This window comes from Suncus etruscus, chromosome 13 (assembly GCF_024139225.1).
Source record: "Suncus etruscus isolate mSunEtr1 chromosome 13, mSunEtr1.pri.cur, whole genome shotgun sequence".
NCBI lineage: Eukaryota > Metazoa > Chordata > Mammalia > Eulipotyphla > Soricidae > Suncus > Suncus etruscus.
In genome coordinates, this window is record NC_064860.1 from 97,813,059 (window position 1) to 97,884,869 (window position 71,811).

The window sequence follows — 71,811 nt, forward strand, 5'->3', positions numbered from 1 at the left end:
TTGACTGTTTCTAGAAAAAAATAGAATTCCTTAGATTTGGAGGATAATATTCAAATAGATCTCTAAAATCAGTGTATATGTAGACGTGACTTCCTATACAGTGGTCCTCTCTGACTGCCAAGCCTAATCCATAAATAATTCATCTATACAATGTATATAGCCCCTCTGATATATTTCCCCTCCTCCACACCAGAGCCCCTTCTACTCTCTCATCTCCCAATCTGGATTCGTTATCTTCCCCTTAATTAACCCTCTTTACCCTCAGTTCTTTAATTTGTTAGGCACCAAGACCGACCTCTTGCCCCAACAGATTCTGCCCTTTCGCACACCCCTACAAAGCTCATTATTACTCCTTAACTCTTTCACCCCCAACCATCAGTACCCCACATTTATCCTTTTTAACTTCAGTACTACACAGTTCTAATCACAGACCAAAGTCGTGCATTGGATTTAACAACCCCCAACTGTTTCAAAAGACATAAAATGGACACATATGTCTTTTGAATATTTTATGTGTATCTTCTTTAACAGCTATAACTTTTTCTAAATATTCTTTTACCGTGACTATCCTACCCACTTTTTATCTTGTCTTCTCTTTGTGAGCTGTTCAATAAGGAATTTTGGTGGAAGAGTACCTCAGTTTAATGCTTATGATTGAATCCATGTCATGAGGATTGTTGGACTTGTTTTTATGGCCCCCATATGTGCTGATAACGCCATGTGGCATTGTTCCTTGTTTGCATAGGCACATTAAAATGGGAAAATACTATACATACAAATAAGTTCTTATCTAATAGAGATTCGAACACATAAATCTCCAAATGCAATGGGGCCTTACACCCTGACCATTGACATAATGACCTAGCACAGGCCTCAGATGAATGGGCATCCTCCATTCACCCCAAACCAGGGAAGCTATCTACGAAACATCCAAGGTTTTTTACTACAACACCTGTAAGCAATCCTCTATCAGGTAAGATTCTACCATGGCTCTGACATCGACCTGCTCAAAAGAGACTTCCCTTAACACTAAGAAGACTTGACAGCAACAACGATCTGATTACAGGACAGGGTTCTCTGCATTGCCCTTTAATTGTGAGGTGAAACGAGAAGACAATCTGCACCATCCTGACTGCAATGTAGGATATACAGATTCCAGGATCTTTAATACAGAAACATGATACCAACAATAGAAACTGTGTGAAAAATAAAAGTGTATTGGCACTACAGACAATGACCTGAATTGAACAACTTAGTTTGCCTGGAGCCTAGAGTTGGTCTTATGCCAGGAAACTTCAGGGGTAAGGTCTCCTTGTATTTAGGCTAAGGCTTTTCCTTTCCATATCCCTCATATTTTGGTGGGCCTATGCAAGCAATAAATGCCACTCTAACACTGTGTTTACTGTGCTCCTTTGACTCTAATCCTTAAGAAAAAAAACCCACTTAAACTTTTGAGGTTAACTTAAACTAATATGCATGTGCATGGAAATGTAAAAAAAGTACTTTGCCTTCAATGTTTAAGAAGTTACATAAGTTTTATGTCTTTCGATTGCTTTGTGTGCTGCTAAGAACTATGTACTACAATCTGGGGACTTGAGGGACAAAGTAATTGTACATGGGTTCTGTTTTATTTTTCTTAATGTTCTTTGACTGAAAGTTCAAAGTTAAGATATCAGCAATGGGACTACTGGGAATTCTGTTTATGGGTGATTGTCCTTCCACTGTAACTTTACCTTGTTCTCTTTCTTTGCATCTTTGTTCTCATAATTGAAAATTAAAAAAAAAACATGATAGGAGAAATAAAAACCTTATTAAAAAGCCTCTCCAACAGAGTAACAGCAAATGAAGACCAAATCAGTGAGCTGGAAGATGAGATGCATAACAACTCCATAGGACAAAAGAGAATGGAAAAGACCCTTAAAAGAAATGATCAGCAATGGGAAAAAATTCTCAAGGAATGTGAACAGATGAAAATAAAAGTCTTGGGGCCGGAGAGATAGCACAGTGGTGTTGTTTGCCTTGCAAGCAGCCGAACCAAGACCTAAGGTGGTTGGTTCAAATCCCGGTGTCCCATATGGTCCCCTCTGCCTGCAAGGAGCTATTTCTGAGCAGAAAACCAGGAGTAACCCCTGAGCACCGCCGTGTGTGGCCCAAAAACAAAAAAAAAAAAAAAGAAAATAGAAGTCTTTGATAAACTTAGTAGAAACATCATAAGAATCATTGGAGTCCCAGAGATCCAGGAAGAAAATCCCCAATAAGAATCAACAGTCAATGAAATCATTACAGAGAAACTTCCAGAGCTAAAGAGTGCATGCAATCAAATTCTGCATGCCCAGAGTACCAGTTTAAAGAGAACCAAAGAAAAGCACCCCAAGACACATCTAGTCATAATGATGAATCCCACAGATGGAGATAGAATACTGAAAACAGCAAGATCAAAAAGGAAAATTACATTCAAATGAGCATTCTTGGGGCCTGAGCAATAACACAGTGGTAAGGCATTTGCCTTGCATGTGGCCAACACAGGACAGAACCTGGTTCGAATCCCGGCATCCCATATGGTCCCCCAAGCCTGCCAGGAGCAACTTCTGAGCACAGAGCCAGGAGCAAACCCTGAGCAATACTGCATGTGCCCCCCACCAAAAAGGAGCATTCTTAAGATTTACAGCAGGCCTGTCACACGTAACCCTCAAGGCCAGAAGGCAGTGGTAGGATATAGTGACAAAACTCAATGAAATGAATGCTTCACCTAGAATACTGCACCCAGTCAGACTCACTTTCAGGCTTGAAGGAAGTGTACATAGCTTCATGAATAAACAACAGCTCAGAAACTTTACAGACTCAAAATCAGCCTTAAAAGAAAAACTGAAAGGTCTACTTTAAGACAAGAAGACCAAAAGACACAACAAACTCCTACACAAAGATGACACTAAATTCCATGACGATTATCTCTCAACATCAATGGACTAAATGCAACAGTTAAGAGACATATATTTTGATTCTTTATTGAAGATTAACTATATTTCACCACTGTCAAGTCAACAGGACCTTATTTAATAAATCTACTTGTTTAATAAATCTTAGAAGCTCTTTTGTATGTAATTTTCTAGAGTAGCTTTGCTGATTTAAATATTATCTTTGGCTTTCATCACTCTGTTTAGGATGTGTCTTGGAGAAATTTTGTATGGGTCCCTTTTAGATGAAACCCTTTGAGCTTTTGAATCTGTATGTGTGTGCTCCTCAACTCTGGGAACTGCTCAGCTATAATTTCTTTGACTATTGCTTATCCATCAGAACTGCTTTCCTGGCCCTCGAGGACACAGATGGTTTTTATGTTGATCTTCTTGAGCATGTACAAAATTATTCTTGAATTATTCTTGTTTGCTCTTCATTAATTTTGAAGTTTTTTTTTTTCATTTCTCCTGCCTTTTATCTTAGTACTCACTAATTTTGGCCTCGGATGCTGTTACTCTATTGCTGAGGCCTTCCAGCGAGTTTTCCATTTTGCCTACCAAATCATTTAGATCTGTCATTTCTGTTTGTAGTTTTCTCATTTCTATTTTCAAGTCCTCTTGTGTTTTATTGGCTATCTGTTCCATGGTTCCTTTGAGTTCCTTAAATGTCCTCCACATTTCCTTCATAAAGACTTATGTGAGAAGTTATATAAATGTCTTTATATTTTAGTTCATGTGTCACTCCTGGAGGTGTTCGGGAGATCATATCTGGTTCAAGGACTAGTCCAGTTCAAGGACTAGGTTGGCCACAGGCAAGGCAAACACCATATCCTACTGCACTATTATTCTGTATCCATATACAGCTGATTAGTGCTGGTTGAGTCTTTGGGACTACTATCTTCACTCAGATAGTATGGTGGGGTTCTGTTTTGCTTTCCCATTGTACCTATTGCAGACTGGGGGTGAGACTTTCCAATTCACTGTTTGCACCCTTAACCTCCAGGGAGCTTTCTGTATAGACCAGCTGTTTTTGTTCTCTTTTTTTCCATATCAAAGATATCCAACTCAACTTTTTTGTACTCATTGTTTAGGTACTTTTACACTAGTCTCTGGCGGCAGCAAGTTCTGCATGGCATGTGCTGGAGTGGTACATTGAACAGCTGCAAATATAACTCAACCACAGGGTCAAATTTTTTTCTGATCCTGGAAATGTGGAGTTTTCCTATTGACTTTATTGTGTGGTGTGCTTGGTCATATGGGTCTTGTTTAGTTTTACAAGTGCTTTGTATACCTTAGATATTAACCTATTGTCAGATGGTTTGTGAGCCAGTACCTTCTCTCAGTACTTGGTGTGTCTTTTTTATTCCGTAACTTGTTTCTTTTGCAGCACAAAAACTTTGAATGTTGATGTAGTCTTGTTTACTTATTTTTGCTTCTGTTTCCTTGGCCAATAGCATTGAGCCACTGAAGAGACTTTTAGAACGTGTCCAAAAGTTCTGCCTATCTTTTCCTTAATATAAGTTAAGGACTACAGCCTGACACCAAGGTTTTTAAATTGACTCCCTTGCATGGTGTGAGAAGGTTTAAGTTCTTTTTGGGGTACATGTAACTGATTAGTGTTCCAAACACTGTTGAAGTGGCTTCCTTTGGTACCATTTCATACTTATTTGTTCCTTTGTTGGAGATCAGCTGACCACATGCCTGTGAATCTGTCTCTGGGATCTCAATTCTATTTCACTGGTCTTCAATAGATATTATAGAGGACTGACTTATCATGAATATAAAGATAAAATTTCAGAGATCATGGGAACTGGGCATTAAAACTTTCAGGAAAATAAGATTTTCTTCCTGGGACTGAGTGGATTCAAAGGAATATAATTTTAATTTACAAAAACTTCATTTGTTTTATAGTAAAAATGAAACATTCTCTCTTGACTATTTTGAGTTTTCAAAATTTTGAGTTTTCCGATTCCCCCTCTATGGCCACTGATGTCTTCTGGATGGACCAGTTTGGTATTTTAATTATGTGTCCAGTGATATTTGTATTATATTATATGTCTGGTGATTTGTGGGGTTTGTCTGATTCTTGGATTTTGGGGAGGACTTTTTTCCTTTTTTTAATTAGAAAATTGTTTCTTATAGTTGAGAAAACATGGTCACAATAAACATTGATTATATGGGGCATTGGTGATAGGAAGGTTGTACTGGTGAATGGAAGTAACTAAAACCCAACTACAATCATGTTTGTAAGATATTATTTAAAAAACATGGACTATATCATTGTATAGACTGAATTCCTAGGAGTGAGGACATGTACAGACTCAGTTCCCAGGAGCTCTGGGTCCTGAATAATGGCTCAGACTTCCCAGGGCTCAGTGCAGACTGAAGCTGGTTCCTGGCTACACTGTGGTCCAGGGTGTTCCTCTGTGATATGATGAGATGGAAAGGACTGGGAAGAAACCCCACAGCTCAAAGAACTCCAGGGAGAGCAGCAGTTGTGCATAGAAGAGGCTTTATTCATTTTTGTGCTAGAGCTACACTCAATGGGGTTGATCTCAAAGCAAGTATGCTGCCTCAATGCTCAAGGGAACCACTTTTCATAGGCTAGGAGAGGTCATATGCAAATCCAGGTCATAAGGCTTTAATCCTAGGTCTATACAAGCATGATTCCGTTTTCCTTTTAAACAAAGGATATCAGAAAGGAAATGACCTGTGGCTTGTCTGTCCCATTTTCTATGAGGCTGTGACTCCCCAGCATATGAATATCCTTCCCAGGTGACAGTGCCTATCTCAGCGGAGGCCCCCACAACAGTATAAGCATCTGAGATATAGGACCTTACTGGAAGACACCCACTTGTCCCCCACTGTGATGGCTGAGGAGAGAGCGAGGATTGGATAAATGACAGGACACAGTTCCAGAAATGAAGAGCAGTGCTCCTGCTGAGTGGAGGCCTTTATTGCTTAAGGGGGGAAAGACATCAGCCTTCAAAAAGGAGCAGGGACTTGGCAGGGGCTCTTGAGGGGAGGCAGGGCACCAAGAAGACGCAGGCCACCTTGAGGACGCAGGGCACCTGTAGGAGGCAGGGCACTGTGAGGAAGCAGAGAACCTACAGGATACAGGGCACCTTGAGAAGAGAGGGCATGTATAGGATACAGGGCACCTAGAGGATACATGGCGCCTTTAGAAGATAGGCCACGCATAGAATACAGGGCATCTTGAGAAGACAGACCATTCATAGAGTACAGGCCACCTTTAGGAGGCAGGGCACCTTTAGAAGACAGGGTACTTGGAGAAGACAGACCATCCATAGAATACTGGGCATCTTTAGAAGGGAGGGCACCTTTTGAAGACAGGGCACTTTTAGAAGGCAGAAAGATCACCTTTAGGACTCTGGGAAACCTTAGGCAGCAGAGCGCTTATAGGACTTAGGGCACCTATAGGAACCCTTCGGCAGCAGAGCACCTATAGGATACAGGGAATGTATAGGATTCAGGACACCCATAGAATACAGGGCACCTTGAGAAGACAGACCATCCAGAGAATACAGGGCACTTTTAGAAGTAGGAAATAGGGTACCTTTATAAGACTTGGCACCCATAGGATGTATAGGATGTATAGGAGGTATAGGAGGTATAGGGGGTATAGGAGGTATAGGAATCATGGGATATAGAGGAGGTATAGGAGGAATGGGATATAGAGGAGGTAGAGGAGGAAGGGGGATTACAGGAGGTATAGGAGGTAGGGGAGGAATAGGATAGAGGGGAGGTATAGGAGGTATAGGAGACAGGGGAGGTATAAAATGCAGCTGAAGTAGAGGATGCAGGGAACTTGTAGGAGGCAGATCACCTGTAGGCAGCAGGGCACCTATAGGCTGCAGAGCACCTATAGCTTGCAGGGCACATCTAGGACGCAGAGCACCTGCAGGACCCAGGGCACCTTCAGGAGGAAGGGCAACTTGAGGAGGAATGACACCTTGAACAGCTCCAGCACCAGCGAATCTAGCTCCAGTAAATGAGTTTGTGGCGTATCCTGATGGAAGCAAAGGAGCCAAGTGTTATGGGGCCTCCTCCACCCCTCCGCCTCAGTCACCCGGCTTCTCAAGGTCAAGTCAGACTCCAAGATCAGTTCTAGTACTCCACTCCCCTCTGGAATTGGGGAAGCTTGAGTCCCCACCCCATGGACAATGGAGAACTAGGAATAGGGAAGGTGATATTGGAGTATGCCTCAGGAAGGCAGAATCAACCAGATCATGTATCTTGGAGAACCTCAGAAAGGGACACTGTCCTCTCTCCCTCAACCTCTCCACCACTCCCAGAAGGTATCCTAAGAGGCTGCATTTAGGCTGGGCTAGTGTCTTTAGGATTCTTGACCTTCACTGTCCTCGAACCAGGACAGGAAGTAGCACCTCTGCTGTGATTCCAGACCATTCCTCCATAAAACTATAGATTTATTGGGTTTGTTTTAACTTCTTTCCTCTGCTCAGGGCCTTGATTCCATATATTTTTACCTAATTTCTGGTGTGTTTTGGCACAATCTCAAAACCAGGGGCCAAGCAGGGGCCAATGTCTTCTGATGGCCTCATGCCAACACTTGGCCAACAACTTGGGTGGAACCACTGTGGAAACTAAATATGATATGGATGCCACCAAATCAGACTCTCTTCAAAAACCCTAACACCAGATAGTAGTTCTGAGAGAGGTTGGTGTGCTCATTAAGGGAAAGTGCATTGGGTGCCTGTTGCTTCTGTGGAGGATTGAAGGCATTCCTTCGGATGGTATCTGTTCAGGAATTTCCTCAATGCAACCCCCAAAGAGTCCAGCTCACAGCTGAACCCCAAAGGCTACAGAAGCACTGAGATCTTCAAGTGGTCAGTGTGAACCCCTAGATATGTCAATGTTCATCTCATCTGGTCATTCACTAGACCTACTTTCAGATAAGCCCCTCCAGATGGACCCTCAGGAAACTGGTTGGTAGGATGCTGCAGGGCTCACTCCTCATAGTCCTCATCCTAGATTCTCAGCCCTGGCAGAAACTGAATCAACAGAGGTTCCTCCAGCACCCAGCGAACCAGAAAACCAAATCCCCTGAGCCAGGCATCAAATCCCCTAAAGGCTTTTATAGTAAAGTCCCCATCATATTTTAGAGATTATGAAGTATAGGACCCCGGCTATTGAGTCCCTCGTGCTCCCACTGGTTCTGTGACTTCTTGTGACTCCTGAGTGATTGGGTGTCTCTCATCTTCCCTGTATCCCAGTCCCACATTCATTTTCCAGGGCCCACATGCCCAAATCAAGAAGAACCTGCCTCAGTGCATTCCCCTTTCAGAGGTTTCCTCTCCAGATTTGAACTCCACCCAGCACCTCCTTCACCTCTTCTCTGACTGCCCGTCTCTTTCCTTACCAGGTTGTCCTGCTGCCATAAAGCCTGCACTCTCTTGCTCACTGACAGCACCGCCACTGCTACCTTGCTTGCGTTGCATTGTATCAGCTGTGAATTCAACAGCACCCTGTCCTTGGAGCCCTGTTGAAAAACAACCTGATCAAAAACCATACATCCGAGTTCAAATGGTAGGGGCACCCCCAGCCTCCCTTCTGGAACTGTGAGGAAAGTTGCAACCAGACACATGTCTATTGAAAATATTCTTGAGTGCTGGGAGGCTTGGCAGGCCCCCAACTGTCCTGTCTTTTTCCCCTGACTCCAGGCCTTCCCTGGGTGCCATCTCAGATGGCGAAAAGTGGGTTCAGGTGGACTCTTAGTGGTCCTCAGGCTTCCCCCTCCCTCTGTACTCCAGGGGGGAGGTGCATGGGGAGGAGGGAGGGCAGACATCTGGCTTCCAGTTTCCTCCTTGATTCTGGAGACCAGGTGTGGGGTTTGGGGAGGCCCCATACCGGAACCCTTCTCCCTAGTCTGGGGAGTGCTGTGAGGCTTGACAGGCCCCTAGCCGTCCCCCTTTTTCTCCCTTGGACTTCAGGCCTTCCCTGGGCACAGGTCTAGGTGGACTCTATAGGGGACAATAGGCTTTCGTCCTACCTCTCCCTACACTAATGGGAATGCGCTTTGGGAGAAGGGCGGGCCAGTCTAGCACTGGTTTATGTTGGGACAGTCACTGGAATTTTTTTCTCCTTGTTTTCCTATTGATAGTATTGTATGCATATATTTTATATATCCATACATCCATCTTGTATTGTGACCTTGATACTGCCCTACAAATCTCATTTTTAATATTTTACTGCCTCAGTCCCAACCCTAATTTCCCCCAATCTTTTCATGTAGGTGCAGCTATGACAATGAAGCTCACCACAAAGAGTGATAAGTGCAGTTAGAGAAATACCTACACTAAAAACTATCATAACAATGTGAATGAATGAGAGAAAAAGAAAGCCTGTCTCGAGTACAGGTGTGGGTGGGGTGGAGAGTAGGTAGATCCGGGAAATTGGTGGTGGGAATCCTGCACTGGTGAAGGGGGGTATTCTTTACATGACTGTAATCATACAGCGACAATTATATTTGTAATCATGATGTTTAAATAAAGATAATTTATAAAAAAAAAAGAATGAATAAAAGTTTGCACTGTAAAAAAGAAAGAAAGAAAATATTCTTGGAGCACCACTTCTGCCTGTCAATGCAGAATCCTCAAAGAAAGACACAAGTCACCCTGGACAATTTGGCAGCAATTTGGGGTGGGCTCTGCTGCCAGCCTAAAGATCTGGGTGGGATTTGGGCTACCAAGAGAACAAAAGGGGTCTAAAGTCACCTGTCAGCTCTCAGGGCCTCAGTTTCCTTGCCAGAAAACTCACCCTGTAGCTCATGCTCTGGACACAGACTGAGCCTCTGGGGCAGGGTGGTAGTCCCCAGTGCCTGGTCCCTTTCTCCAGTCCACTGTGAGCCCTGAGCCTAAAGTTCCAAGTGCCCTTGTGCTCAGGATGCACCGGACCACTTATCCTGCACAGAGGGGGCAACAGAGATTTTACTCACCTGTAATTTTTCCTTGAGCTCCATGGACAGAGATCAGCTAGGTCAGGACCATGGCCAGCACCATAGCACCCTAAGCTTCCTGGCCACAGCTCTGGCCCTAGGCCCTGGGGACTCAGTTATACCCTCCCCTAGGGGCTGAGATAGGTTTCATGTCATCAGACTCAATCAAGACAAGGAACCTGGGCTTATTATGGAGGACAAACAGCCAACGTATTTTCCCAGATGTTCTGGGGCCCTGACCACCTTTCTCCTGCTCGCAGCTCTACTCCTAGACCCACAATAGCCCAGGTGTCAGGCAAGAAAGAGGGAAGGTGCAGGATGGGCAACAACAGGCATGGGACTACGCAGTGCCTTCAGTTGGCATCTGAGCCAAGGCCAGGCCAAGGTCCCTGTCAACTCCTTAAATTTCTTGGGATTGCTTTGGCATCTTGACGTCTGCCTCAAGCCTTAGTTTCATGTCATGTTCAAAGCTGTATGATGTGAGAAAACCCTAAACAGGTAGTGATAGCTGTTACTTTCTGGCTCACAGTTGCTCCAGACATGGAAAAACTCTGGGTGATGCTTTTTGGACCCATACCTGATGAGGTGTAGCCAGATCCCCTAAATTCAGACACCAATGTAATTTATGAAAAGCTTTCTCCCAATTTCTTTTTGGTTTGGGGCCCACACCCAGCAATTTTCATAGGTTTTTCAATGGCTATGCATTCAGGGGTCACTCTGGGTGGTGCCAGAGATCTGAGTCTGTTGAATGCAAGGCAAATGCCCCCCTCCCACTGTACTATTTCTCTGGCCCTTCTTCCACCATATTTTAGACAAAATTAAGTTACATGAAAAAGAGATCTAAAATGTCTGGTCCCTTATGGTGATAGTTTCTGACTCCCCACCCCTTGAGTCCTGGAGCATTTCATTGTTATGGCCCATCAGTTTCTGTTGAAATGGGTGTGTAACCCTGAAAATGAATGTGAGGAATTGGATGCATGGAAGATGGAAAAAAGTTCACTGCCAAGAGTGAACCCTGAGTGTAGAGTTAGGCATAAGCCTTGAATATTTCAGATTATGACCCAAATTTTAAAAAAGAGTTGTATGCGAAAGCTTCTACCTTATTTTAGACAAAATGAAGTTAAAGGTGAAAGATATTCCTCATGTGCCTTCTGGTTTTGTGTCTCCACAACCCTACATGACGGAGCTTCTCCCATCCTCCCGGCAAAACCCAATACCCATCATCACTCTCAGGAGCCCACATGTCTATCATAAGACTAATCCATGGGGCAGAACAACAAAAGAGCAGGTTGGGTGCTTGGCTTGCACACAGCTGACCTGGATTCACTATAAGCTCTCCTGAACAAACCAGATGACTTCTGAGCATGGGACTAAGAGTAAGTCATGAGTCTCACTGGATTTTGAAGAAAAGAAATAAGAAAATGTATATATATGGCTAATCTGGTCCACTCCAAAATCCTCCCTGTGTTCAATCCCCACACTCCCTGGGCCTTCAGCATTCACTCCCCATTTCTTACCAGAGTTGGCATAATATCCAGCACCCCCTGAAGATCTGGAGGCAGCAAACCCTGCTGAATAGAAAAAAAACATGGTAAAAAAAAAGGCATGCTCTAGGGTTCTAAATGTAGAGATACCCCAATCTCCCCCTAGAGAGCCAAGATCATGATAATCAAATATGTATCTGATGAAACTTTCTGAAATTAATGTCTCTCTGCTGTCTATTTTGAAACCCAAAGAGAGATCCAAGTCACCCTCAAACAACTTGGCAGCAAATGGCTCCCCATGAGGTGGTGGGCTCGGCTGCCAGCCTGAGATCTGAGTGGGAACTGGGCTACCAAAAAAATAGGAGCCTATGGTCACCTGTCAGCTCTTGAAACCTCAGTTTCCTTGCCTGGAAAATGGTAGTGGGTGGCCCAGTTGCCTGATCTCTGGATAAAGACTGAACCTCTGGAGCAGGGTGTACAGCAGAGAGTCAGTCTCTTTCTCCAGCCTGCAGTGATCCCCGAGCCAACTGGCATCAAAGAGACAGTCAGAAAGACTAGGGGATTTTCCACAGTTCAAGTAAATAGAGATCACAAAAGTTGGGGCTATGACCAACACTCATGACCACATCTCTGGGCTCTTGGCCCTGGGAACTCATTATACCCTTGCACAGAGACTGGGACAGGCTGCCAACAGGATTCAACACTTTGGACAGTACACCTTGGGATATGAGGGAAGATAAATAGCCCAGAAATAGATGTTATGGGGGCTCTTCCCACCTTCCCCTGCTGGCAGTTCCACTCCTGAACCAAGAACAGCCCAGGTGTCAGGCAGAAGAATGAGAGGGAGGGTATGGGGTAGGCAGCACCAGACATGGGACCAGTCAGTGCCTTCAGTTGATGCCTGATCCCTGCCAGCCCAAGCTCCTCATCTAATCTGAGCAGTAGAGACAGGTAGACAGCAGGAAGCACCCCCAGAACTAAAAGTGTGACCCTCAGCTTCAAAAGCCACTATGAGTGGTCATGCCAAGGGTCAGTATCCAACTAAGTGTACATATCTTAGAATTCTCCCTCATGCCTGTGGGGCAGAGAGAAAGGGGATACAGGATAAGGGGGTCTTCTGGTACCCAAGTGAAAACAGGGCCAAGTGTGCAGAAAGGATGGGGCAGGACCATGGGGGACACAAGAGTCATCGGAAATTCTGGGGGCTCCAGGGAGAAGCACTGTCCTCCCTTCTACCACTTCTCTACCCCTCCCAGCACTTTTCCTATGGCCACATTGAAGCTGAGCCATCCTTAAGGTTCCCCCAATTCCTCATTGCCCTGGGGCCAAGTCAGGAGAAGCCCCTCTACTGTGAACTCTAGAATGTGCCTCCAAACGCTTGCATGTCTTGGTAGCAGTGCCCATTGGGAGCATGGTAGAAACCTCCACAGTTCAGAAAGCATTACTGAGAGCTTCGTGTTCTGTTCCAGTCTCTCAGCAGACACTTCATTGCTGTCCCAAAGAACCTGGTCAGAGATGGTCTAAAGAGGAGTTGACACCTTTATTTTGTCTTTCTGAGCCTCAGCTCTATGAACACCTCTGCAAACTGTCCAGGGGCCCTCTGGTGGACACTCAGGAAGTTTCTCATCAGGGTGCTGCAGACCCCACTGTCCATGATTTGCATCCTGGGTGCTCAGCTCCAGGCAGAAACTGAACCAGCAGGAGCTCCTCCAGCACCCAGAGAACCAGAGAACCCAGTCTCCTGAACCCAGACACCAGATTCCCATAAAGGGTAATTTGGAATGGAAAAGATCCCACCATATTTTAGACAAAATGAACTTGAAAGAGGGGCCGGAACAATAGCACAGGGATAGGGTGTTTGCCTTGCACGCGGCTGACCCAGGATGGGCCTGAGTTCAATCCCCTGCATCCCACATGGACCTCCAAATCAGGAGCGATTTCTAAGTGCATAGCCAAGAGTAACCCCTGAGTGTCACTAGTTGTGGTTCAAAAACAATCTATATATAATATATATAATGAACTTTTTTTGGGGGGGGGGCTACACCCGGCTGTGCTCAGGGGTTACTCCTGGCTGTCTGCTCAGAAATAGCTCCTGGCAGGCATGGGAACCATATAGACACCAGGATTCGAACCAACCACCTTAGGTCCTGGATCTGCTGCTTGCAAGGCAAACACCGCTGTGCTATCTCTCTGGGCCAGAACTTAAAGAAGTAAATCATCCAGGATGTTAAGGCCTTCATAGTCTCATTGGTTCTATGACTCCCCATCAGTCAGTGCTGGGCTGTTTCCTATCTTCCCTGCACCCCATTCTCCTCAGTCATTTTGGGGAACACACATGCCCATTTCAAGAGAAACCCACTCCATGCCATATATCATCTGGGGTTTCCTCCCCAAATTTGAAACACCACCCCCACAGAACCTCCTTAGCCTCTTCTTGCTCTTACCGGAACCAGCACCACCAGAGTTGGCCTTCAGCATTGCTTCGGCATAGCCAGGGATGAGTTCCCTCAAAGGTCTGCTACTCTTTTTCGCATCCATCTTCAATTCTGGAGAGGAGGAAGCATGGTAGAGGCACATGCCAGCCTTCTATATGTGGGTGTGGAACCCTGGGCTCCCCCTGGAGATGAGCAGCAAATGGTAGCCTGAAACGAGTCTGATGAGAAGGATCTTGAAGAATCACTGTGTAAGTTGAATCCCAAATACGAACAAAGTGCTCATGGGTCACTTTGTAGTAATGGCTAAGACCACAGTGAGAACTGAGCCTGAATCTCCAAGTCCCCTCCCATCATTATCATCCCCAGGTTGTGCTGACTCCCTCACCCTGAGCCAAACGCAGTCAGGCCACTCATGTTCGGTTTTCCTTGGTGTACTAGGAAAAAGACTACAACAGTCGGGACAAACACCCACAGCTGTGGGCTCTTTACCACGGGGGCCCATTTATACCCTCCCACAGAGGCTAAGACAGGCTATATGCCAATAAGACTCCAACAGGACAGTGAACTCCAGAACATCTAGGAGGACCAACAGGAGCAGATGTTATGGGACTCTGCCCACCTCCCCCTGTTGGCAGCTCTGCTCCTGGACCCAGAACAGCCCAGACAGGAGGACGAGAGGGAGGGAGAGAGCAGCACCAGGCATGAGACCAGGCAGTGTCTTCAGCTGACGCCTAAGCCCTGCCAGCCCAAACTTCTGCCCTGAGACTAAGCAGAAGGGACAGGCAGGAAGACAGGAGGTGTGGCTGGAGGCTGGAAGGGGAGTGGGATAAAACCCACGGTGCTTGAGAGGCCGGACCAGGAATTTTCTACAGCTCAAGAGGCTGTTGCAAGTGGAGCGAGACCAGCACATGGAGCAGATCAAGGCCCAGGACAAATTTTGGCAACAGAGTCCAGCGGGCCCTAGAGCAGGTACCAGGAGATGGGCCCCTCTGGGGACAGGGCAGGATTAATTTCTGAGCCCTGAGTACTTGGAATGTCTCCTATTTCCCCTGCACTCCAGTACCCATGTTCATTTTCAGTGCCACACATGCCCATTGCAAGAATCGCCCACTCCACCCCTATCCCACTTATCCTTCCAAGATATGAAAGTGCCCAGAACCTACTTCGCATCCTTTGGTTTCCAATCTCATTGCTTACTTGTTTTAGGCCTCTCTCCACCGGACGTTCCATTCCCCTGTTTGTTCTTCACTTTCAGATCCAGACCTGTTGAACAGATAACCTGATGAAATTCACCTGCCAATGTTTGAAAATTGGGGAACACCCAGCCTCCCCCTGGAGCTGTATGGAAAAAAATTGTAACAAGAAACATGTGTGATGAAAACATCCTTAGATTGCTCCTTGATGATCAATGTTGAACCCCAAATAAAGACCCAAGATATTGCAAATAACTTGAGAGAAAGTGACTAAGTACTGGGTGAAAGCATTGCTCCCAGCCTAGAAGATCTAGTGGAATTCAGGCTAGCACATAGGCAGAAGGGGCCTTGGGTTACCTGTCAGTTTCCAGTTTCCTGGGAAAGGGGAGCAGCTAAGCTAGTTGCTCTTGCTGTGCCCACAAACTGAGCCTCTGGGGACACAGTGGTAGTTCAATGGTAGTCCAATGGTCGTCCAATCCCATTTTCAAGCCCACAAATGGCCCGGGATCCTGCATTTTCATGTTTCCTCTCCTCATTCTCATTCTCATTGTCATTCTCATCCCCAAGAGTCACCAGCAACCTTGTCCCACACACAGGACAGGGGGCAGAGTACTCACGAGCAGATTGTATGGAGACCACTGAGATCAGCACCAAGGCCAGCACCAACAGCACACGGTGCTCCATGGTCAAGCTCTGGGCTCTGAGCTCTGAGTTCTGGGCCCGGGTTGGCCATTTATACAGTCCCACAGAGGCTGTCAGACAGGTTCTGTGCCATCACAGCCAGGTCAGGGCACCTCTCTGTATCATGCAGGACAAACAGCCTAAAGCAAATGTTCTGGAGTACCACCTACCACTCCCCTTGGCATTTTGACTCTAATCCAGAACAGCCCAGGTATTGGCAGGAGGAAGAGAAGGAGGGTGTGGGATGGGCAGCACTGGGCATAGGACCTGGAATTACCTTCAGTTGGCATCCGTGCCCTGCCAGCCACAGGTCCTGCCCTGAACCTGAGAAGACACACTGGGGGAAGGAGGTACTCTTGGTAGAAATGGGGTAGCCACTGGACCAAAGCAATTTAGCTGAGGGTCATGTCATGCTTCAGTGTCTACCAGCTTTCACCCACCATGCGTTGCCCTCCTGCCTGTGTGCAAGTTAGAGAAGAATACCAAGAAAAGGCTCTGGGAACAAAGACAAGTGTGCAGAGATGATGGGTCAGGAGCATGTGAGGTGCAAAGAGACCCTATGCTCAGCAGAGCTTCGGCCCACCCCAGATTCTCTCTCTTTCAGAATGAAAGATAGTGTTTTGTAGCTTTTGAGTGTCCCTGGGTCCTATCCACTCAATGTCACCATGTCCCCAAGGTCCCCCAACTCTGAAAGCTATTTCCACTTTTACTATTCGAAGTGAGGACAGGGTCCCTCTTGGATAATTTTCCTAAGAATGTGAGAGCCCTGCTGGGATCCTCTTCAGCTTGTCTCTAGTGTGAGCCCCCTACTCACTACTGGGGTGATTCCTGCAGTTGCCTGGATTTAGAGGATAGAGTCAGCTCCAACATTGATGGGATTCCCTCCCCCCAGGCACAATCATCAGATAACTAGGGGACATTCAAGAACCCAGACTCAGAGATATGCTAGTAGGTTCTTCTGCTTACCAGACTGAGCTTGGGGCCAAGAGCATGTTATATGCAATATGGGGACCAGGGACTTCACTGGTGAGTGCTCCACAGAAGATAGGATGACTAAAAAGTCCTGAACATACACAGTGTTGCAGGACTCAAACAAGGTAAGTGGTTTTGAGATCACTCCCAGGAGTGCCTCTATCCATACTCACCGTGGGGTCCACAGTCCCCTATGCTGGGTGAGTGAGCCCAGAGTTTCTCCAGAATCAAACTCAGATACAGACACACTCAGACTCAGGCTAAGCCACGGGGGACCCAGTTGTCCTGCTCTAACTAAGCGAGATCCAAAAGCACAGGTGTCACACTCAGCTGAGTAGTGGTAGAGTCATGCAATATTTGGGCCTCCATATGGGATCTGGATCAGGGAAGGACTTGGAGTTTCAAACACATCATTCAGCCAATATGCACTAAGGAGGAGCATAGGGTCCTGTTACAGGAAGGGACACCCTTGGAATAGCCTAGATATCCGCACTTCTGAGACTTTTAGCCTGGATATCCTCAATTTGGCTTTTAGGTCACACCCAGCAGCGCTCAGGATTTACTTCTAGCTCTAAGCTCAGAAATCGATCCTGGCAGGTTCGGGGGACCATATGTGATGCCAGGATTCGAACCACAAACCTTCTGCATGCAAGGCTAATGTCTTACCTCCATGCTCTCTCTCTGGCCCCATCACTTCCAAGTCTTTTGTGACCCATGTCACCTATCTGCAACTGCCTTGGGGTGACCCCTCTGAACTTCTTTCCTGATCCTGGAAAGGCACTTCCAGACAATTTCTGAGCAGCAATGACATGAAGGCAGAGTTTGTGAGGAAATGCAGTGAGCAACTTATGGGATCACCCTGACGATTAATCTGGCATATATTGGACTGTGTGCAAGTGAGACAATCAGCCTTTGCATAGTGGTCAATGCTTTGGATGCTGGTGATCAGAAGGCGTTCACAATCAAGAGAACGTTCTTTGTATATTTCATCTTGGGGACCATTGTCTTCTCTTCACACACAGGGCCGGGACATGTAACCCACATCTGCACCAGGATCTCTAGAATCCCTGTGTACTGCCCCTCAGTCCATCCCTCATGGGGTGCGGACTGCTGGCTCTCAACCAGGGGTTGTCTTTTGGGGCATATTGCCACCAGGACATGGCTAGGACTGGACACCCTGTGACATTGCCCAGGACAAACATCCCAGTAGCAATTGTTCTGGTTTCTGGTCTCTATCTACTTTTAGCTCCATCTCTTGGACCCAGAACATCCAAGGTGTCCAGCAGAAATTGGAAAATGAGTGTGTGGCCAGACAGCGATGGGACTGTGGTTTGTTCAAGCTTCTACTGCTTCCACCTTCTTTCTGGGGTCCACTACTTGTCACCTGTGATGTTTCCAGAGTCCATTCATCATCCCACCCATTCTTGGCTTGAAAATGTTTTTGTACTAGAGTAAAGCAGTACATGCTTCCCCATATTTTGTGACCCAAGATTGTTATCCTAAAGACTCTCCTGGCATTCACCAGCTAAATAATTTCTCAGGTAAGGACTTCAGGGAGGAAATAATGGGAATGTTGAAGGAGCTCATGGAGAAAGTAGTGTGGACAGCCAATTAAAGGAAAGAGAATTGGAGAGCAGAAATGAGAAAACTACAAGCAGAAATAGCATAACTAAAGAATATAGTAGGTGACATGGAAAAACTCACTGGAAAATATCATCAGTAGAGTAACAGTAGCTGAGGAAAAAATCCGTGAGATCCAGAATGTTATGCATAAAATATTCAAACAACAAACAGGAATATTTTAAAAGGCCTCAAAATTGATTAATTGTAGACAAGAAAAATTGGGGTTGAATTCAAGAGCAGAAACATAAGAAACATCTGCATCCTGGAGGGCCAGATAGCCTACTTTTACGAAGATTAATGGTCAAATAAATCATAACTGAGGGCCAAAGTGGTGGCGCAGTAAGAAGGCATTTGCCTTGCACGCTGCTGGCCTAGAATTGACTGTAGTTCGATCCCCCGGCATCCCATATGGTCCCCAAGCCAGGAGCGATTTCTGAGCACATACCAGGAGTAAACCCTGAGCATCAGAATGTGTGACCAAGAACAAAAATATCATAACTGGGAAGTTATGAGTGGAAGAGTATATGCACTCAGATTCAAGAGGCCCAACAGCTATCATCTAAAAGAGGCCCAAATAAAAATATTCCCAAACACGGGCTAATCAGACTGAAGAAAACTGTAGAGACAGAATCCTAAATGCAGCAAGACCAACAACTGAAATTATATAAAAAGGAACATCATTAAAATTGGCAATAAATTTATCAAATGAGACCCTACAGGTCCAAAGACAATGGTTGGGATATAGAAAAATTTTATGAAATCAGTCTCAGGAAGAATACACATCAAGTCAGACTTTGATTTCAATGTGAAAGAACAATTTATACAGAGCTTCAGGAACTAAATATACTCAAAACCAACTTTGTTAGACAAAAAGAGCTTTTCAAGTATAATAGAGATCTCACCAACAATCCTATCTTCTACTGAAATATAGTCCAAAATTCCATAACAATCTCGTTCAATGGAAGCTGCCTAAATGCAAAAATTAAGAACCGTAGAGTGTGAAGGTAGATTAGAACATTGAATCCAGCATTATGCTGCCTACAAGAAACACATTTGAACAGTCAGGGCAAACACAGACACAAAGTTAATGGTTAGAAGACAAGATTTTGGGGCTGTAGAGATAGCATGGAGGTAAGGTGTTTGCCTTTCATGCAGAAGGTTGGTGGTTCGAATCCTGGCATCCCATATGGTCCCCTGAGCCTGCCAGGAGCGATTTCTGAGCTCAGAGCCAGGAATAACCCCTGAGCGCTGCTGGGTGTGACCCAAAAATCAAAAAAACAAAACAAAAATAAAAACAATATTTCAAGAAAACAATTCTTGCCAAAAAATAAATAAAAATCCTGAGTGGTCACACTTGTAACCAGGAAACAGATGTCAGGGTCTGGAACATATTGCAACAGAGAGGGCATTTGTCTTGCAAGCAATCGACATAGGTTTGGTCTCTACCATCTGAATATGGTTCCTGAGCCCAGCAAGAGTGAGCTCTGAGTGAAGGATCAGGAGTAATCCCTGAGTAGTGCCAGGTATGGCCCCAAAACAAAACCATACAAAACATAGACTTCAATATTTTTTTAAAGTTCTGAGATAAAGATGGTGATTTCTTAATAATCAAGGATATGTATATCAAGAGGCATTCACACTCATAAATATTTGTTCACCTAACAAAGGACCATCAAAATGCTTTAAATGTCTGCTAGTAGAATTGAAGCAACATTGATGACAACGCAGTCCTAGATAGAGATGTCAGCACCACTTTATTCGCTCTCAATAGATCGAGAAGAAATGGAAGAGAGGGACTTATCAGATATACATAAGGCTTTGCATCCCCCATAACACCAAACACACATTCATCTCCAATGCACATAGGACATTCTTCAAGATAGACCACATGTTATACCACAAAAATTCTGCCATAAAGTAGAGAGTAGAAATTCTATTAACTATTTTCTCGGGCCAGAAAGCACTGAAAATAAAAGTTCATCTCAGAAAACACAAACTAAGAAAAACCTGTGCAAAGAAAACTACAGAACACTACTATAAAGATTTAAAAGGGAACATGAGGAAATGAAAATACATGCCCTGCTCATAAATTGGGTAGATTAGCATTGTCCAAATGGCAATACTCCTCAAGGCATGATACAAATTTTATGCAGTACCTATAAGAATTCCTATAACATTTTTCAAAGCTATTGAGCAAACACTTCTGAAATTAATATGTAGCAATTAATATTCCCCCAAAAACTAATGCAATTCTTGATTTAAAAAAAAAGAATATGAGGGTCTGGAGCAGTGGTGCAAGAGGTAAGATATCTGCTTATGTGCGCTAGCCTAGGACGGACCATGGTTTGATCCCCTGGCCTCCCTTATGGTCCCCAAAGCCAGAAATGATTTCTGACTGCATAGCCAGGAGTAACCCCTGAGTATCACCGAATGTGGCCTGAAAACCAAAAAGAAAAAAAAAAAGAATATGACACGTATAACTCCCCTTTCATAATTAATTGTGCTCTAATTCAATAGTAATTAAAGAGTGTGGTTTTGCAGAAAGGACAACCTCTCAGATAAACGGAATAGAACTGAAAAACCAGAGACATATTCTCAGTTATATGGCCCAAATCTTTGATGATCAAACATATGAAGTGGAGCAAGAATAGTCTCTGCAATAAGGGATGTTGGGAAAGCTGGTTAGTCACATCTCCACAAAAAAGAAAGAAAGAAAGAAAGAAAGAAAGAAAGAAAGAAAGAAAGAAAGAAAGAAAGAAAGAAAAAGAAAAAGAAAAAAATGAAAGAAAGAAAGGATGGAAGGAAGGAAGGAAGAAGAAAGAAAAAAGAAAGAAAGAAAGAAAGGAAGGAAGGAAGGAAGGAAGGAGAAGGAAGGAAGGAAGGAAGGAAGGAAGGAAGGAAGGAAGGAAGGAAGGAAGGAAGGAAGGAAGGAAGGAAGGAAGGAAGGAAGGAAGGAAGGAAGAGGAAGGAAGGAAGGAAGGAAGGAAGGAAGGAAGGAAAGGAAGGAAGGAAGGAAGAAGAAGAAAGAAAGAAAAGAAAGAAAGAAAGAAAGAAAGAAAGAAAGAAAAGAAAGAAAGAAAGAAAGAAAGAAAGAAAGAAAGAAAGAAAGGAAGAAAGGAAGGAAGGAAGGAAGGAAGGAAGGAAGGAAGGAAGGAAGGAAGGAAGGAAGGAAGGAAGGAAGAAAGAAAGAAAGAAATAAAGAAAGAAAGAGAGAGAGAGAAAGAAAGAAAGAAAGTCAGAAAGAAAGAAAGAAAGAAAGAAAGAAAGAAAGAAAGAAAGAAAGAAAGAAAGAAAGAAAGAAAGAAAGAAAGAAAGAAAGAAAGAAAGAAAGAGAAAGAATGAAAAGAAAGAGAGAGAAAGAGAGAAAGAAAGAAAGAAAGAAAGAAAGAAAGAAAGAAAGAAAGAAAGAAAGAAAGAAAGAAAGAAAGAAAGAGAGAGAGAAAGAGAGAAAGAAGAAAAAGAAAGAGAAAGAAAGAAAGAAAGAAAGAAAGAGAAAGAAAGAAAGAAAGAAAGAAGAAAGAAAGAAAGAAAGAAGAAAGAAAGAAAGAAAGAAAGAAAGAAAGAAAGAAAGAAAGAAAGAAAGAAAGAAAGAAAGAAAGAAAGAAAGAAGAAAGAAAGAAAGAAAGAAAGAAAGAAAGAAAGAAAAAGAAAGAAAGAAAAGAAAGAAAGAAAGAAAGAAAGAAAAGAAAGAAAGAAAGAAAGAAAGAAAGAAAGAAAGAAAGAAAGAAAGAAAGAAAGAAAGAAAGAAAGAAAGAAAGAAAAAGAACCCGGTACCCTTTCTAATGCCATGCACAAAAGTCAAATCAAAATGGATTAAAGGCCTGATACAAACCCAACTCCATAAATTACATTCAGGAAGACATACGCAATATTCTATTTGACACTGGGACTAGAGGCATCTTTTTTTCTTTTTTCTTTCTTTATTAATGTCTTTAGATATATAATTTGATTACAAACGGGGCCAGAGAGATAGTGTGGAGGTAGTGGTTTGCCTTGGATGCAGAAGGACAGTGGTTCGAATCCCGGCATACCATATGGTCCCCTGAGACTGCCAGGAGAGATTTCTGAGCGTAGTGCCTGAAGTAACCCCTGGGCGCTGTCGGGTGTGACCCAAAAACCAAAAAAGAAAAAAATCAATTTGATTACAAATATGATTTTAGTTGGGTTTCAATCATATAAAGAACACCCCATGCACCAATGTGACATTCCCATCACCAATGCCCCAAATCTCCCACCTCCCTACCCCCCCACACACATGTATTTGAGACAGGCTTTCTACTTCCCTCATTCATTCACATTGGATGCAACCTCATTGACCAAGCAAGTAGAAACAAAGATTAAAAAATGGGTAGTGAGGGTCAAAGTGGTAGCATAGCAGTAGGGCATTTGCCTTGCACGTGGCTGACCCAGGGCAGATGCAGGCTCAATCCCCAGCATCCCATATGGACCCCTGAGCCAGGAGCGATTTCTGAGCACAGAGACAGGAGTATTCCCTGAGCACCGCCACGTGTAGATACTCAAAGAAAACAAAATTGGATAGTGGGGGTTAAACTGGAGCTATAGCATCGTGGGGAGGGTGTTTACTTTGCACGCAGTCAACTTGAGTTCTATCCCGTCTTCCCATGGGATCCCCCAAGCCAGTCAAGGGTAATTCCTGAGCAGAGCCAGAAGTAAACCCTGACTATCGCCACTTGTGGCCTAAAAATGAAACAAAAAATGGGCAACGACAATGAGCCATGATTGGTGGGGACACCTTGAGGTTGGGATGTGGGAGAGTCTAGAATGTCCCCACCTGCCTGGAGAGGAGGAGAAGCTGGCGATGGGAAAGGAGGCTGGGAACAGAAAAGTCCCACAACATGGGGTCTCTATCTCCAGCCAGTCACCTCCCCATCCCGATGCACAGGACAGATCAGGGATGGGACAGCATGCCCAGGTCTGCCCCAGCTCGCCAACCTGGCCAGAGCTCATGGCATGGAGACAATGGCTCTGTCCCATGGGCCATCCAAATGGGACATCTGTCAGGACAAACAGTCCACAGATGTTCCGGGGTGTCACCCCCACTGCTGGCAGCTCTGCTGTTGGGCCCAGAACAGCCCACGTGTCTCGCACAAATATGGGACTGGCAGCACCAGGAGATGTACTGGCTGTGCTCTCAGAGTCCAATCCCTGATTGCCTTAGACGCTAGGACACCAGAGTGTGGGACATTGGATCAGCCCCCAAGTCACTTCTGCCTACCCTTATGGTTGGGTAATGGGCACAGAACCCAGAGCTGCTCCAGGCTTGGATGCTCAGTGATGGGGACCAGCATGCCTGCCCTAATGGAGAATTTGGGGGATACGAACCCAGATAAGAAACACCCCTTGGGGCCGGGCGGTGGCGCTAAAGGTAAGGTGCCTGCCTTGCCTGCGCTAGCCTTGGACGGACCGCAGTTCGATCCCCCGGTGTCCCATATGGTCCCCCGAGCCAGGAGCAACTTCTGAGCGCATAGCCAGGAGTAACCCCTGAGCGTTACCGGGTGTGGCCCAAAAAAACAAACAAACAAAAAAAAAAACAGCCCTTGTGGGGCAGAGTAATAGCACAGTGGGGAGAGCATTTAACTGACCCATGGTTGACTCGGTTCAATCCCCAGTAGCCTATAGGAAACTTATAGGATAGCCAAAGCACTGCCAGGAGTGATTCGAGTGTAGAGCAGGAGTAACCCCTGAGCACCACTGGATGTAGACAAAAACAATTCCTGGGAGAAATGGCTGCAGGCAGGAGGGCTGGCGCAGAAGGGCATCTGTCCTTTCTCTTCCCCAGCAGGGTCTCCTGAACTCAGGTCCCTCAGAAAGGTTTGACACATGCCAAGGGGAACACAGATGGCAGAGATCGTGTGATATTATGACTTGGCACAAAGGCGATTGATTAAAGTCCAGACAGGTTGGAGAGTGACTCACACCAGGAGCCATGTTCACTCCCTGCAACATTTAGGGCTGGTCCATTATTGACCCCACACACTGATCTCTCTCTCTCCCTCTCTCTTTCCTCGCTATCTCCCTGCCTCTTTCTCTCTCATTCTCTGATATGTGCTACCTCAGAGCCACTGGTGGGTTCTGGGTCATGGCTTGGAAGCACCTGGGTGACCCACAGCCAAGTGGAGCAGAGGCTCATGCGGCCCCAGGTCACAGATGGAGCAGTGTAGAATTAAATAATTAATAATGGAGCTGGATGGTGAAGGATGGAGGCCTTTGTTCTTAGGCCCCGGCCACGTGGCTTTATCCCCCATCAACCGGCGAATTTGGGGTTCAGGAAAGCGACGGGTATTGATTTCACTCACAGGCAGGCATTAGGAAGCATCAGCTTTATTCATCCCTATCCACCACATGTGTGGCCTATATCATAACCTTTCAAGCATTCAGCCATTCTTAGCTAGCCCTGCCTCTTAACTCCTTTCAGCCATCTTCCTTTGACCTCCATGCTGGTCAAAGACCAAAAGCGTGAGAGCCAGCCAAAAGCCAAAAGGGCAAAGACCCTAATCCCCTGGGTCAAAGGCTTTATATAACCTTCCAAGACCACTCCCCGGAATTGTAGGGGTTTTGCAGGTAAGGTTACACCTAATATTCAGTTTCCAAGACCCCTCCCAGAAAAGGGCGGGTCTCAGGTAGGTACACCTAAATCCAGGGTGTGATCAGCGTGGAACAAACCAGCATCTGAACTTATGGTTTTAGGTATAGGGACTAAGCGGGTAGTCATATATTTTACTCATAGTTGGTAATGAAATAAGTTTTAGTTAGTTAGTGATTAAAAAAAATTTTTAAAAAGGGAGTAATAACAGTTTAGCCCATTTAAAAATCTGATTTCTAACTGCCTGCATCTTTGTCTTGATTGTCATTTTCTTTATAATTTAAATGTGGTTTCCATAGTTAATATTTTCAATTGCAAAATGTTTTACTGTGTGTATTTTAATGTACTTAGCCTGTTTTTAAAATGTATGTTATGCATTTATGCTGTAGTACTTGTGTGTAGGGAAGGTTAATAGGAACAAAAAGTTCCCCCAATATAGTTTAAAAGTATAGGAACATGAAAGTTCCAAAATAGTGCTTGGTAAAAAAAAAGCATTAAGAGAATTTTAAGTTACATTTTGCAAAAATGTTATGTTTTTGAAAATGGCTGGTATGTTAATTTTCACTCTATTACATTGTTGTATGAAAATATTAACCCACCTTTGGCTAAAGGTGGAGTCAGAATTGCAAAAGGGTCTTTTATATTTCAGAGATATAACTCCACCCTGAATTTAGGTGTACCTACCTGAGACCTGCCCTTTTCTGGGAGGGGTCTTGGAAACTGAATATTAGGTGTAACCTTACCTGCAAAACCCCTACAATTCCGGGGAGTGGTCTTGGAAGGTTATATAAAGCCTTTGACCCAGGGGATTAGGGTCTTTGCCCTTTTGGCTTTTAGCTGGCTCTCATGCTTTTGGTCTTTGACCAGCATGGAGGTCAAAGGAAGATGGCTGAAAGATATTAAGATGCAGGGTAGCTAAGAATGGCTGAATGCTTGAAAGGTTATAAGATTGGCCACACACATGTGGTGGATAGGGCATGAATAAAGTTGATGCTTCCTGATGCCTGCCTGTGAGTGAGTTCAATACCCATCGCTTTCCTGAACCCCAGACCCGCCGGTTGATGGGGGATGAAGCCACATGGCCGGGGCCTAAGGACAAAGGCCTCCATCCATCGCCATCCACCACCATCATTAATTATTTAATACAACAGAGCATGGGGGGCTGGGAAGGGCTCAGCTTTTCAAGGCTGCGGCTGGGACAGGGAGAGGAGGAATGGGGGCACAGGACACAGTCATGAGTGGCACCAGGAGAGACTGACAGGGGATCCCTGCAGCCTCCTGTTGAGTTCTGTCACCTCCAGGGGTCCCCTAGGCCTCCTACTCATAGATGGGGCTTCCAGCCATCCTGAGCAACTAGGACCTAAATACAGCAACAGTGGGGGAGACTCATGGACATAAAATCTTTGGGAGAACCTCCCTTTGAACAAGGCTTCTCTGTTGGGACTTCCTGTAAGGGCGGGGCAGGGCTTCCTTACTGGGTAGGGGCCTTTCTTTTATGGGCAGGGTTTCCTTTTGGGGGCGGAGATCTCTGGGCAGGGTTTAGCTTTATGGGTGGGGCTTCCCTATCATGGGTGAGGTCTAGCTTTTGTGGGTGAGGCTTGTTGTTGTTGCTTTCATGAGCGTGGCTTCCTTGGTTTGATTGGGGTCTTTGTGGGTGTGGTTTGGCTTCCTTCTTTGGGTGGAGCTTCCGTGGGAGGGGCTTATCATTTGTGCGCTTGGCTTAGCTTTTGTGGGCATGACTTCCATCAACTTCTGGGCAGGAGAGACTTCCCTGTACGGGAAGGGATTACCCTGTGGGGGTGTGGCTTCTCTGAGGGCTTGCTTCTATGGGCGGGGCTTCCTGTGTCCTTGGCCACATCTGGGCTCTCAGTTCCCAAGAACCCTGGACCAAATGCCTGGTGGATCACACACATTTTCTTGCATCCAGAGAACAAAAGCATGTGCCACCTCCTCCCAGGCCCTTAATGATCCCTTTGGTCTCCTAGGGTGTGGGGAGGACAGGAATTTTTAGTGGGCCTTGAATCCCAGGGCTTTCCATGAGTTTCTGCAGGGAGCATCCAGCAAGGTGAGGCAGAGGCTCACACACATGTGACACATGTGGATACACGGGAAAAACCAAGGGTGTCACAGACACAATCTAGGACTCCACAGAGAGGCAGTGAGGGGCACAGAATATGCGAAGTACGGGCACAGGAGATGTCTAGGGCTGTAGACATGGAGGAGTCAGGCATTAGGGAATCTTTCTCCCTTCCCTCCACACCAGTCAGATGTGGTCTTCCAAGGACCCCGACCAGCGGGTAAAGCTGGGGACCACGTCAGTAATTCGCAATTCTCGAAGAAGAATCTGGCCTGAAATAGAAGAGGGACTGGGAAATAATGAGACTCGAGAAGAGGGTTTCCGATCAAGAGTCCGTTTAATAAAGGAAAAAATAGACCTTTTATAGACAATGCAAAACAGAGAGAGTAGGGGCGAGGCACAGTAAGAATTGCTGTAACTTTCCACGGAACATCTTGATTTTCCAAGGTTAATAAGATTATCATCAGTCAAGAGATTTACATTATCTTTGAGCAACAAAATACAAAATCTAATCTCAGCTTGGGCCTTTTGACACTTGTCTTTACAAGGACATCTTGGAGCCTAGTGACTCTCTAGCTCTAGGCTGTTTCTATTTCTTTGGGTCCAAGGGCAAAGAAGGCCACATGCAGCTTATAAGCACTTTGGCTAAGACTTTCAGAAACTCCATTTTGATTAGTGAGAGGGCTTTTTAATTATTTCAAACAGTCTCCAACAAATTCCCCCTTTTTTATTAATTCAAAGATGGGTGGAAACCCTGTCTTAGGCTGTCTGGTGGGCCCCCAGTGTCAGAACCCCAAAGGTAGCAGCTCGGGGAGCACGCAAGAAGGTTCTTGCATCAGTTCATGTAGGCTGGAGTGCCCTACCCCTAAGAGCCTGCACAAAGTTAAAGAATGAGGTGTGCTCCTGACTACTGGCACCAGGCTAATCCCGTCAAAGGCATTTCCACAGCCGTGTGAGGAAAGATTTCTTACGCTTAGCAAGCCATTCCAGTTCCTCAAAATCCAGTTCTTCAGGGGTGCTCTCTTCGCCCTCAGCAGTATCAGCAATGGGGGGCTCATGAGGCTGGAGCTGCTGGTAGTAAATGCCCACAGATTTTTTTGTAGCCTCATTAATCAGGATTTTTATAAAGCTGGTTAGGCGGCAAAATGCCCATGGACCAAAAGAAATGAGCAGCATGAACCCAATGAATGGGCCAAGCAGCGTGGATAGAAGGGTGGATAACCAGGGAGATGTGGAGAACCAATTTTTATACCAGCTTTCCTCCCTGTCCAAGGTTTTCTTGGTTTCAGCTAGACTTTCTTCAACCTTTTTTATGCTATCCTTAACAAGGCCTAACTTATCTTTAAAAAAGCAACATTCTTCTTTTAAGGCAACACACATTCCCCCCTCCTTTAAAAAGGCAAGATCAAGGCCTCTGCGATTTTGCAATACCATTTCAGCCAAGGAGCCAACAGTTTGTTGTAGATAATCGAGACCCTTTTTAAGCTCCTTTATATCCTTAACAACAGTGTTTGTTAGAAAGCCTATAGACCCCTCAGTGTAGATGAGGGAATAAATACCTGTACCTGCACCAGCGGCGCCAAGGCCAACAAGGACGGCCAGGGTGATGGCTGTTACAGGTTCGCGTTTAGCACGAGAGAGACCAGGGGAGGTACCAGAGTGAGGCAATAAGTCCGATTCGGGTCGAACAGTGAGTTTGGGCATAAGAATTGCCAAAACACAATAATCACGGTGAGCAAGAAAAACATCAACAATAATATGAGGAGTCAATCTGGTGGAGCAAACAAAAAAGGTGAAATTTGGGGCAATAAGAAAAAGAGCTTGTTCATGAACATGAAATGTTTGATTGCAGGTTTCTAGCAAGGGAATGGGAGGAATCATGTGGGGGCCAAGAAGACAGAGTTCATACCCCACGACTTGTCCTATTGTGAGCCCGTGTTTTTGAGGCTGTGCACCCCAGCGAAGGAGACCAGAGTTATTGGTGTAGAGGGGAGTTCCGAAGGCTGCAATGCCTTCATAGAATGGTGGGACCGGCGAGTAGCAAATCCAGCAGCGTTCATAGGGGGTTATGGAGAGAGCTTGGGCAGATGCATTAACCATTTGCAGGATGAGGTCGACCGTGGAGACAGGTCCGGCAGGGATAGTAGGCTGGAACTCAGTAACAGCAGCAGCGGCAGCATCTGGCTTGGCTGTGAAGGAGCAGGGCAGAGGAGGGGGCAACACCTTGGGCGGTGCCTGGGGTAAGAAGGGGCCACCACCGGAGGGGTGCAAAAGAGGATTGGGGCCAACAGCTATGGGGCGAGAAAAGGGGATTTCTTTAAGAAGTTTTATGGAAAAGGTAAAGCCCTTGTTATAGCCAGTACAGTAAAGGCGTAGGCCCCAAGTGAGAGTTTTGTTCCAAGAGTATTTTTTTTTTTTTTTTTTGGTTTTTGGGCCACACCCTGTGACGCTCAGGGGTTACTCCTGGCTATGCGCTCAGAAGTTGCTCCTGGCTTCTTGGGGGACCATATGGGACGCCGGGGGATCGAACCGCGGTCCATCCTAGGCTAGCGCAGGCAAGGCAGGCACATTACCTCCAGCGCCACCGCCCGGCCCCCCAAGAGTATTTTTTGCCAGCTGTGGTAAATTGGATATGCAACGGGTGTGCTACAAAAATTGGGTGGGATTTCATAAGTATAAGTCTTTGAATTTTTGCAAAGGCAGGCTGGGCATTAGAAGTGGGTTTAATAAAAGGCACAGTTTCAAGTAGTGGAATAGAGGTTGCAATGTAGAAACTATTAGTATAGAGATTGAAGGGTTCAAAAACTGTTTCAAATACCCTTTGCACTGCAGCCAGTTCTACAAGCTGAGCAGATTTGTGCTCTGTAGTGAATTTCATGACCTTGCCCTGAACGCTCAAGGCCGCTGTGCCATTAGAGCTACCATCAGTAAACACAAAAGTAGCCCCAGGGATGGGCTGTAGTTTTGTAAGCTTGGGAAAGACAACAGGGTGGATTTGCAAAAATTGAAGCAGGTTGTTAGGGGGAAAATGATTACTTGGGGGCCCTTTTTTACAATAAAATATTCCATAAATTCATTTCTTTATATAAAAAATAGGAATTTACTTAGTCTTCTGGCCTGGGTTTACAGGCAGAAGACACTAGCAATTTACATTACACAAATTATTTTCGAATACCACAGGAATGTTATCTGACCTCTGTCAGACTTCAGCATAAAAATTTTATGATTAACAATTGCCAATTTTCTTTAAAAACTTTTAAAGTGAACCTAAATGATTTTTTTAAACTTCTTAATTATTATTTAAAAGCTAGATGCTATTTTCTAGCCACAAATCCATATTCTTTAGGCCTTAACTTACACATAGCAGGAAAGCTGGGTGATTGCAAAGTCCAGAAATTCTCCAGGGAAAAGTTATCCCCGATGGCCATTGAGAAATTTGGGATTTACCATCCCCTACACTTTCTGCCATGCTGTGAGGACAAAGCTAGCTTAACACATGATTTTTAGCAGGATGTTACAGTCTGTTAGATGACCAGACTGAACCAAGTTGAAAAAAAAATTAATTGAAATTTTAAAAATGGATAAGGCTTTAAAATTGTATTTGTCATGAAATGTAGAAATAACAAATAAACAGGCAAAACAAAACAACGCTAAACACAACATTGTGGCCACTTTCACTCATCACAACACACACATGAACAGACAAAAGGATTGAATCAAAACTCGCATTAGAAAAATTGACAAGCGCTTTTAAATATTTAGCCGGCATGTTTGTAAGAAAAAAAAATTTTTGTAGAAAAACTTTTAGTTTTTTGAAGTACTTAATGTAGCTGGAGTGGAACTTTGCTGAAAATAAATTTTAAGGTTTAGATTTAACACAAAACATTTTTAAAACAATTTTAATTTGAAGTTTAAAACATGAAGTAAAATGTAAGCAGTTAAAAAAATTTTGTTAAGTAAAAATGGTTAATGAGCACTGTAGAAGGAGTCTCCACTTTGAAGTATGATATCATTTGCTGTAAATGAACAGGTTTTCTTTAAATTAGTTTAACAGGAAAACAGTAAGGCAGCTGCAATAAAGTATTAAAATTTTTAACAAACAACTGTTTTTACTTTGAATACTTTAAGTGAATAATTTGTAAAAATTATATACCAAATTAACAACATGTTTAGACATTATAAAATATAGTTAAAGACATTTGATACATTTTTACACCTAGAACTTAAGACCAAAATGATATTTGATACTAGTTAATTTGCTTTTAAAATTTAGTTATTATTATAATATTATTCATAAAATTAAATATATATTTTTTTCATCAATACTAGATTTCTTTACTATGACACAAATGTACAGATTTGTATAATGTGCTGACCTTTTGAATACACTTAAAAGGATAGTTGTTGTAATGCAAAAGTAAAGAACAATTTCTTTAGCACAAAATTAAAACTAAGGGTATTATGAAGCACACCTGGGTGTTAACTGTAATAAAATTAACTATATTATTTTAAAAGGTTAACCACATTATTTTTTACATTTTTTAAATACCTTAAGAATCAAAATAAATATTCTAATAGAAATATAAAAGACTCAGATTTTAATACCTGTGTGTACGTTTAAATTTGTAAAACACCAAAAGGTTTTTTTTTTACCAATAATCTGTTATTACAAGTGACAAAATTATGACCTTGCTCTAAAATTTCTGAGAGGCATGAAAAAAGGGAGTTTATTGCTGTTATCTTCCTGTTGCTTTTTCTCCCTATAGAATTTTTTAACCCTTACAGACCTGAATTTAGAAGGTTTTCTAATTTCTAATGTTTTAATAATTACTTTAGAACACCCAATGCACAAAACTTAATTACACAAATGCTTTTAGAAAAGGCACACTTATGCCACATAATTTAATTCACAAACTTTAAAATAATTTGAAGCATCTTATGAGACGCAACAAAATTTTGACAATAATTCTTACTATATATTTCACATGAACAGTTCCTGAATCTTTTTAATTCTACCCCCGCCACTCTCTGCCACAAACACTACCTCTGCATAGATTAAAGTGTTTATTATAACATTTTTGAACACTTTTAAAACCTTATAATTTTACCAACTGTGGTTTTTATCTTAGAAAAACATTTTAGGGCTGCATTCCTACCCTAAGGAATGGGGGGGGGGGTGTTGGCTAGCTTATTAGGATTTTAAAGATAAATAGACCTTGAGCGAGTTGGGGGTATATGGCCTTTTCCTAGAGTGGGGCCAGGACTTTATCTTTCTGTTTGTGCTGATCTGAGGTTTTTATATTCAAAACGAGAACTTCTAAGACCTGGAGGTAAGGGGTACCTTGTTGTCACTGGCTTGCGACTTTTTTTTTCTTTCACATGCATCTTTTGAAAAACTGCATAAACTTATTTGCTGGATAATGAATATTAATTTTTTCCTTAAAGGAGGCAAATGCCAAAGGCCAATTATTTGTATTTTGCATCAGCCAATTAATATGCTGTTTTATTTTAAGGTTGAATAGAATAATTAGGTTTATTTTCAAAATATTTTTAACAAAATTTATTACCTGTGCTACACATATTTGACAAAGTGTAGGGCTGACAAGGTGAAGCAGAAACTTCCACTGATAATGCGGGGAGGGGCCAGCACAGTTAATAGCAGGGAGGCTAGGGGTAAATTTTTTTTACGGTCAGCAGGGTGTAATGGTATAGAGAAAAAAAGCAATCTTTTAAGATCAATTATTAATTTATTGGAATTAGTGGGAATGTTAACCGAGGAGGGGAGTCTGGGTTGCAAAAGCACCCATGGGAATCATGGTTTATTTAATTGCTTTGAGAATATGCAAGAGATGCCACTTTCCAGATTTTTTTTTTTTTGAATAACAAAGATTGGGGTATTTCAAGGTGAATTGGAAGACTTAAGTGGGAGTGGCAGGGCCTGAGCTGGCTGTTCCCTGAGGCCCGCGGGAAGGAGACTGAAAGTTGGGCTCAGGGCTGGCCCAAGCAAAATGTACTGAGTAAAGGGCGCATTAGACCCAGAAGTTTTAACAGCAAAGTGCAGATATTACAAGGTTTTATGGCTTAGCAGCTGAACTGGCTCAGTCTGGTCAGAAATAGCTTTTGGCAGGCACGGGGGACCATATGGGACACTGGGATTCTAACCAACCACCTTTGGTCCTGGATTGGCTGCTTGCAAGGCAAACACCGCTGTCCTATCTCTCCAGGCCCCAAAGGTTTTTCTTTGGAGGTTGCCTCTTAAAATATTTTTGCAGGTTTCATTAGCATTTTCGTAATCAAGCTGCTTGAAAGGGGATTATTATAATCTGCAGAGCCCATACTCCTTTGTACTGTTTCTAGGAGTTTGCTAATGAATTTATTGTAGGGCTCCTGGGGGCCTTGCACTGTTTGAGCCAGCGGAATGGTGGCCTGTGCACTTTTAGGCATGGCTCTCCAAGCCCGGAGGGCAGCAGCATTGGTCTGAGCCAAACGAGCAGGGGAAAGCCTCTGTTGCCGTTCTCTAAAGGAGGCAAAGGTTCCCATGCCGGTAAGCTGTTCATAGATCTGATTTGGGAGGGTAAAACCTCCATCGCCCAGGTTGGCCTGTTGCCTGCATTGGGCCAGGATTTCTGGGTCTTTGCCTGGTATGTTGGGGGCTCTGGGCAGGACAGCTAGCCACAGGCTATATAGCTCAAGGCCACCCATAATGCTCAGGTGTAGGGAGCCTATCCCTGCCTTCAGCAAACACCCTGAGTGCAGGGTCCGGAAGGAAGGTGGTTGGCAGTTGGTGACCGACAGGGCATGGCACTCTGTTGTCTTCACACCTGCCACTCCGGGCACCCCACTCTGCCACCAGAGAGGCTTGCAGAAGAGCTGGCATCTGGCAGCAGCTTTCATGAACTATGTCTTAGGGTTTCTTTGAGTGCTGCAAGTGTGCAGGGTAGAGAGGGGAGCCCTCCTGCTCCAGACGTGGCCAAAGTGGCTGTGGAAGTGTCTTCTGGAATCTTCATAGATTCCTTCATAGATTCCTTCATAGATAGGAAGGGCGGTATTTTTTTCCCCCAAGGTCCCGGGCAGTCATTGAATCTCAGGGCCCCAGGAGGGTGGTGCAAACCAGAGGAGATGGGTGGGATAGAGGATTGCCCAGTTTCATGCCCGGGGTGCTCCCTCTTTCCATGGACCCTTCTGAGGTGCTCCTCATTAGCATTTGTCCATAGGGCCTTTCTCTGTGGGTTGGGGACTCAGGTTTACCCAAGGTCTAGAGGTGCAGAGTAAAAGCACTGATCTTGGAGATGGACTGCCCTTGGTGGGGGACTGGATGGTGGGTGGAGACAGGACACCCCTAAGGCCTGACTTGTTTCTTCCAGAATGCACCTTCTGAGTCAAGTTTGCTGGCCCCGGATCCCCAAGCCATGAAGCTGCCCCCTTCATACTGTCTACCCTGTGCCTCGCTGGAGGGACTGCGTCCAACCTCCCTTAAGGAATAAAGGCCCCCCACTTAGCAAGACTACTCCTCATTCTGGGCTCTCCGTCCTGTGTTCTCTGTTCAGTCCTCTGTTGCCTCTCAGACCTCAATGCGGGAGACAGCGGGGTGTCTCCATCTGGGCTCTCTTACCAAGACCCATTTCAGGTTTGGGTCCCCACTTCTGATCCTGTGCTGACCCCCAGGAAGAGAGGGCCCTGACGAGGGTCCCAGGGCCCCAGGAGATGAAGTCACTTGTGTCCAGGACCAGTTTGCTCTGACCCCATCGGCCCGACTCTGGGAAGGGAACTGGACAGACTGATTCTGCCCCACTGCAGCCCAACCCAGGTGACTTGAACCCTGATGCTCCACTTGCAGGCTTCTAGCACAGCAGACTGTCCCCTCTAACTTCAAAAAATGTAAGGCCGACCTAGAGGCACAATTAAGAGAACTTAAGGAGATAAAAAGTCTGGAGGAACAAATTGCCCGGCTTCAAGCCTCTGATGACTCATATCAATTCCCTGTATTTTTAAATCAACAGCCCGAGCGAGTTACCTTGCCTACCCCTCCCTGCCCCCTCCCATACCCCACTTGCCGGAGGATTGGGGCTGGTCCCAACAAAGGGGCACGGGTGCTGTGACTCGAAGCCACAGCCTAGATAGAGCCCAGGGTGCCCAGAGGGCTCAGGCTTCAGCTAGGTCCCTTGAGGGCATTCAGGAAGAGCAGCAACAAGTCCCTGATAACCCTGAACCTGCACCTTCAGTGGGCAACCAGATGGCAGAGATTAGGAGATACCAACGTCTCCAACACAAACCTATAGAAACCCTTTTTCAAGCCATAAATACCTATGGCCATAATGCCCCCTACACCCTCTCTTGCCTTGAGGCAGTCCGAGAGGGAGAAGAACTGTTACCTGCTGAATGGAAGGAAATTGCTAGCACGACCTTGCCACGCTCCGACTATATACTTTGGGAGACGGATTTTTTTTTTTAATTTCTTTGACTTTTTTTTTCTTTTTTTTTTTAATTATGAAAACAAAGGTACAAAGAAAGAGGACAAGGTAAAGTTACAGTGGAAGGACAATCACCCATAACATAATTCTCAGAAGTCCCCTTGCTGATATCTTAACTTTGAAATTTCAGCCAAAGAACATTAAGATAAATAAGACAGAATCCATGTACAATTACTTTGTCCCTCAAGTCCCCAGATTGTAACACATTATAATATTTCTTAACAGTACACAAAGCAATCTAAAGCCATAAAACTTACGTAACTCCTTAAACATTACAGGCATAGTATTTTCTTACATTTCCATATACATGCATATTAGCTTACGTTAACCTCAAATTTTAAGTAAGTTCTTTTTAAAGATTAGAGTCAAAGGAGCACAGTAAAAATGGCGCTAGAGTGGCAATTGTTGTTTGCATAGGCCCACCAAAATATGAGGGACATGGAAAGAAATAACCCTGGCCTAAGTACAAAGAGACCCGACCCCTAAAGTTTCCTGGCATAAGACCAAGTCTAGGCTTCAGGCAAGCTAGATCGTCCAATCCAATACATTGTCTGTAGTGCCAACACACTTTTATTTTTCACACAGTCTCTGTTGTTGGTATTATGTTTCTGTATTAAAGATCCTGGAATCTGCATATCTCACATTGAAGTCAGGATGTGGAGCATCCTCTCCTTTCACCTCACAATCAAAGGGCAATGCAGGGAGCCCTGTCCTGTCAGCAGGTCGTTGTCGTTGTTAAGTCTTCTCAGTGTCAAGGGAAGTCTCTTTTGAGCAGGTCAAAGTCTGAGCAGTGTAGGTCTTCCGTGGTAGAGGATTGCTTCCAGGTGATGTTATAAACCAGCCTGGATGTTTCGTGGATGGCTTCCCTGGTTCAGGGGAGAATGGATTATGCCCTTTCTTCTGAGGTCTGTGCCAGGTCGTTATGTCAATGTTCAGGGTGTAAGGTCCCTCTGCACTACAAGATTTGTGTGTTCCAATCTCTATTAAATAGGATCTTATTTATATGTATAGTGTTTTCCCATTTTAATGTGCCTATGCAAATAAGAAGCAATGCCACGTGGTGTTATTGGCGCATATGGGGGCCATAAGAACAATTACAATGATTCCCATGACATGGTTCAATCATAAGCATTAAACTGGGGGACTCTTCCACCAAAATTCCTTGTTAAACAGCTCAAAAAGAGAAGATAAAAAGTGGTTAGAATCATCACTGTATAAGAAAAAATTTAGTAAGAATTATAGCTGTCCAAAAAAACCCACAAAATATTCTAAAGAAATACGTGTCCATTTTATGTATCTTGAAACAATTTGGGGTTGTCACACACAATGCACATCTTTGGACTGTGATTAGGATTGTACACTACTGAAGTTAAAAAGAGTAATGTGGGCCGGGTAGGTGGCGCTGGAGGTAAGGTGTCTGCCTTGCAAGCGCTAGCCAAGGAAGGACCGCGGTTCGATCCCCCAGCGTCCCATATGGTCCCCCCAAGCCAGGGGCGATTTCTGAGCACATAGCCAGGAGTAACCCCTGAGCGTCAAGCGGGTGTGGCCCAAAAACCAAAAAAAAAAAAAAAAAGAGTAATGTAGGTTAGTGATGTTTGAGAGGGGGTTAGAGAGTTAAGGAGTAAAAAAGAGCTTTGTATGGGTGTGGGAAAGGGCAGAATACAAAATAAACATTCTGTATATGCAGAACATAACATAAGAATAAGGAATATTCTGAATACATGAAGTACATGAAGTACGCGCGGGGGCTCATGCGTAGTTTTTGGATGCCTAGGGAGGAATTTCTCCCCCCCTCCCCCCAGGGCCCAATTAACCAGGCGTGGCCTTGAAGACCCACCAGGTTTGGGGGGACCTTGGTCCCCTCTGCCTCTGAACTAGCATCTTTTGGGGAGGGCCACACTCAGCAGCGCTGAGGGGTTCCTCCTGGTTCTGCACTCAGGAATCACGCCCGACAGGCTCCGGTGACCCTATGGGATGCCCTATGGGTATCGGCCCCAAGTCAATCGCTTGCAAGGCAAATGCCCTCCCTGTTGTGCGACTGCTCTGGGCCCCTGGATTCAGCATCGTTGGGAGGTGCTGCATGTTTCCTGTGGGGAAAGCCGGTGGCGCACCCCAGGCCCTGAGCCTTCAGAGGGAGGCGGAGGGGAGCAAAGATTGCAGCACAAACCCGGCTCACCTGTCTCCTGCAGGGGCTTGAAGCACCAGGTCACATGCTGAATGCTGTTATCAAAGCAGCAGCCACGGTTGTTGCATTCTTCGGGGCTGACCTCGGGGTACCCGCAATCCACCCGGTCTTTGGGGGGCACCGCGCACTGCTCCTTGGCTGCCCGACAGAGTCTGCTCAGCACTGTGCCCGGCGAACCAGCTCCCAACGCAGAGTGTGGGACCCGCCCTGAGGACCCATGTGTGCCAGGGCCCCTCAGGTTAATGGTCAGAGCACCGCTCAGTGGGACAGGGCAGTCTATAGTCACATGCCTCCAGGCCAAGAGCCCAGTCCAGGCCACCCCTCACTATCAGGAGCCCTTGAGCCCAGACACACCCTCCCTCCACCGTTCTCTCCCTGACTGTCTCCTCTTCCCGTGACAATGGGAAACCCAAGATCTGGTCCCACCTCTGTGTGTGTGTCTGTCTCTCCCACCCTTCCCTGCACACCCAGGACACGTCCATGTCCCTCTGCAGAGTTGCCCGCTTCAGCTCACCCCTACCTGGGGCTCCCTTAGCAATCCAAAACACCCCAGACCTCCTCCACTTCTGTTCTGCCCATTCTAGGTCCTCATTCCAGGAGATCCCAAATGTCTCTCCCATGGGGACACCAGGAAGCCTGGACTCTGGGGGTCCCTCCCAGTGCAGACATCCAGGTGAACTTGGGGAGTGTGAGCTGAGGGTCTGTGAGGGTGCTGGGGCGAGTCCCAGGGGCAGCAGGGGGTCACTGCCCACAACCCTGTGGGGACAAAATCTGGCCCTAGCCCCTCATCCCAGTATGTCCCCAACATGGACCGCAGACACTCGCTGTGCTGAGCTGCGATGAAGGAAGTGACAGGTATCTGCCTGAGATATCGCTTCTCTATTTCCGATGTGTCAAGTCTGAAGGGCCGAGTCCCAGAGTCGGAGAGATAGCATGAAGGTAGGGTGTTTGCCTTGCATGCAGAAGGACAGTGGTTGAATCCTGGTATCCCCTATGGTCCCCCGATCCTGCCAGGATCCTGAGCATAGAGTCAGGAGTAACATTTGAGCGCGGCCGGGTGTGATCCAAAACAAAAAAAATTTTTTTTTTAATTTTTTTATTTTTAATTATGAGAACAAAGATGCAAAGAAAGAGGACAAGGTAAACTTACAGTGGAAGGACAATCACCCATAACATAATTATCAGAAGTCCCTTTGCTGATATCTTAACTCTGAACTTTCAGCCAAAGAACATTAAGATAAATAAAACAAAATCCATGTACAATTACTTTGTCCCTCAAGTCCCCAGATTGTAACACATTATAATATTTCTTAACAGCACACAAGGCAATCTAAAACCATAAAACTTACGTAACTCCTTAAACATTAGAGGCATAGTATTTTTTACATTTCCATGTACATGCATATTAGCTTAAGTTAACCTCAAATTTTAAGTAGGTTTTATTTTAAGGATTAGAGTCAAAGGAGCACAGTAAAAAACGGTGTTAGAGTGCAATTGTTGTTTACATAAGCCCAACAAAATATGAGGTGCATGGAAAGGAATAACCTTGGCCTAAATACAAAGAGACCCTACCCCTGAAGTTTCCTGGCATAAGACCAACTCTAGGCTCCAGGCAAGCTAGATCGTCCAATCCAAGACATTGTCTGTAGTGCCAACACACTTTTATTTTTCACACAGTCTCTGTTGTTGGTATCATGTTTTTGTATTAAAGATCCTGGAATCTGCATATCCTACATTGAAGTCAGGATGTGGAGCGTCCTCTCATTTCACTTCACCATTAAAGGGCAATGCAGGGAGCCTTGTCCTGTAAGCAGGTCGTTGTTGTTGTTAAGTCTTCTCAGTGTTAAGGAAAGTCTCTTTTGAGCAGGTTGATGTCTGAGCAGTGGTAGGGTGCTGCGGACTGTTTTATCCTGATGAGATAAAAAGTTCCTAAGCATAACCTTAGTGAGTTCATTTTCCAACTGGAAGTCAAGCGGGAGCACAAAGAGGCGAATATGGAATAATGAATTATGAAATATGAAATGAATGAGACCACACAGAATGCATGGGGACTTGCGTCTAGAAAGACGAAGACAAATTTATTTTTTGAGCTGGGTAGCTTTTAAGGGTTGAGGTTTGGAATGCAGGGTGTAATTTTTGACATCAAAGAAAGTGGGAGATGGTTAGGGAAACAGAATGAAAGGCCATGGCTAAAATTTGCATATTAAAGAACCGATACTGAAGGTGAAAAAAAGTTTTGTTTTGGGTTAGCTTTGTTTTGGGGTAAGTAGGAGAAACCAGGTAATTTTCAGGGAAGTGGGAAGAGAGAGAAATATTTTAGAGTTTTGGAGGAAAACTGAAAATTGCTTTACTATGAGCTAAGTTTTGGAAAAAACATGATCTTGGCGCCAAGGTAGCAAAGATCACAAGAGCTGGTCAGTGGGAGACTTTTGGCAAGATTTGTACTGTCCTCCTTTGTTAGAAAGAATTACTAAGGCCTGATTTCTAATAATGGTTAAAAATAAAGAGAGAGATAGTTACAACCACGTTTTAGAATTATGGCCAAACAATCCACGCAAAGGGTCAACTGATTTGACTGCTCTAAGCGGGCCTTTTTGGCAAATAATTCTTTTTCAGGAGTGCAATACTCTTAATGTGTGTGCCCTTCCTAAGTGGGGTGTAACAGTAGGGTCTTCCGTGGTAGAGGATTGTTTCCAGGTGATGTTATAGACAAACCTGGATGTTTTGTGGATAGCTTCCCTGGTTCAGGGGTGAATGGAAAATGTCCTTTCTTCTGATGTCTGTGCCAGGTCGTTATGTCAATATTCAGGGTGTAAGGTACCTTTGCACTAAAGATTTGTGTGTTCCAATCTCTATTAGATAGGATCTTATTTGTATGTATAATATTTTCCCATTTTAATGTGCCTATGCAAAAAAGGAGCAATGCCACGTGGTGTTATTGGCGCATATGGGGGCCATAAGAACAAGTCCAACAATACCCATGACATGGTTCAATCATAAGCATTAAACTGGGGGACTCTTTCACCAAAATTCCTTGTTGAACAGCTCATAAAGAGAAGATAAAAAGTGGTTAGAATCTTCACTGTATAAGAGAACATTTAGTAAGACTTATAGCTGCCAGAGAAAAACACAAAATATTCTAAAGAAATATGTGTCCATTTTATGTCTCTTGAAATAGTTTGGGGTTGTTACACACAATGCATGGCTTTGGTCTGTGATTAGAATTGTGCAGTACTGACAGAGGCTTGGCTGGGCTCAGAACACTCCACATGCCAGGATTTCGTGGGCTTTTGACTGGTATGTTGGGGGCTCTGGGCAGGACAGCTAGCCATAGGACCCCTGGGTTGACCACTTTGTCCAGGCGAGCATGATTTCCCCCACACCAGGCGGGTCTTCAGGGCCACGCCTGGTTAATCCGGCCCTGGGAGGAGGGGGTGAGAAATTCCTTCCTAGGCATCCAAAACCTACAGAGGCTTGGCTGGGCTCAGAACACTCCGAATGCCAGGATTTCTTGGTGTGTTTGCCTGGTATGTTGGGGGCTCTGGGCAGGACAGCTAGCCATAGGACCCCTGGGCTGACCACTTAGTCCAGGGGAACAAGATTCCCCCCACACCAGGCGGGTCTTCAGGGCCACGCCTGGTTAATCGGGCCCTGGGGGGAGGGGGTGAGAAATTCCTCCCTAGGCATCCAAGAACTACAGAACCGCGTGGGGGCTCACGCACCCGCGCGTGCTTCATGTACTTCATGTAATCAGAATATTCCTTATTCTTATGTTATGTTTTCCGTATACAGAATGTTTATTTTGTATTCTCCCCTTTCCCACATCCCTACAAAGCTCTTTTTTACTCCTTAACTCTCTAACCCCCTCTCAAACATCACTAACCTAGTTTACTCTTTTTAACTTTAGTAGTGTACAATCCTAATCACAGTCCAAAGCTGTGCATTGTGTGTGACAACCCCAAACTGTTTCAAGATACATAAAATGGACACGTATTTTTTTGGAATATTTTGTGTTTTTTCTCTGACAGCTATAATTCTTACTAAATGTTGTCTTATACAGTGATGATTCTAACCACTTTTTATCTTCTCTTTTTGAGCTGTTTAACAAGGAATTTTGGTGGAAGAGTCCCCCAGTTTAATGCTTATGATTGAACCATGTCTTGGGAATCATTGTAATTGTTCTTATGGCCCCCATATGCGCCAATAACACCATGTGGCATTGCTTCTTACTTGCATAGGCACATTAAAATGGGAAAATAGTATAAATACAAATAAGATCCTATCTAATAGAGATTGGAACACACAAATCTTGTAGTGCAAAGGGACCTTACACCCTGAACATTGACATAACGACCTGGCACAGACCTCAGAAGAAAGGGCATATTCCATTCTCCCCTGAACCAGGAAAGCCATCCACGAAACATCCAGGCTGGTCTATAACATCACCTGGAAGCAATCCTCTACCACGGAAGACCTACACTGCTCAGACCTCGACCTGCTCAAAAGAGACTTCCCTTAACACTGAGAAGACTTAACAACAACAACGACCTGCTTACAGGACAGGGCTCCCTGCGTTGCCCTTTGATTGTGAGGTGAAAGGAGAGGATGCTCCACATCCTGACTTCAATGTGAGATATGCAGATTCCAGGATCTTTAATACAGAAACATGATACCAACAACAGAGACTGTGTGAAAAATAAAAGTGTGTTGGCACTACAGACAATGTATTGGATTGGACGATCTAGCTTGCCTGGAGCCTAGACTTCGTCTTGTGCCAAGAAACTTCAGGGGTCTGGTCTCTTTGTACTTAGGCCAACGTTATTTCTTTCCATGTCCCTCATATTTTGGTGGGCCTATGCAAAGAACAATTGCCACTCTAACACCATTTTTACTGTGCTCCTTTGACTCTAATCCTTAAAAAGAACTCACTTAAAATTTGAGGTTAACTTAAGCTAATATGCATGTATATGGAAATGTAAGAAAATACTATGCCTGTAATGTTTAAGGAGTTACGTAAGTTTTATGGCTTTAGATTGCCTTGTGTACTGTTAAGAAATATTATAATGGGTTACAATCTGGGGACTTGAGGAACAAAGTAATTGTACATGGATTCTGTCTTATTTATCTTAATGTTCTTTGGCTGAAATTTCAAAGTTAAGATATCAGCAAGGGGACTTCTGAGAATTATGTTATGGGTGATTGTCCTTCCACTGTAACTTTACCTTGTCCTCTTTCTTTGCACCCTTGTTCTCATAATTAAAAATAAAAATTAAAAAAAAAATTTATGGGCAAGTTTATCCTGCGAATATACCCATTTTTATCCTTTGACTCTTCTACTTTTTTTTTTAACTTAAAGAATGTTCCTTCAACATTTCTCTGCTACATGCATAAAGGAACAGAAACTGAGTATAATAGATATGTATTAGAACCTTGGGAGTAGATAGAGTGAAACTTAGAACCACATAAAATAATAAAGTTGTACTTCCCCAAATTACATAGTATTGTATACTAATGATCTTAAAATTGTAGTTAAAAATAACAAAAATTTAGGGCTGGAGAGATAACAGTAGTGGATATACACTTGCCTTATATGCAGCCAATCTGGGTTTGATCCCCAGCCTCACAAATGATTCATCAAGCTCACTAGTATTGATTGCTGAATGAAGAGCCAGTTGTATCCCCTGAGCTCCACTAAGTGTGGCTTCAAAACAAAACAAAACAAAAAAGCAGATAAACAAAAGAAAAATAAATTCAGATTATATTATATTCTTATTTTTTATATCCTACTTCAAATCTTTGTCTCTTATCAGTGTATGTACTAGATATTAATTCTCTGTCACTGCAGATTGTAATATATATCTGCCTTATTCATTATATTGTCTGCATGTTAATAATTATAGCTAGTACTTTGAAAGACAGACAAAAAAAAAAGAATTGTGCAGTACTGAAGTTAAAAAGAGTAATGTGGGTTAGTGATGTTTGGGGGGGTGAGAGAGTTAAGGAGTAAAAATGAGCTTTGTAGGGGTTGGGAAAGGGCAGAATACAAAATGGACATTCTGGATACGCAAAACATAACATAAGGATAAGGAATACTCTATACATGCAGTGTGCGCAGGGGCACTAGTTCTGTAGTTTTTGGATGCATAGGGAGAAATCTCTCTCCCCCCTCCCACCAGGGCCCGATTAACCAGGTGTGGCCCTGAAGACCCGCCTGGTGTGGGGGATCTCAGTCCCCTGGACTAAGTGGTCAGCCCAGGGGGCCTATGGCTAGCTGTCCTGTCCAGAGCCCCCAACATACCAGTCGAAGACACCCAGAAGACCTGGCATGTGGAGTGTTCTGAGCCCAGCCCTGCCTCTGTAGTTTGTGGATGCCTAGGGAGGAATTTCTCACCCCCTCCCCCCAGGGCCCGATTAACCAGGCGTGGCCCTGAAGACCCGCCTGATGTGGGGGATCTCAGTCCCCTGGACTAAGTGGTCAGCCCAGGGGTCCTATGGCTAGCTGTCCTGCCCAGAACCCCCAACATACCAGTCGAAGACACCCAGAAGTCCTGGCATGTGGGGTGTTCTGAGCCCAGCCCTGCCTCTGTAGTTTGTGGATGCATAGGGAGGAATTTCTCGCCCCCTTCCCCCCAGGGCCCGATTAACAAGGTGTGGCCCTGAAGACCCGCCTGGTGTGGGGGGGATATCTGCCTGAGATATCGCTTCTCTATTTCCGATGTGTCAAGTCTGAAGGGCCAAGTCCCAGGGCCGGAGAGATAGCATGAAGGTAGGGCATTTGCCTTGCATGCAGAAGGACAATGGTTGAATCCTGGTATCCCCGATGGTCCCCCGTTCCTGCCAGGAGGGTTTTCTGAGCATAGAGTCAAGAGTAACCCTTGAGCGCTGCCGGGTTGACCCAAAACAAAAAAAAACTTTTTTTTTAATGAAGAGCCATGTCCTGCTGCGGAACTTTCTAACAAATGACCGAACAGAGAGGAAAGGTGCTGCAGTGGACAGACCTGGCTGGAGTTTGGATTTGCATATAGGTCAGAAGAGAACTTGGGTCACTCACTGTATGATCTCTCTCTCTCTCTCTCTCTCTCTCTCTCTCTCTCTCTCTCTCTCTCTCTCTCTTTCATTTTTGGGTCACACCCGGTAACACTCAGGTTACTCCCGGCTATGGGCTCAGAAATTGCTCCTGGCTTGGGGACCATATGGGATGCCAGGGGGTCGAAACACGGTCCATTCTATGTCAGCTGCATGCAAGAAAAACACCCTACTGCTGCACCACCACTCCAAACCCCCTCTCCCTTTCTTTCTCTCCCTCTCTCTCCTATTTTCTCTTCCCTTCCCTCTCTCCTCTCTCTCTCTCTGTCTCTCTCTCAGCCTCACCTTCCTCATAAGAACAGTGAAGTGTCTGAGACTGCTGCTCATTCTCTGAGCAGAAGGTGAGTCTCAGGGCACAGTGTTCCAAAGGGCAGATGCCCGCATGCCCTCTCCAGCCCTCTCCACACCCCCTTCCTTTGTCCTGTGCCCCTCACACTGCTCTTTGCCCCCCATCCTGGGCATAGTACTTACACAGGCCCACATACTTCCCAGCAAGCTGGAGACCCCCAAGGCCACTATTAGGACCAGCACTCCCAGAACTCTGGCCTCCATGGTCACAGTGGGCTCCCAACCCAGACCTGGGGCCCGTTTATACCCTCTGTGCCCAGGCTCGGGGAAGTGGGCACTCCCATCTTCCCTCTGGCTCTGCTCACAGCTCCACCCTGCACCTGCTCAGAAAACCCACCAGAGGCTCTGAACTCTCCCATGGAGAAGCCAGTTCCCACCCACAGTGCTTCCTGCTGCATTGGGGGAGAGAGTGACCTTTGTTAGGAATCCCCATCACCTGCCAGCCTGGCCCCTAGGAAAGAGGAGGACTCTGGGGCTCAGCCCTGAAGAATCTGCCCCACAACTAAGAGCCAATGGCAAGGTCCTCCATGCTGGGCAGTGAGTCCCGGCAGACCCCTGAGTGTCGCTTCTCCTGTAGAGCAAAATTTCTGTCTTGTCTTTCCTACTCTCTATTTTTCTTTGAGGAAATAAGTATCTCTCACATGTCCTGCGGCTCACTCAGCATGTTGTGTGTACTCTATCTTGGTGAGAATGTGATGGGCAATTTCAAACTCGATGACCCAGGGACATTCCTGTACAGCAGGGTCATGTTTACAGGGCCCTTGAGTGTTTTCTAGAAAATTCTAGATGAGGGCATATTTCATCACCCAGTCTCCTTTGCCTGGCTTGTTCTCTGTTTGAATGAATTAATGGGCATTGATTCCCCTTTTCAGTCTCAGAGTCTCAGAGCATCTGCAGCAAAGGGGGAAAACAAAGCAGTTTGGGGTCCCAGCACTCCCTGGAATTGGGAACAGGTCTGCCTCTGGGAAGAGGCACTAGTCCCCCTGAGGGCAGTGATGGGACCCAGGATGTAGGGTGTCAGTGATCCCAGGAGACCTGTCCTTTCACAGGACGAAAGGCCTCTGGGGAAGGACCTCTGGGTTCCACAAGATGTCCAGACTAGGGGACCCTGGAGATGTGTTCTGAAGAGCCTGTGATGCCTTCCTGTCCTCAAGTACAACCCAGAGCCTCCTCAGGTGGTGCAATCACATCTCTAGAGTGCAGCCTCCAGCTATGGAATCTCACAACCCACCTGGTGTGCCTACCTCAGCCCTGGTACTCCCCAAGTTGGTGAAGCAGCCCCAGAGAAAGAGCACACCGAAGATATCTGCCTGAATCCCAGGCCACCTAAGAGTGGTGTGGAGCACAAGCTTATGGGGATTCCCACCCAGGGATGCCTCTTGGACCCAGCCTAGCTTTGATCTTGCTCCAGCCCCCCAAGCCTCTCTCAGCTGAGCTGGATTTGGAGAGGCGAGGAGCAGAGGTGACGAACCCCAGGGAAGCCTGTCCTGAGTTGTGGAGTGCAATGCTGGGACATTGAGTGTCTGGGACATTGAGTGGGTCTCTCCTCCCATGTGCCTCAGTTTTCATTTTGTGCCAGGGCCCAGCCCACAGGCAGCATGAGACAACAATATAGTCTGGGATTGGGAGTCATACCTGGCTGTATAGTGTCAGAGGACTCACAGGTGAGACCATGGGGTTGAGGAGGGGTCAGGGCTAGGAACAGCCAAACAGACTCTCAACTCCTGCACTGGAACCCTATCACCCAGGGCTGAGACCCCATCACCAGGGCTAGGACCGCTCTGCAGCCCTGGCTGAAATAACTCAACACAGCCCAGAGTAAAGTGAGTTCATGTTCAGATATGACAAAACAATACATATTGCTGGAGAGTAAGTCACAGATACAGGAAGTTCCTATGTCTTCTCACACATGTGCAGAGTTGAGGTATCTGGGGACCTCACCCAGACTGTGACTTTATAGGGGTCATTCCAGTGCTCCAACCAGCCACCAAGCTGGGACTTCCTCTCTGTCTCCCTACAGAGGGCTTTGTGCACAGGCTCCCCTCATACTCCTGGGGGGGTGGATTTACAGGGGGTGAGCACTGTGATGGTGAGCTTGAATCACAAGCTGGGTCTGAGCATACACAGAACCCTTAAGATACTGTGGAGGGATTATTAATAAAAAAAATCTTAGAAAGAAGAAAGCACAGGTTTAAAAAACATTATTTCATATTTATCACAATTTTCTTCTCTTTAACATTTAGCCAGTAGATCAGCTTAGGGGCCACACTTGTTAACAGTAAGGACATTTTAAAGGCATATATTTATGAGTATCTCTTATATTCACTTTTGATTATAAATTATTTTTAAACTATTGGTGTAATTTTGTAATGTTAGTTCATATCTTTTAATGATCCAAATATATATCCATTGATCAAAATGTACTGTAATAAATCATTAGTATATTGTCAATAAAAAAGGATTAACAATGTTCTAAAAAAAGAAAAAAGATCCTGTGGAGGGGAGACTGGGAGGCACCTCAGAATTGAAGGAGGTGATCCCACCTTATAACAGTGGACTTCATGCTGTCACAATGTCAGCGTCCTGCTCGTCGCTTCTCTGGGACTTGCCTCTTCCCATAGCTCCATCCTCACCCCCAAGTCCTCCTTGCTGCTTCTGCCCCCTGCCCTCATCTCTATTCGCATTCCAAGGAGAGACGCCACAGCTTTCCATGGTGCTAATGTCCCAGAATCAGACTGAGACGTTCGATATTTCGTGGCTATATCGGTCACATGTGACATCTTTATGAGACGTTATAAATCGTTCATGGGTGAATATGGAAAGGTAAAAATTAGTCCAGTAAATATTTAAAGAACAAGCGCTAGGAAGAGGAAGCACAACCTTCGAAGGAGTTCCCCCCACATCGGAGACTGAAATGGATTATAAAGCCGTTGTGTTTGCTTTGGATCAGTGGTCAAGTGTGAGAGAACCAAAAGAACACAGTAGATCTTGAGAGCGAGGAAAACGTAAGTCTAAGTCCTGTTAGTGAGGGGTAGAGAGGAGAGGGGAGGGGATGGAGCAGATGGGGCCAGAGATATCGCTGAGGAATGGAGTCATTGGGACCTACCTCACAAAGAGTATTACCAAATCTTTGGACTGAGAAGAATGACTTCAGCTTCACGACACACATCTCAACAACAACTAATCTGGGTGCACTCAAGGCCAAAAGCAGAAATTGGGAATGTGAAGCCTTATGAGAAGGCTAAGGACAGCCAGCTAACCCACACAGACCCAACCTTTCTGAAGAAATTGAGAGTTGGAGCTGAGAAATACCCAAAAAAATAATCGCCTTTGGGAAAATACCAAATTTAAGAAAAAGAATTGTATGCAAAAGCTTCTACTTATTTTACTTTATTTTATTTTGTGGTTTTTAGGTCACAACCGGCAGTATTCATGGGTTACTCCTGGCTCCATGCTCAGAAATTTCTCCTGGCAGGCTCGGGGGACCATATGGGATGCCGGGTTTCAACCGATGACCTTCTGCATGAAGGGCAAACGCCTTACCTCCATGCTATCGCTCCAGCCCTTATACCTTATTTTAGACAAAAAAAAAGTTAAAGGTGAAAGATGTTCCTCATGTGCATTCTGGTTTTGTGTCTCCACAGCCCTACATGATGGAGCTTCTCCCATCCTCCCTGCAAACCCCAATACCCATCATCAGTCTCAGGAGCCCACATGTCTATCATAAGACTAATCCATGGGGCAGAACAACAACAGAGCAGGTTGGGTGCTTGGCTTGCACACAGCTGACTTGGATTCAATCTGCACACTATAAGCTCTCCTGAACCAAGTGGATGAGTTCTGAGCAGGGACTAAGAGTAAGTCATGAGTCTCACTGGATTTTGCAGAAAATGTATATATATGACTAATCTGGTCCACTCCAAAATCCTCCCTGTGTTTCATCCCCACACTCCCTGAGTCTTCTGCATCCACTCCCCATTTCTTACCAGAGTTTTGATAATATCCAGCACCCCCTGAAGGTCTGGAGGCAGGAAACCCTGCTGAATAGAAAAAAAAAAAAAAAAAAAAAACCTGGTAAAAAAGCCACACTCTAGGGTTCAATCTCCCTCTAGAGAACCAAGATCATGATAATCAAATATGTATCTGATGAAACTTTCTGAAATTAATGTCTCTCTGCTGTCTATTTTGAAACCCAAAGAAAGATCCAAGTCACCCTCAAACAACTTGGCAGCAAATGACTCCCCATGAGGTGGTGAGCTCTGCTGCCATCTTGAGATCTGAGTGGGAACTGGGATACCAAGAAAATAGGAGGGGCCTAAGGTCACCTGTCAGCTCTTGAAACCTCAGTTTCCTTGCCTGGAAAATGGTAGTGGGTGGCCCAGTTGCCTGATCTCTGGACAAAGACTGAACCTCTGGAGCAGGGTGGAGAGCAGAGTCAGTCATTTCCTTCAGCCTGCAGGGAGCCCTGAGCCAACTGGCATCAGAGAGACAGTCAGAAAGACAAGGGGATTTTCCACAGTTCAGGTAAACAGAGATCACAAAAATTGGGGCTATGACCAGCAATCATGACTACATCTCTGGGCTCTTGGCCCTGGGAATTCATTTATACCCTTGCAGAGACTGGGACAGCTGTCAACAGAATTTAAGAATTAGGACAAGACACCTTGGGACATCAGGGAGGACAAACAGCCCAGAAATAGAGTTATGAGGGCACTTCCCACCTTCCCCTGCTGGCAGTTCCACTCCTGAACCCAGAACAGCCCAGGTGTCAGGCAGAAGGATGAGAGGGAGGGTGTGGAGTGGGCAGCACCAGGCATGGGACCAGTCAGTGCCTTCAGTTGATGCCTGATCCCTGCCAGCCCAAGCTCCTGATCTAATCTCAGCAGGAGAGACAGGTAGACAGCAGGAAGCACCCCCAGAACTAAAAGTGACCCTCAGCTTCAAAAGCCACTATGAGTGGTCATGCCACGGGTCAGTATCCAACTAAGTGTACTTATCTTGAGATTCTCCCTCATGCCTGTGGGGCAGAGAGAAAGGGGATACAGGATAAGGGGGTCTTCTGGTACCCAAGTGAAAACAGGGCCAAGTGTGCAGAAAGGATGGGGCAGAATCATGGGGGGCACAAGGGTCATCAGAAATTCTGGGGGCTCCAGGGAGAAGCACTGTCCTCCCTTCTACCACTTCTCTACCCCTCCCAGCACTTTTCCTGTGGCCACATTGAGGCTGGGCCCTCCTTAAGGTTCCCCCAATTCCTCATTGCCCTGGGGCCAAGTCAGGAGAAGCCCCTCTACTGTGAACTCTAGAATGTGCCTCCAAACGCTTGCATGTCTTGGTAGCAGTGCCCATTGGGAGCATGGTAGAAACCTCCACATTTCAGAAAGCATTACTGAGAGCTTCGTGTTCTGTTCCAGTCTCTCAGCAGACACTTCATTGCTATCCCAAAGAACCTGATCAGAGATGGTCTAAAGAGGAGTTGACACCTTTAGTTTGTCTTTCTGAGCCCCAGCTCTATGAATACCTCTGCAAACTGTCCAGGGGCCCTCTGGTGGACACTCAGGAAGTTTCTCATCAGGGTGCTGCAGACCCCACTGTCCATGATTTGCATCCTGGGAGCTCAGCTCCAGGCAGAAACTGAACCAGCAGGAGCTCCTCCAGCACCCAGAGAACCAGAGAACCCAGTCTCCTGAACCCAGACACCAGATTCCCATAAAGGGTTATTTGGAATGGAAAAGATCCCACCATATTTTAGACAAAATGAACTTGAAGGAGGGGCCGAAACAGTAACACAGTGATAAGGTGTTTGCCTTGCACGTGGCTGAGCCAGGATGGGCCTGGGTTCAATCCCCTGCATCCCACATGGACCTCCAAATCAGGAGCGAATTCTAAGTGCCTAGCCAAGAGTAACCCCTGAATGTCACTAATTGTGGTCCAAAAACTATCTATATATAATATATATATATATAATGAAATTAATGGAGTAAATTATCCAGGATGTTGGGTCCTTCATAGTCTCATTGGTTCTATGACTCCCCATCAGTCAGTGCTGGGCTGTTTCCTATCTTCCCTGCACCCCATTCTCCTCAGTCATTTTGGGGAACACACATGCCCATTTCAAGAGAAACCCACTCCATGCCATATATCATCTGGGGTTTCCTCCCCAAATTTGAAACACCACCCCCACAGAACCTCCTTAGCCTCTTCTTGCTCTTACCAGAACCAGCACCACCAGAGTTGGCCTTCAGCATTGCTTCGGCATAGCCAGGGATGAGTTCCCTCAAAGGTCTGCTACTCTTTTTCGCATCCATCTTCAATTCTGGAGAGGAGAAAGCATGGTAGAGGCACATGCCAGCCTTCTATATGTGGGTGTGGAACCCTGGGCTCCCCCTGGAGCTGGGAAGCAAATGGTAGCCTGAAACGAGTCTGATGAGAAGGATCTTGAAGAATCACTGTGTAAGTTGAATCCCAAATACGAACAAAGTCCTCATGGGTCACTTTGTAGTAATGGCTAAGACCACAGTGAGAACTGAGCCTGAATCTCCAAGTCCCCTCCCATCATTATCATCCCCAGGTTGTGCTGACTCCCTCACCCTGAGCCAAACGCAGTCAGGCCACTCATGTTCGGTTTTCCTTGGTGTACTAGGAAAAAGACTACAACAGTCGGGACAAACACCCACAGCTGTGGGCTCTTTACCACGGGGGCCCATTTATACCCTCCCACAGAGGCTAAGACAGGCTATATGCCAATAAGACTCCAACAGGACAGTGAACTCCAGAACATCTAGGAGGACCAACAGGAGCAGATGTTATGGGACTCTGCCCACCTCCCCCTGTTGGCAGCTCTGCTCCTGGACCCAGAACAGCCCAGACAGGAGGACGAGAGGGAGGGAGAGAGCAGCACCAGGCATGAGACCAGGCAGTGTCTTCAGCTGACGCCTAAGCCCTGCCAGCCCAAACTTCTGCCCTGAGACTAAGCAGAAGGGACAGGCAGGAAGACAGGAGGTGTGGCTGGAGGCTGGAAGGGGAGAGGGGCAAAACCCACGGTGCTTGAGGGGCCGGACCAGGAATTTTCTACAGTTCAAAAGGCTGCTATGCTGTTACAAGTGGAGCGAGACCAGCCCATGGAGCAGAACAAGGCCCAGGAAAAATTTTGGCAACAAAGAGACCAGCGGGCCTGAGAGCAGGTACCAGGAGCTGGTCCTCTCTGGGGACAGGGCAGGATTAATTTCTGAGCCCTGAGTGCTTGGAATGTCTCCTATTTCCCTTGCACTCCAGTACACATGTTCATTTTCAGTGCCACACATGCCCATTGCAAGAATCACACACTCCACCCCTATCCCATCTATCCTTGCAAGATATGAAAGCACCCAGAACCTCCTTTGCATCTTTCAGTTTCCCTTCACATTGCTTACTTGTTTTGGCCTTCTCTCCATTCCCCTGTTTGTTCTTCACTTTCATGTCCAGCCCTGTTGAACAGATAACCTGATGAAATTCACCTGCCAGTGTTTGAAAGGTTAGGAACACCCAGCCTCCCCCTGGAGCTGTATGGAAAAATATTGTAACAAGATACATGTGTGATGAAAACATTCGTAGATTGCTCCTTGATGATCAATGTTGAACCCCAAATAAAGACCCAAGATATTGCAAATAACTTGAGAGAAAGTGACTAAGTACTGGGTGAAAGCATTGCTCCCAGCCTAGAAGATCTAGTGGAATTCAGGCTAGCACATAGGCAGAAGGGGCCTTGGGTTACCTGTCAGTTTCCAGTTTCCTGGGAAAGGGGAGCAGCTAAGCTAGTTGCTCTTGCTGTGCCCACAAACTGAGCCTCTGGGAACACAGTGGTAGTTCAACGGAAGTCCAATGGTCGTCCAATCCCATTTTCAAGCCCGCAAATGGCCCCAGATCCTGCATTTTTATGTTTCCTCTCCTCATTCTCATTGTCATTCTCATCCCCAAGAGTCACCAGCAACCTTGTCCCACACACAGGACAGGGGGCAGAGTACTCACGAGCAGATTGTATGGAGACCACTGAGATCAGCACCAAGGCCAGCACCAACAGCACACGGTGCTCCATGGTCAAGCTCTGGGCTCTGAGCTCTGAGTTCTGGGCCCGGGTTGGCCATTTATACAGTCCCACAGAGGCTGTCAGACAGGTTCTGTGCCATCACAGCCAGGTCAGGGCACCTCTCTGTATCATGCAGGACAAACAGCCTAAAGCAAATGTTCTGGAGTACCACCTACCACTCCCCTTGGCATTTTGACTCTAATCCAGAACAGCCCAGGTATTGGCAGGAGGAAGAGAAGGAGGGTGTGGGATGGGCAGCACTGGGCATAGGACCTGGAATTACCTTCAGTTGGCATCCGTGCCCTGCCAGCCACAGGTCCTGCCCTGAACCTGAGAAGACACACTGGGGGAAGGAGGTACTCTTGGTAGAAATGGGGTAGCCACTGGACCAAAGCAATTTAGCTGAGGGTCATGTCATGCTTCGGTGTCTAGCAACTTTCGCCCACCATGCTTTGCCCTCATGTCTGTGTGCAAGTTAGAGAAGAATACCAAGAGAAGGCTCTGAGAACAAAGCCAAGTGAGCAGAGATGATGGCCAGGAGCATGTGAGGTGCAGAGACAATATGCTCATCAGAGCTTCGGCCCATCCCAGATTCTCTCTCTTTCAGAATGAAAGATAGTGTTTTGTAGCTTTTGAGTGTCCCTGGGTCCTATCCACCCCATGTCACCATGTCCCCAAGGTCCCCCAAGTCTGAAAGCTATTTCCACTTTTACTATTCCAAATGAGGACAGGGTCCCTCTTGGATAATTTTCCTAAGAATGTGAGAGCCCTGCTGGGATCCTCTTCAGCTTGTCTCTAGTGTGAGCCCCCTACTCACTACTGGGGTGATTCCTGCAGGTGCCTGGATTCAGAGGATAGAGTCAGCTCCAACATTGATGGGATTCCCTCCCCCCAGGCACAATCATCAGAGAACTAGGGGACATTCAAGAACCCAGACTCAGAGATATGCTAGTAGGTTCTTCTGCTCACCAGACTGAGCTTGGGGCCAAGAGCATGTTATATGCAATATGGGGACCAGGGACTTCACTGGGGAGTGCTACATAGAAGATAGGATGACTGTAACAAGTCCTGGACATTCACAGTGTTGCAGGACAAACTAGGTAAGTGGTTTTGAGATCACTCCCGGGAGTGCCTCTATCCACACTCAACATGGGGTCCACAGTCCCCTATGCTGGGTGATGGGAACTGAGTGAGCCCAGAGTTTCTCCAGACTCAAACTCAGATACAGACACAGACACTCAGACTCAGGCTAAGCCATGGGGGACCCAGTTGTCCTGCTCTAACTAAGCGAGATCCAAAAGCACAGGTGTCACACTCAGCTGAGCAGTGGTAGAGTCATGCAATATTTGGGCCTCCATATGGGATCTGGATCAGGGAAGGACTTGGAGTTTCAAACACATCACTCAGCCAATATGCACTAAGGAGGAGCATAGGGTCCTGTTACTGGAAGGGAGACCCTTGGAATAGCTTAGATATCCTCACTTCCGAGTCCTTTAACCTGGATATCTTCAATTTGGCTTTTAGGTCACACCCAGCAGCGCTCAGGGTTTACTCCTAGCTCTAAGCTCAGAAATCGATCCTGGCAGTTTTGGGGGACCATATGTGATGCCAGGATTCGGACCACAAACCTTCTGCATGCAAGGCTAATGCCTTGCTTCCATGCTATCTCTCTGGCCCTATCACTTTCAAGTCTTTTGTGACCCATGTCACCTATCTGCAGCTGTCTTGGAGTGACCCCTCTGAACTTCTTTCCTGACCCTGGAAAGGTACTTCCAGACCATTTCTGAGCAGCCCAGATATGAAGGCAGAGTTTGTGAGGAAATGCACTGAGCAACTTATGGGCTCACCCTGACAATCAATTTGACATGTATTGGACATGTATTGGACAATCAGTGAGACAATCAGCCTTTGCATAGTGGTCAATGCTTTGGATGCTGGTGATCAGAAGGCGTTCACAATCAAGAGAACGTTCTTTGTATATTTCATCTTGGGGACCATTGTCTTCTCTTCACACACAGGGCCGGGACATGTAACCCACATCTGCACCAGGATCTCTAGAATCCCTGTGTACTGCCCCTCAGTCCATCCCTCATGGGGTGCGGACTGCTGGCTCTCAACCAGGGGTTGTCTTTTGGGGCATATTGCCACCAGGACATGGCTAGGACTGGACACCCTGTGACATTGGCCAGGACAAACAACCCAGTAGCAATTGTTCTGGTTCCTGGTCTCTATCTACTTTTAACTCCATCTCTTGGACCCAGAACATCCCAGGTGTCCAGCAGAAATCAGAAAACGAGTATGTGGCTAGAAAGCCATGGTACTGTAGTTTGTTCAAGCTTATACTGCTGCCACCTTCTTTCTGGGGTCCGCTACTTGTCACCTGTGATGTTTCCAGAGTCCATTCATCATCCCACCCATTCTTGGCTTGAAAAGGTTTTTGTACTAGAGTAAAGCAGTACATGCTTCCCTATATTTTGTGACCCAAGATTGTTATCCTAAAGACTCTCCTGGCATTCACCAGCTAAATAATTTCTCAGGTAAGGACTTCAGGGAGGAAATAATGGGAATGTTGAAGGAGCTCCATGAGACAGTGGTTTGGACAGCTAATTAAAGGAAAGAGAATTGGAGAGCAGAAATGAGAAAACTACAAGCAGAAATGGCATAACTAAAGAATATAGTAGGTGACATGGAAAAACTCACTGGAAAATATCATCAGTAGAGTGACAGTCGCTGAGGACAAAATCCATGAGATCCAGAATGGGATGCATAAAACATTCAAACAACAAACAGGAATATTTTAAAAGGCCTCAAAATTGATTAATTGTAGACAAGAAAAATTGGGGTTGAATTCAAGAGCAGCAACATAAGAAACATCTGAGTCCTGGAGGGCCGGATAGGCTACTTTTATGAAGATGTAATGGTCAAATAAATCATAACTGAGGGCCGGAGTGGTGGTGCAGTAAGAAAGCATTTGCCTTGCACACTGCTGGCCTAGAACTGACTGCAGTTCGATCCCCCGGCGTCCCATATGGTCCCCAAGCCAGGAGCGATTTCTGAGCACATACCAGGAGTAAACCCTGAACATCAGAATGTGTGGCCAAGAACAAAAAAATCATAACTGGGAAGTTATGAGTAGAAGAGTATATGCACTCAGATTCAAGAGGCCCAACAGCTATCATCTAAAAGAGGCCCAAATAAAAATATTCCCAAACACGGGCTAATCAGACTGATGAAAACTGTAGAGACAGAATCCTAAAAGCAGCAAGACCAACAACTAAAATTATATAAAAGGAACATCATTAAAATTGACAATAGATTTTTTTTGTTTTTGGGCCACACCCAGCAGTGCTCAGGGGTCACTCCTGGCTGTCGGCTCAGAAATAGCTCCTGGCAGGCACGGGGGACCATATGGGACACCGGGATTTGAACCAACCACCTTAGGTCCTGGATGGGCTGCTTGCAAGGCAAACACTGCTGTGCTATCTCTTCGGGCCCTAAATTGACAATAAATTTATCAAATGAGACCCTACAGGCCCAAAGACAATGGTTAGGATATAGAAAAATTTTATGAAATCAGTCTCAGGAAGAATACACATCAAGTCAGACTTTGATTTCAATGTGAAGAAACAATTTATACAGAGCTTCAAGAACTACATATACTCAAAACCAACTTTGTTAAACAAAAGGAGCTTTTCAAATATAATAGAGATCTCACCAACAATCCCAAAATTCCATTACAATCTTCTTCAATGGCAACTACCTAAATGCAAAAATTAAGAACCTTAGAATGTCAAGGTGGATTAGAACATTGAATCCAACATTATGCTGCCTACAAGAAACACATTTGAACACTCAGGGCAAACACAAAGTTAATGGTTAGAAGACAGGATTTTGGGGCCAGAGAGATAGCATGAAGGTAAGGTTGTTTGCCTTTCATGCAGAAGGTCGGTGGTTCGAATCCTGGCATCCCATATAGTCCCCTGAGCCTGCAGGAGCGATTTCTGAGCACAGAGCCAGGAGTAACCCCTGAGCGCTGCTGGGTGTGACCCAAAAATCAAACAAAAACAAAAACAAGATTTCAAGAAAACAATTCTTGCCAAAAAATAAATAAAAATCCTGAATGGTCATACTTGTAACCAGGAAATAGATGTCAGGGCTTGGAGCATATTGCAACAGAGAGGGCATTTGTCTTGCAAGCAGTTGACATAGGTTTGGTCTCTACCATCTGAATATGGTTCCTGAGCCCAGCAAGAGTGAGCTCTGAGTGAAGGATCAGGAGTAATCCCTGAGTAGTGCCAGGTATGGCCCCAAAACAAAACCATACAAAACATAGACTTCAATATTTTTTAAAGTTCTGAGATAAAGATGGTGATTTCTTAATAATCAAGGATATGTATATCAAGAGGCATTCACACTCATAGTATTTGTTCACCTAACAAAGGACCATCAAAATGCTTTAAATGTCTGCTAGTAGAATTGAAGCAGCATTGATGGCAACGCAGTCCTAGATAGAGATGTCAGCACCACTCTATTCACTCTCAATAGATCGAGAAGAAATGGAAGAGAGGGACTTATCAGATATACATAAGGCTTTGCATCCCCATAACACCAAACACACGTTCATCTCCAATGCACATAGGACATTCTTCAAGATAGACCACATGTTATACCACAAAAATTCTGCCATAAATTAGAGAGTAGAAATTCTATGAACTATTTTCTCAGGCCAGAAAGCACTGAAAATAAAAGTTTATCTCAGAGAACACAAACTAAGAAAAACCTGTGCAAAGAAAACTACAGAACGCTACTATAAAGATTTAAAAGGGAACATGAGGAAATGAAAATACATGCCCTGCTCATAAATTGGGAAGATTAACATTGTCCAAATGGCAATACTCTTCAAGGCATGTACCTATAAGAATTTCTATAACATTTTTCAAAGCTATTGAGCAAACACTTCTGAAATTAATATGTAGCAATTAATATTCCCCCAATAACTAATGCAATTCTTTATTAAAAAAAGAATATGAGGGGCTGGAGCAGTGGTGCAAGAGTTAAAATGTCTGTCTTGCATGCGCTAGCCTAGGATGGACCATGGTTTGATCCCCTGGCCTCCCATATGGTCCACAAAGCCAGGAATGGTTTCTGACTGCATAGCCAGGAGTAACCCCTGAGTATCACCGAGTGTGGCCTGAAAACCAAAAAGAAAAAAAAATATGACACATAGAACTCCCCCTTCACAATTAATTGTGCTCTAATTCAATAGTAATTAAAGAGTGTGGTTCTGCAGAAAGGACAATCTCTCAGATAAACGGAATAGAACTGAAAAACCAGAGACATATTCTCAGTTATATGGCCCAAATCTTTGATGAAGGATCAAACATATGAAGTGGAGCAAGGAAATTCTCTGCAATAAGTGATGTTGGGAAAGCTGGTTAGTCACATCTCCACAAAATATAAATAAATAAATAAATAAGAACCCGTACCCTTTCTAATATGCACAAAAGTCAAATCAAAATGGATTAAAGGCCTGATACAAACCCAACTCCATAAATTACATTCAGGAAGACATAGGCAATATTCTATTTGACATTGGGACTAGAGGCATCTTTTTTCTTTTTTCTTTCTTTATTAATGTCTTTAGATATATAATTAGATTACAAACGGGGCCGGAGAAATAGTATGGAAGTAGGGGGTTTGCCTTGTATGCAGAAGGACAGTGGTTCTAATCCCGGCATCCCATATGGTCCCCTGAGCCTCCCAGGAGAGATTTCTGAGCGTAGTGCCTGAAGTAACCCCTGGGCGCTGTCGGGTGTGACCCAAAAACCAAAAAAGAAAAAAATCAATTTGATTACAAATATGATTTTAGTTGGGTTTCAATCATATAAAGAACACCCCATGCACCAATGTGACATTCCCATCACCATTGCCCCATGTGGCCCCATCCTCCCATTCTTCCTGTGTAACCTGCTCTCACTTGCAAGACCCTGTCCATTTCGGGGAGGGGTCTTGGAAAGGGTAGGTAAGGCCTTGACCGGAGAGGATAAAAGCTTTTGGGTCTTTGCCAGCATGGAGGGCAGAGGAAAAATGGCTGAAAGGAGTTAAGACGCAGGGCAAGCTAAGAATTGCATGCGTTGGCATTTGGCAGCTCTCCACCATGCCAAAGGCTGCTTTAACTAGCCCTAGGAAGGGGTGCGGGACATGGGTCACCCCAGCACCCCCCTACCTCCTTCCTCCGGTACTCCAGGGCTTTGCCTGGCCACATGGCTGGACAAGCCAGCGAGGTGGGTGCCTTGGAGGAGTTTACTGGTTTTCCTAGGCTTTCCCCATTTCCCTCCCGGCTCCAAAGGGAGGGTCTGGGGGTGGGGGCTCCGACCTTCCGGCCTTCTGGTTCGGGAAGGATCTCTTTCTTCCTGGGAGCCAAGCCGGGAGGTCCTGCCAGCATGGCGTTTGGCAGCCCTCCGCCATGCCAAAGGCTGCTTTAACCAGCCCTAGAAAGGGGTGCGGGACATGGGTCACAATAGGTTTTGGCATTAGTACTTATCAGGGAAGTTTCCTTATTAAACCTGTCCAGTGTGAGACATTATGAGAAATATATGGATATCACTGTGTTTCATCTGCTTGTCATTATCTGAAACCGTCCAGGCACTCGTTTTATTCCTTTATTCCCTCACTCCCATCTCTTGTTACCCCACATTTAACCATTTTCTGTACTAATGATTTTTGTTTTGGCCAAGGTGGATTATATATCTTTCACAGTAATTTTTGGGTGGAGTCTGAAGCTTCAGCAGGCAACGCATCACGGCAAGATTCCATGCTGTAGGCTTTTTGGCCAAGATAAGGTGAAGATGCAGCCGCGGCTGCCCCCCACAGCCTTCTCTCTCCTTCCTCCCTGTCCCCAGGGTTATTCCTGGACATCCGCTCAGGGTCCCAGCAAGTAGGTTCCAGTGAGGTGCAATTTAAAAGAGACCCCAGGCTTCCTTGTTCCTGCAAGGGGCTGGGAGGGGACTGCTGAACTTTCAAGTTCCAGCAATTAGGAAGCAAAGCCTCTCAGGGAGTCGGAAGCTTCAGCTGGCAACAAGGGGAAGACATGGCTGGGAAGACATGGCTCCATGCTCTCTTCGCTTGTCCAATCACAGACCAAAGTGGTGTCTCGGAAACACCCCCCTCCCTCTTGACTATTCCTAAACATAAAGGGGTCACGTGTATCTCCTTTGTATATCTCAGATGTATTCCTTTAACATCTATAACTCTGTTTGAGCATCCTGATATAGTGACAATTTTGCCCACTGAATTTGTTATTTGTTGATTTTCCCCCTTTGAGATCTGTTTTATAAGCAATACTGGTAAAAGAGTATCTCTGTATAGATTTCATGTTTGAACCAAGTTACGGGGAATGTTAGACTTTATTCGTCGGCCCCCAGATGCACCAACAATATCTTGTGGCATTGCTTCTCTTTTATATAGGCACATTAAAATGGGAAAATAATACATATGCAAACAAGTTCTTATCTAATAGAGATAGGAACACAAATTTGGTAATGTAATTAGGCCTTTTACCCTGAACATTGGCATAATGATTTGGCTCAGGCCTCGGAAGAATGGGCATCGCCCACACACACCTGAATAATGGATACCATCTATGGAAACAACCACAATTGTCTATAACATTACCAGGATCCAGCCTCTACCAGGGAAGACCTACCACTGCTTTGGCATTGACTTACTCCAAAGAGTGCTCCCAACACCCAGACGACTCAGGAACAGTCTGCATGCAGGTCAGATCGCTCCGCATTTAATGGTACGCTGAAACTAGAGGATGCTCCACATCAGCCTGACATCGATGAAAGAAATGCACAGAATCCAGAGTCTTTAAATATAATAATCTGAAACCAACAATAGCTAAAGTGTGAAAAAGTTTCACCGGGACCTTGAGAATGACTGGAGTTGGATGGACTGGTATGCCTGGAATCCAGAGTCTGTCTTATGCCAATAAACTTCTGGGATGAGGCCTTTTTGTAATCAGGTCAAGGATTTTTTTTTTTCATTTTCCCCATTTTTCTGGGCCTATGCAAACAACGGCGATTGCCACTATCACACCTTTACTATATTTTTTTACTCTTATCCTTTAACAAAAAAAATACAACTAACTGAACTTAAAAACAAATAACTGTAATAGAATGCCTATCTCAAATACAGGCAGGGGATGGGAAGGGGGGAGGGGTAATGTTACACTGGTGAAGGGGGGTGTTCTGGTTATGACTGTAACCCAACTCTGATCATGATCATGTTACTTAAATAAAAAATATATTAAAAAAAAAAAAAGAATTGCATGCGTAATGGTTGGTAGCCACATCTGTTGGCCAGGGCAATAAAGATGTTATCTCTCATGAAGCCTGCCTGTGAGTGAGTTCAATACCCATCGCTTTTCTGGACCCAGACTCGCCAGTTAATGGGGAATAGAGCCACGTGGCCTGGGATGGCAGAGAAAGGTCTCCGCCTCCATCCACCATCCAAGTCCATCCTAAGGGCTTAATGCAACACCCCAAATCTCCCACCTCCCTACACCCACACACCTGTATTTGAGACAGGCTTTCTACTTCCTTCATTCATTCACATTGGATGCAACCTCATTGACCAAACAAGTAGAAACAAAGATTAAAAAATGGGTAGTGAGGGTCAAAGTGGTAGCATAGCAGTAGGGCATTTGCCTTGCACATGGCTGACCCAGGGCAGATGCAGGTTCAATCCCCAGCATCCCATATGGACCCCTGAGCCAGGAGCGATTTCTGAGCACAGAGACAGGAGTATTCCCTGAGCACCGCCACGTGTAGATCCTCAATACAAAACAAAATTGGGTAGTGGGGTTAGACTGGAGCGATAGCATCATGGGGAGGGTGTTTGCTTTGCATGCAGTCAACTTGAGTTCGATCCCATCTTCCCATGGGATCCCCCAAACCTGTCAAGAGTAATTCCTGAGCACAGAGCCAGAAGTAAACCCTGAGTATCACCACTTGTGGCCCAAAAATGAAACAAAAAATGGGCAACGACAATGAGCCATGGTTGGTGGGCACACCTTGAGGTTGGGATGTGGGAGAGTCTAGAATGTCCCCACCTGCCTGGAGAGGAGGAGAAGCTGGCGATGGGAAAGGAAGCTGGGAACAGAGGAGTCCCACAACATGGGGTCTCTATCTCCAGCCAGTCACCTCCCCATCCCGACGCACAGGACAGGACAGGGATGGGACAGCATGCCCAGGTCTGCCCTGAAGCCTCATCCCCCACCCATATTTCCTAGGTAACTTGACCTTACCTGCAAGACCCTGCCCATTCCTGGGAGGGGTCTTGGAAAAGGTAGATAAGCCTTTGAGCCGGGGGATTAGGGTGTCTGCCCTGCTGGGCTCTCTGGTTTTTGGGTCTTTGCCTCTTTTGGTCTTTGACCAGCATGGAGGTCAAAGGAAGATGGCTGGAAGGAGTTAAGATGCAGGGCTAGATAAGAATGGCTGAATGCTTGAAAGGTTATGATAGAGACCACACATGTGGTGGATAGGGTATGAATAAAGCTGATGCTTCCTGATGCCTGCCTGTGAGTGAGTTCAATACCCGTCGCTTTCCTGGACCCCAGACCCGCCGGTTGATGGGGGATGAAGCCACATGGCTGGGCCTAAGGACAAAGGCCTCCATTCTTCACCATCCATCTACATCCTTCTCCATCCACTTCCATCCAACACCATCTTTAATTATTTAATACAACAAATGGCGCTCGAACTGTGATTTGAATCCTGGACCCAAGAAAACAGCAATAATGGTGAGATACCTGCTTTTGAGTTTCATTTTGGCTTTTTTCAGTTGCAGTGAGCCCAAACCCTTGGGCTACCGCGTGAAGCCATTTTCAAATATGGCTGACACCCCTTCTGGGGGCAGAAGGGCAACTGAAACAAGGGAGGTGGAAGCTTGCATCACCTCCATCCCAGGCCCAGGCCCAGGACTGAGACTTTGTTACAATAAACAAAAATCTCGGCCTCCTCAAAGACTGATTAAAAGCCTAGATTGGAAACGGAGGAGAAAAAAGACTGTATTGAAAGTGGACTGATTTTCTGAGAACAACCTTCGGCTTGAATTTGGATTTTGACTTTGGAAATTTCGGACTGGACTTTTAGTTTAAATAACTTTGAACTCTGAACATCCAAAAGCGCCCTGTGAAGCTGTGGCCGAGAAGCTGCAGTGGCTGTGGTGCTTCCAAAGTGCCGCCCGGAGGGGAGAAAAGGCAGTGGTGAAGCCCGTCCAGCAGCAAAGAAGCGGCGAAAAGCTCCTATTCAACCCAGAAGCGGCAATGCCTGCGGCTCGGCTCAGCTCTGCTCCGGAAAAGCGGGAAGCCTGGAATCCACCCTCCAGATCACAAAGGTGAAACAGCACGAGCAAACCGTCTGCGGGACCTGGGACTATGGAAGGAAGCCACGTGGTGAGATCAGCATGGGACAAACCAGCATCTGGACTTATGGTTTTAGGTGTAGGGACTAAGTGGGTAGTCATATATTTTACTCATAGTTAGTAATGGGATAAGTTTTAGTTAGTTAGTGGTTTAAAAAAAAAAGGAAAAGGGAGTAATAACAGTTTAGCCCATTTAAAGATCGGATTTCTAACCTCCTGCATCTTTGTCTTGATTTAGTCATTTTCTTTATAATTTAAATGTGTTTTGTTTTCCATAGCTAATATTTTCAATTGCAAAATGTTTTACTGTGTGTATTTTAATGTACTTAGCCTGTTTTTAAAATGTATGTAATGCATTTATGCTGTAGTACTTGTGTGTAGGGAAGGTTAATAGGAACAGAAAGTTCCCCCAATATAGTTTAAAAGTATAGGAACATGAAAGTTCTGGAATAGTGCTTGGAAGAAAAGCATTAAGAGAATTTTAAGTTACAGGTGTATAGTATATTTTGCAGAAATGTTATGTTTTTGAAAAGGGCTGGAATTTTAATTTTCACTTTATTACGTTGCTGCATGAAAATATTAACCCACCTTTGGCTAAAGGTGGAGTCAGAATTATAAAAGAGTCTTTATATTTCAGAGAAGGGGGAAATGAAGCCTCATCCCCCACCCATATTTCCTAGGTAACTTGACCTTACCTGCAAGACCCCGCCCATTCCTGGGAGGGGTCTTGGAAAAGGTAGATAAGCCTTTGAGCCGGGGGATTAGGGTGTCTGCCCTGCTGGGCTCTCTGGTTTTTGGGTCTTTGCCTCTTTTGGTCTTTGACCAGCATGGAGGTCAAAGGAAGATGGCTGGAAGGAGTTAAGATGCAGGGCTAGATAAGAATGGCTGAATGCTTGAAAGGTTATGATAGAGACCACACATGTGGTGGATAGGGATGAATAAAGCTGATGCTTCCTGATGCCTGCCTGTGAGTGAGTTCAATACCCGTCACTTTCCTGGACCCCAGACCCGCCGGTTGATGGGGGATGAAGCCACATGGCCGGGGCCTAAGGACAAAGGCCTCCATACTTCACCATCCATCTACATCCTTCTCCATCCACTTCAATTATTAATTATTTAATACAACACTGCCCCAGCTCGCCAACCTGGCCAGAGCTCATGGCATGGAGACAATGGTTCTGTCCCAATGGCCATACAAATGGGACATCTGTCAGGACAAACAGTCCACAGAAGTTCCGGGGTGTCACCCCCACCACTGGCAGCTCTGCTGTTGGACCCAGAACAGCCCACGTGTCTGGCAGCACCAGGAGAAGTACTCCTGTTGAGTCCTGTCACTTCCAGGGGTCCCCTAGGCCTCCTGCTCATGGATGGGGCTTCCAACCATCCTGAGCAACCAGGACCTACATACAGCAACAGTGGGGGAGACTCACGAACATAAAATATTTGGGGGAACCTCCCTTCTTTGGAAAAGGCTTCTCTGTGGGGACTTCCTGTAGGGGCGAGGCTTCCTTACTGGGAAGGGGCCTTTCTTTTATGGGCGGGGCTTCCTTTTGGGGCGGAGCTTCTCTGGGCAGGGTCTAGCTCTTACAGGTGGGGCTTCTTGTTCTGGGAGGGGCTTTGCATTTGTGGGCATGGCTTTCTTGGTTTGATTGGGGTCTTTGTGGGTGTGGTTTGGCTTCCTTCTTTGGGTTGGTGCAGCTTCCGTGGGAGGGGCTTATCATTTGTGGGCTTGTCTTGTTTTTGTGGGCGTGGCTTCCTTCACTTCTGGGCAGAAGAGACTTCCCTGTAGGGGAAGGCATTACCCTGTGGGGCGTGGCTTCTCAGAGGGGACAGGGCTTGCTTCTCTGGGCGGGGCTTCCTGTGTCCCTGGCCACATCTGGGCTCTCAGTTCCCAAGAACCCTGGACCAAATGCCTGGTGGGTCACACACATTTTCTTTCATCCAGAGAACAAAAGCATGTGCCACCTCTTCCCAGGCCCTTAATGCTCCCTTTGGTCTCCTAGGATGTGGGGAGGACAGGAATTTTTAGTGGGCCTTGAATTCCAGGGCTTTCCATGAGTTCCTGCAGGGAGCATCCAGCAAGGTGAAGCAGAGGCTCACACACATGTGACACATGGAAATACCATGGGTGTCACGGGCACAATCTAGGGCTCCACGAGAGGCAGTGAGGGGCACATAATATGCGAAGTACGGGCATGGGAGATGTCTAGGGCTGCAGACACGGAGGAGTCAGGCATTAGGGAACCTTTCTCCCTTCCCTCCACAACGGTCACAGTCCATGTAGATCCCTGACTCATCTTGACTTCTTGGGGCCCAGGAAGGTGAACCCCCAAACCCCTGTCCCACTCCTCTTAGACAAGATGATCCAGGAGCCAGTCTCTTGACTCCTGTATGGATCATTTTCTTCCCCTTTCTCCTGTGCATCTGCCTTAGGTCATGTGAGTGCTCAGAGCACCGAGGGGACCCTGAGGAGTGAGCACTGCCCTGTGCGAGGACACGGGCAGGACAGTCCAGGAATGTCCCAGCACTGACTCCTCCTCCCCACTGCCCAGAGCTGAGGCAGGAGGTTCGTTCAGGAGCGGGCAGAGAAACCCCAGGGCATCCAGGGGTGTCAACGTACTGAGAGGCACAATGGGTGCCAAGGTTAGCACCCCACAATCAAGTTGACTGTCCTCCTCCTGTGAGGTCAACTTGTATCCAAGCTGGGCATGGTCTGTGGGGACACTGGAGTGTGGACACTGTGTGGATGCTGGAGGAATCAGGTGTGGACAAAACTGCCCTGGTTAGGAGCCAATGAGCAAGTGAAGCCAGCACTGGCCTTGGGGTGGTCCCTTTGGGCCCCAGTGTGCTAGGAGGAGTTGGGGATCAAGGTGAAACCCCCTCCCCTTTCGGGGGCCTGAGAATCACATTTAGGTTCTACTAAAGTCCTCAGGTACAGCATGGTGCTATCCCTAAGACTAGGGGTGGTGGCAGTGGTTCAGGACCCTCCCTGGTGCCTTTCCTGGGATCCACAGTCATTCCCAAGTTCTGGACCCACTCCCTGAGGCTCAGCTGTCCAGGCAGCATGACTAAGCCTTCAAGTGGAGCATCGGGGTTCAAGTCACCTGGGCTGGGCTGCAGTGGGGCAGAATCAGTCTGTCCAGTTCCCTTCCCAGAGTCGGGCCAATGGGGTCAGAGCAAACTGATCCTGGACACAAGTGACTTCATCTCCTGGGGCCCTGGGGCCCTCGTCAGGGCCCTCTCTTCCTGGGGGTCAGCACAGGATCAGAAGTGGGGACCCAAACCTGGAATGGGTCTTGGTAAGAGAGCCCAGATGGAGACACCCCGCTGTCTCCCGCGGTGAGGTCTGAGAGGCAAGAGAGGACTGGACAGAAGACACAGGACGGAGAGCCCAGAATGAGGAGTAGTCTTGCTAAGTGGGGGGCCTTTATTCCTTAAGGGAGGTTGGACGCAGCCCCTTCAGCGAGGCACAGGGTAGACAGGATGAAGGGGGCAGCTTCATGGCTTGGGGATCCGGGGCCAGCAAACTTGACTCAGAAGGTGCATTCTGGAAGAAACAAGTCAGGCCTTAGGGGTGTCCTGTCTCCACCCACCATCCAGCCCCCCCCCAAGGGCAGTCCATCTCCAAGATCAGTGCTTTTACTCTGCACCTCTAGACCTCGGGTAAACCTGAGTCCCCAATCCACAGAGAAAGTCCCTATGGACAAATGCTAATGGGGAGCACCACAGAAGTGTCCCTAGAAAGAGGGAGCATCCAGGGCATGAAACTGGGCAATCCTCTATCCCATCCATCTCCTCTGGTTTGCACCACCCTCCTGGGGCCCTGAGATTCAATGACTGCCTGGGACCTTGGGGGAAAAAAACAGCCCTTCCTATGAAGATTCCAGAGGACACTTCCACAGCCACTTTGGCCACGTCTGGAGCAGGAGGGCTCCCCTCTCTACCCTGCACACTTGCAGCACTCAAAGAAACCCTAAGACATAGTTCATGAAAGCTGCTGCCAGATGCCAGCTCTTCTGCAAGCCTCTCCGGCGGCAGGGTGGGGTGACCGGAGTGGCAGGTGTGAAGACAACGGAGTGCCATGCCCTGTCGGTCACCAACTGCCAACCACCTTCCTTCCCGGACCCTGCACTCAGGGTGTTTGCTGAAGGCAGGGATAGGTTCCCTACACCTGAGCATTATGGGTGGCCTTGAGCTAGTGCCTCTGAACTAGCATCTTTTGGGGAGGGCCACACTCAGCAGCGCTGAGGTGTTCCTCCTATCTCTGCACCCAGGAATCACGCCCGGCAGGCTCCTATGGGATGCCCTATGGGTATCGACCCCAAGTCAGTCGCGTGAAAGGCAAATGCCCTCCCTGTTGTGCGACTGCTCTGGGCCCCTGGATTCAGCATCGTTGGGAGGTGCTGCATGTTTTCTGTGGGGAAAGCCGGTGGCGCACCCCAGGCCCGGAGCCTTCAGAGGGAGGCGGAGGAAGCAAAGATTGCAGCACAAACCCAGCTCACCTGTCTCCTGCAGGGGCTTGAAGCACCAGGTCACATGCTGAATGCTGTTATCAAAGCAGCAGCCACGGTTGTTGCATTCTTCGGGGCTGACCTCGGGGTACCCGCAATCCACCCGGTCTTTGGGGGGCACCGCGCACTGCTCCTTGGCTGCGCGACAGAGTCTGCTCAGCACTGTGCCCGGCGAACCAACTCCCAACGCAGAGTGTGGGACCCGCCCCGAGGACCCATGTGTGCCAGGGCCCCTCAGGTTAATGGTCAGAGCACCCCTCAGCGGGAGGGGGCAGTCCATGGTCTCATGCCTTCAGGCCAAGCGCCCAGCCCAGGCCACCCCTCACTATCAGGGGCCCTTGAGCCCAGACACACCCTCCCTCCACCGTTCTCTCCCTGTCTCCTTTTTCAGTGACGATGGGAAACCCAAGATCTGGTCCCACCTCAGTGTGTGTGTCTGTCTCTCCCACCCTTCCCTGCACACCCAGGACACGTCCATGTCCCTCTGCAGAGTTGCCCGCTTCAGCTCACCCCTACCTGGGGCTCCCTCAGCAACCCAAAATACCCCAGACCTCCTCCACCTCTGTTCTGTCCATTCTAGTTTCTCATTCCAGGAGATCCCAAATGTCTCTCCCATGGGGACACTAAGAAGTCTGCACTCTGGGGGTCCCTCCCAGTGCAGACATCCAGGTGAACTTGGGGAGTGTGAACTGAGGGTCTGTGAGGGTGCTGGGGCGAGTCCCAGGGGCAGCAGGGGGTCACTGCCCACAACCCTGTGGGGACAAAATCTGGCCCTATCCCACACCCCAGTATGTCTCCAACATGGACCACAGTCACTCGCTGTCCTGAGCTGCGGTAAAGGAAGTGACAGGTATCTGCCTGAGCTTCTCTATTTCCGATGTGTCAAGTTTCAAGGGCCAAGTCCCAGGGCCGGAGAGATAGCATGAAGGTAGGGTGTTTGCCTTGCATGCAGTGGTTGAATCCTGGTATCCCCTATGGTCCCCCGATCCTGCCAGGAGCGATTTCTGAGCATAGAGTCAGGAGTAACCCTTGAGCGCTGCCCGGTTGACCCAAAACAAAAAATATATATATTTTTTTTAAATGAAGGGCCAAGTCCTGCTGTGGAACTTTCTAACAAATGACTGAACAGAGAGGAAAGGAGCTGCAGTGGACAGACCTGGCTAGGGTTTGGGTTTGCATATAAGTCAGAAGAGAACTTGGGTCACTCACTGTATGTTCTCTCTCTCTCTCTCTCTCTCTCTCTCTCTCTCTCTCTCTCTCTCTCTCTCTTTCATTTTTGGGTCACACCCGGTAACACTCGGGTTACTCTGGCTATGGGCTCAGAAATCGCTCCTGGCTTGGGGACCATATGGGACGCCAGGGGGTCGAAACACGGTCCGTCCTAGGTCACCTGCATTCAAGGAAAACACCCTACTGCTGCGCCACCACTCCAGATTCCCTCTCTCTTTCTCTCTCTCCCTCTCTCTCTCCAGTTTTCTCTTCCCTTCCCTCTCCTCTCTCTCTCTCTCTCTCTCTCTCTCTCTCTCTCTCTCTCTCTCTCTCTCTCTCTCAGCCTCACCTTCCTTTTAAGAATAGTGAAATGTCTGAGACTGCTGCTCAAGTTGAGCCTCAGGGCACAGTGTTCCAATGGGCAGATGCCCGCATGCCCTCTCCAGCCCTCTCCACACCCCCTTCCTTTTTCCTGTACCCCCCACATTGCTCTTTGCCCCCCCTTCCTGGGCAAAGTACTTACACAGGCCCACATACTGCCCAGCGGAGCTGGAGACCCCCAAGGCCACTATTAGGACCAGCACTCCCAGAACTCTGGCCTCCATGGTCACAGTGGGCTCCCAACCCAGACCTGGGGCCCGTTTATACCCTCTGTGCCCAGGCTCGGGGAAGTGGGCCCTCCCACCTTCCCTCTGGCTCTGCCCACAGCTCCACCCTGCACCTGCTCAGAAAACCCACCAGAGGCTCTGAACTCTCCCATGGAGAAGCCAGTTCCCACCCACAGTGCTTCCTGCTGCATTGGGGGACGGAGTGACCTTTGTTGGGAATCCCCATCACCTGCCAGCCTGGCCCCCAGGAAAGAGGAGGACTCTGGGGCTCAGCTCTGAAGAATCTGCCCCACGACTAAGAGCCAATGGCAAGGTCCTCTGTGCTGGGCAGTAAGTCCTGGCAGACCCCTGAGTGTCGCTTCTCCTGTAGAGAAAAATTCCTGTCTTGTCTTTCCTACTCTTTATTTTTCCTCGAGGAAATAAGTATTTCTCACATGTCCTGCGGCTCACTCAACATGTTGTGTGTACTCTATCTTGGTGAGAATGTGATGGGCAATTTCAAACTAGATAACCCAGAGATATTCCTGTACAGCAGGGTCATGTTCACAGGGCCCTTGAGTGTTTTCCAGAAAGTTCTAGATGAGGGCATAATTTCATCACCCAGTCTCCTTTGCCTGGCTTGTTCTCTGTTTGAATGAATTAATGGGCACTGATGTGGAATAGCAGCTCCCCCTTTTCTGGAGGGGAAACTGAGTCTCAGAGCATCTGCAGCAAAGGGGGAAAACAGAGGCAGTTTGAGGTCCCAGCACTCCCTGGAATTGGGAACAGGTCTGCCTCTGGGAAGAGGCACTAGTCCCCCTGAGGGCAGTGATGGGACCCAGGATGTAGGGTGTCAGTGATCCCAGGAGACCTGTCCTTTCACAGGACGAAAGGCCTCTGGAGAAGGACCTCTGGGTTCCACAAGATGTCCAGACTAGGGGACCCTGGAGATGTGTTCTGAGGGGCCTGTGATGCCTTCCTGTCCTCAAGTACAACCCAGAGCCTCCTCAGGTGGTGCGATCACATCTCTAGAGTGCAGCCTCCAGCTATGGAATCTCACAACCCACCCGGTGTGCCTACCTTGGCCCCGGTACTCCCCAAGTTGGTGAAGCAGCCCCAGAGAAAGAGCACACTGAAGATGTCTGCCTGAATCTCAGGCCACCTAAGACTGGTGTGGAGCACAAGCTTATGGGGATTCCCACCCAGGGGTGCCTCTTGGACCCAGCCTAGCTTTGATCTTGCTCCAGCCCCCCAAGTCTCTCTCAGCTGAGCTGGATTTGGAGAGGCGGGGAGCAGAGGTGACGAACCCTAGGGAAGCCTGTCCTGAGTTGTGGAGTGCAATGCTGGTGTCTGAGACATTGAGTGGGTCTCTCCTCCTGTGTGCCTCAGTTTCCCTTTTGTGCCAGGGCCCAGCCCACAGGCAGCATAAGACAACAATATAGTCTGGGATTGGGAGTCATGCCTGGCTGTATATCTCACAGGTGAGACCATGGGGTTATGGAGGGGTCAGGGCTAGGAACAGCCAAATAGACTCTCAACTCCTGCACTGGGACCCAATCATCCAGGGCTGGGACTCTTTATCCCAAGGCTGGGACCCTATCACCCAGGTTTGAGACCCCATCACCAGGGCTAAAACCACTCTGCAGCCCTGGCTGAAATAACTCAACACAGCCCAGAGATAAAATGAGTTTATATCCAGATATGCCAAACAATACATAGTGCTGGAAAGTCACAGATGTAGGGATTCTTTGCAGTAAGTCCTATGTCTTCTCACACATGTGCAGAGTTGAGGTATCTGGGGACCTCACCCAGACTGTGACTTTATAGAGGTCATTCCAGTGCTCCAACCAGCCACCAAGCTGGGACTTCCTCTCTGTCTCCCTACAGAGGGCTTTGTGCACAGGCTCCCCTCATACTCCTGGGTG

General features: G+C 46.4%; 2 protein-coding genes across 2 annotated transcripts; both read right to left on the reverse strand.

Moving 5' to 3' along the window:
* Nucleotides 1-37,527: 37,527 nt before the first annotated feature.
* On the reverse strand, nt 37,528-45,293 carry LOC126025906 (trefoil factor 3-like). Its single transcript, XM_049785626.1, is given in 4 exon segments — nt 37,528-37,595; nt 37,647-37,793; nt 45,213-45,236; nt 45,239-45,293. Coding segments are annotated over 4 exon segments (294 nt in total).
* Nucleotides 45,294-67,963: 22,670 nt separating this feature from the next.
* LOC126025907 (trefoil factor 3-like) lies at nt 67,964-69,904 on the reverse strand. Its single transcript, XM_049785627.1, has 3 exons — nt 69,823-69,904; nt 68,082-68,228; nt 67,964-68,031 (listed from the first exon to the last, which is right to left on the reverse strand). Exons 1-3 carry the CDS (start codon nt 69,902-69,904, stop codon nt 67,964-67,966), a joined length of 297 nt encoding a protein of 98 aa, XP_049641584.1.
* Between the last annotated feature and the right edge of the window lie 1,907 nt (nt 69,905-71,811).

Excerpts from the sequence above, each read along its gene's own strand:
- LOC126025907 (XM_049785627.1), bottom strand. The coding sequence starts at position 69,904 with ATGGAGGCCAGAGTTCTGGGAGTGCTGGTCCTAATAGTGGCCTTGGGG. Across the intron at positions 68,229-69,822 it reads TGGGCAGTATGTGGGCCTGT|CCAAGGAGCAGTGCGCGGTG; the intron begins GTAAGTACTTTG and ends TCTGTCGCGCAG. Across the intron at positions 68,032-68,081 it reads CAAGCCCCTGCAGGAGACAG|GCTCCGGGCCTGGGGTGCGC; the intron begins GTGAGCTGGGTT and ends CTCCCTCTGAAG.